Below are 72,089 nucleotides of genomic sequence, written 5' to 3'. Positions count from 1 at the left end.
GCGACTGCCTCGTCTATCTCGTAGAAGGCTGCCCGATTGCCTCGTGGTGTAGGTTTTGTCAAATTCACAAGTTTTATCTCCAGGCTGGCGTTAAAGTCATGTTTGAGTGCTTCGCGGACCGTCGCTCTCGGTAGAGATTCCATCCGTCAAGGATCTCGATCGTTGTTTTTGGTGTAAGCGTTCTGACTGTACCGATGTTAGTGGTTGTTGTTTTTATCGCAGCCGTGTCTTCAGTCTTGCGACCCATTTCTAGAAAAACGCCCCCGCGCTTCGTTTGTTTGATAGACTTTATGTCTACTCCAGTCTCTGTTGGGTTAACCTTGGCCTTGATTTCTTTGAGTAGATCGGCGTACGTTCACCCTTCAGCAATTCTGCTTAATGACTGTATAAACACAAGAGAGCAGAGGTTTTTTCTTGTCCGTGAGCTTGACTGTGTTTTTGCTATGGTGGGAATAGGACAAATATACGTGCGAGTATAGCTTTTTTGAGCCCAGGAATCGGTCTCTTCGGAGGTAGGCGAAAGCCTCACCACATATTCTTCTACGTTTGCCCTTCAGCTGGCTGGACAAGCACAGCCTTTGTTCTTGTCCTCTTCCTCCTCGGTTTCTTAGAGCCACCCTTACTTGGCTGGTTTTGGGCTTCAGTAGATTGTGCTGCTGGCTCCTGTTCTGTTTTCTTCTTTTTCTTTTGCCGAGTCACTTCGGTCCTGGTATCGTCCTGGGCTGTCTTTTTCTGTGCTGACTTGTCAATTGCTGAGGAAGGACTGGGCGTGGACAGCAGCTACTTCTTCTCGTTCTCCTTTCCTTGGTGTGGTGGTTTCTCAGGAGTGACCAAAAGTAGCTGTTGTTTTGTGGTCATCCTCGAAGATGTTTGAGTGGTTGTCGCCGACGGCGTTGGTGATTTGTTGGCCAGCCTATATGCCGTAGCAATGGACGTAACCAATTTTCTGATTTCATGATGGAGACTTTTTTTGTCCTTGATGAAATCAGCTAACTCTTCGATATTGCTATCGAGCCGTTCCATTGGCGATTGTTAGTCGGTGACGGTCGGTAGAGAGTTGATCCTTTCTCGGTAAGCATGAGTATTCACGGGAGCAATAGGTCCTCCACTCTTTATAGAAACGTTGCTCGGCTGTCCGTTCTCTTCCATCTGGGCTGTTTTTGTGTCCCTGTAGCATTTCTAGACAGTGGAGCCATGGTGTGTGTGTGTGTGTGTGTGTGTGTGTGTGTGTGTGTGTGTGTGTGTGTGTGTGTGTGTGTGTGTGTATGTGTGAAAGTATGTGACCCGCTTATAGCTTTTGAACGACTAAACCGATCGGGACCTACCAAACAGCGTTTCGAAGAGTTTCCGCAGACTTAGATTGACTGTTAATTTGAACCGATTCGGACCGATAGATTTTGAAAAATCTCAAAAAAACTAAGGAAAAAAAAATTAGGACGACGGTTGACCCTAAAGGCTATTCCTGCAATTTCCCGCTCATTTTGTACTTAAGCGCTCAAAATTACACATTACACATTACGTCTTCGAGCTCAAAAATATGATTTTTGTGTCATTTTGAGCTCTCCGATTTCAAAACACTAATAGCAGTTTAATGAAACACAATTTCTTGAATTTTCAAACCGGTTGGCAGCATTCGACGCAGTTTTTTAAGCCCCGTAAAGAATCTTTAAGTACAAATTTTATCGAACTAAGAATTTCGGAGTGATTCCGAAAAAATACTTTTTTGGTTTTCTGTCGACAACGATAACTCACGAACGAATCAACTGATTTTGACCGGACTGGCAGCAATCAACGTGGTTATTTAATGTTAAAAGCTAAATAGTTTTAAGAATAGATCGATAAAGCCATTTAAAAGTTATTCCAAAAAAACCAAATTTGAAAAATTTTTTTTTTGTAGTTTTTTTTAAATTCCTCAAAATCTACCGGTCCGAATCGGTCCAAAGTTTATTTAAAATTTAGGTTTAGTGAAACCCTTTCGAATGGCGCTAACCGCGATGAAATCGGTCAAGCCGTTCAAAAGTTATAAGAGGGTTACATACATATTAGGGTGATTTTTTTTTTACTTTATTTTTTTTTTTTCGGTCCCATAGTGAATTCTTGTTGGAAATACCCAAAAAAAAATTCCCTGAAAGTTTGAGCTCTTAATATTAATTAACGTCCTCGACCAAGGCATGTGAATATTTCCCATTGAAAATACACAAAAACTTTGATTTTTAATTTTTGAATTTCTAAAGCTCAGCGGCATTTCATGGGATCACTTTGATCGAAGATGGTTTTTTCTTAGAATTGAACGCTCTACAAAAGTGCCCATTGCCGCAAAGTCGTAACTCACACTGGCGAGGCAGTACGGGCCACTGAACCTGATTTTTTCATAAAATTGGCGTTTTTTCGCATTTATCTTGTAAATATCAAGAGCTACGGAAAAAATGTAAATGACAAACTTGTAGAGAATTCAATTTCCAACAAAAAAGTCCTATGAACTAAATCGCTAAGATCAATATTAAGCGAGATATTAAGCCTTGAATATATTTTTTCGTGAAATTTTGGCCGATCATTGATTTAAACTTATTAATATCTTGATTACTTTCTCTGTTTTTTATATTTTTTCTTCAATATATTTTTTTAAGGCTAGAAAACTAAAGCAAAATTAATAATCTACAATATTTAACCTTTAATGATAATAAACATTTAATCAAACTCTTTTCTTTTTGTTTCTTCTCCGTCAGTAAGTACTTAATAATCTAATGGCAATGTTGCAATGTAACTAACATCGCGGTGATTCCCCCACCAGTTGATCAACAACGTTTGACAAAAAGTACGCGACCAGCGAAAGCTCAGTCATTGTTCGCAAATCGAAAGCCTCTCTCCTCTCCAAAAATCCCCTCTTTTACGTAACTTTGAATTAGTTTAATAAATCGCCCGCCTAATTGCAGCGCTTTCTTTGTTCTTTATTGTGTGATACTAATGCCGCAAATATCGATAACAAAGCTCAGTGAACACTGAATGTACTCGCGTCGCATTTGTATGCTTTACGTTGCGTTACATTTTTCTATCATTTTTATTCTTGTCAAAGATGTCTGAACAAATCGGAAATAGAGTTTATAATTATTTAATTGGATTTGAAATTCATAATATTAATAATATTAAGTTACCTTCGTGTAGGGATGTATTGAATCTCTTTATGTACAAACATCAATCCTTAAAATTAAGTATACGAGCAAGTGCTAGTAGTGTGATCAGTGATACGAATGCTATTTGGGCTAATCTTTTGATTCCAACTTCTTGACCTCAGCACAGTATTAAAAAATTGGAAAAAATTCACAGTGACTACATGAAACTGAAGAATCATCGAAGTCGTGCAAAGACATCGAAAAGACAACGAACAAATGTGGAACAGTTTAGCAAACGTCTTGATAAATTATTTGACATTGCAAATTGTGCTGCACTAAAAAATTTACCGAAAAATTTGCAGCAATTTTTGACAGATTGTCGTAAAGGAAATAGAAATATCCATCTACCAGCAATTGACGTTATACCAGAAGAAACTTCTTCTGGAAATCTGTCTGCGATGGAAGTAGAAACTCCCAATAATGAATAAGGAAATTGGTTAGTTCTAATATTATAATAGTTTTGTTTAATTATATTTGATTTGTTTAACATTCAGCTAATATGTTTACTAAATCACTGTTAACATTTTTCATTTCAGGAATGAAATTATCCCAACAGTCGTCCTTAAATAGTTTCTGTAGTTCCATATCAAATTCCAGTGAATTGAAGCGAACTTGTTCAGACTTTGAAGATACAATGCCAGCGCCTAAGAAAAATAAAATTGATATTCTGACTTCGGAATTAGTATTAGCACTAGATAGAACTAAAACTAGTAACAGAAATGCGATGTACATCATTTCTGCTGTTATTCAAAGTTTAGGACTTGAGATTGATAAATATAATTTAAGTTACTCCACTATGCGCAATGCGCGTATTTCAAAAAGAGAAGAAATTGTCGATACGATCAAAGAAGAAGAAATTTTTGATGACTCTCTCGTAGTGCACTGGGATGGAAAGATGCTTCCTGCGGGAAATGGTCAACCAAAAGCAGAACGATTATCAATACACGTCACCGGAATAAATACTGATAAAAATTTAAAAACTCCGATTCTCTCTGATGGCACAGGTGAAAGCCAAGCTTCAGCCATTTTTGAAACGCCGATAGAGTGGGATCTTTGCGATAATGTTAAAGCAATGTGCTTTGATGCAACTAGTTCAAATACCGGTAAGTTAATGTTGTGGTTGAATGAATTTATATCACAGTATTTGTTTTTTGACTTGGGAAGAAATATTCAAATAAGAATTTGATTAATTTTTTAAATTATTTTTACGAATGTTGAGTTAAAATATAAGCTGAGTCAAAAATTTGAATAACTGATAATTAAATAACAGTTTATCAATAACTAATTCTTTGTTTTAGGTTGTTTTAATGGCGCATGTGCATTATTAGAAGATAAAATTGGCCGTGACTTATTATATCTTGCTTGTCGCCATCATACTTCTGAATTGATGTTACGAAATGTTGCAAAAGTTGCTTGGCCAGTGACGAATAGTCCAAATGTACCAATTTTCAAAAGACTCAGAGATAATTGGGAAAAAATTGATAAATCTGCGTATGAAATCGGCACAGAGGATAAAGATATTGCACTTATTTTAAATCAAAGAAAAGACGATATTCTTGACTTCATAGAAAATCAACTGAAGGTATGAATTAATTCATAAATAGTTTTACCATTGAAAGAATTATTATTTATAAAGTTAATTTCTTTTACAGTCATTAGATCTTTCTGATACACTGATAGAAGGACTTGTTAATATTTAATAAGCTTTATTAACTGTTAATAAATGATTTTTTAACATCATGGGATTTGATAAATATTTATTAACAGTTAATTAGTATTCATTACGTAGAATTTATTAACTGTTAATAAATATTTATTAATTTATTAATAGTTAATAAATATTTGTTAACTGTTAATAAATATTTATTTAGGATAAAAAGCAAAAATAGCAATTTTCTTTTGACACTTTTTATAACCCTATAACTGGAATACATTGATAATAATTCAATTCACTTAATAAATTAACGTTTTTAATATGTAAAAATATAAAAAATAATTATGAGCTGTGATAGAATTTGGTAGTTTACAATAAATGTTATTATAATGTAATATAATTAATGCAAATAATTTATAAGGATGATTTTTGTTTATAAGCAACCTTCATATCATATGACATTGCAAGCCAAACAAATTCACTCAACCAAGTATTTATTAACTGTTAATAAATATTTGTTATCTATTAATAAATATTTATTAAATATTATTAAATGTACTTTTCTCCCTAATAAATATTTATTTAATATTAAAAAATATTTATTAAATTAAATTATGATCTTCAAATAAATCAAATTATTAATAGTAAATAAATCCTTTTATCAGTGTAGTTATTTTGCATACTTCGATATAACTCGAATTTTTAAGTGATTTAGTTTTATAAATTTTGCCTTTTTAAATAATATTTTTTACTTTAAAATTCTGAAAATATCTTCTTTTCTGGCCGCAATTATTAAATTTTTCTTATTTTTTGTTAGAATCATCATCCGAGAAATGATTACAAGGAGTTTTTGGAGCTGAGCTGTATCTTTTTGGGTGGTATCAAAAGTCATAGAGCCGAATTTAAAGCACCTGGTGCTTTTCATCACGCACGGTGGTTATCGAAAGCTCTCTATTGCTTGAAAATATATATGTTTAGAAACCAGTTTAAAATGGGAGCAAACGAAAAAAAAATTTTGCAGAAAATATGTATTTTCATCGTAATATTTTATGTAAAAATATGGTTTACTGCTCCTAATGCAATAAATGCTCCAAACTCGGATTTGCAATTAGTAAAAGATCTTATTGACTACAGAAAAATACATCCAGAAATTGCAAATGCAGCACTCGATAAATTGTCTCGGCATTTGTGGTACTTACACGAAAATCTTGCTTGTTTAGCTCTTTTTGATGAAACTGTGTCAGTAGAAGAAAAAGTAAAGATCGTACAAAAAATAAATTCCCAGGTAGCGGTCAAAAAGCCTAATAAACGTTTATCAGTCGCTTATGAAGAAATAACGTCGTTATCTAAGAGAAACAGAAGCGATTTTGTTAATCCAAACTCGGTGTTTATTTTTGAGCAATTTGAGCTCCCCTATGAATTTTGCATACAGATCCAAGTTAGTGGGACTCAAATCTTGAGTATAAACGATGTTATGATACATTCAAAAGTTAAAAGTAGTAAACGATACTGCGGAAAGAGGAGTAGCGCTAGCCGAAAGTTTTAATGAAGTATTGACTTATAACGAAGATGAAAGACAAAGAATTTTTCAAACTGTTCAGCACCATCGATCTCAATACACATCGTGTAAAAAATCAAAATATATTGACAATGAATTAATCTAACAATTCATTTTTCTGCTTTCAATAATAATTAATTGGTATTGTTGTTTTTATTTTTATTAAATACTTATTGTTGTTAATATAATTCGAACTATTATAATTTAATAAACTGTTAATAATATATAAATTATTTAAGTGTAATTGAATTCATAAGTTTTATGCAGAAACTCGTAAATCCATTATTTATTAAAGATTCTTAAGATATAAGCTTTTATAATGTAAGATACTTATCATATCCTGTTTTTCTTGCCTTAAAAAAATATATTGAAGAAAAAATATAAAAAACAGAGAAAGTAAACAAGATATTAATAAGTTTAAATCAATGATCGGCCAAAATTTCACGAAAAAATATATTCAAGGCTTAATATCTCGCTTAATATTGATCTTAGCGATTTGGTTCATAGGACTTTTTTTGTTGGAAATTGAATTCTCTACAAGTTTGTCATTTATATTTTTTCCGTAGCTCTTGATATTTACGAGATAAATGCGAAAAAACGCCAATTTTATGAAAAAATCAGGTTCAGTGGCCCGTATTGCCTCGCCAGTGTGAGTTACGACTTTGCGGCAATGGGCACTTTTATAGAGCGTTCAATTTTAAGAAAAAACCATCTACGATCAAAGTGATCCCATGAAATGCCGCTGAGCTTTAGAAATTCAAAAATTAAAAATCAAAGTTTTTGTGTATTTTCAATGGGAAATATTCACATGCCTTGGTCGAGGACGTTAATTAATATTAAGAGCTCAAACTTTCAGGGAATTTTTTTTTGGGTATTTCCAACAAGAATTCACGATGGGACCGAAAAAAAAAAATAAAGTAAAAAAAAAAATCACCCTCATACATATACACACACACACACGCAAACATACATACAGACATGCGGATATTATCGCGAAAACATTCAGGGAAGCTTCCTAGGATCTCAAAACGTCAAGATCTGATGAAAACTCGATTTTCGAAAAACGAGATAAAACCAATAACTTCCCGATTTTTGAAAATTTTCAATTTTCTCAGCGGGAAGTTAAAAATTTTTTTAACTGTGGTTTTTTGAGAATAACTTTTAAACGGCTCTATCGATTAACTCCAAAAACTACTCAGCTCTTAACCTTGAAAAATCACGTCAATCGCCGCTAATCCGGTCAAAGTCGGTTTATTCGTTTGAATGATCCCTGATTAAAAAAAAGTATTGAGACAAAGAAAAAAGTATTGAAAAGAATTGGTTTTCTAGTCAATCCAATTCTTTTCAATACTTTTTTCTTTGTCTTAATACTTTTTTTAACTTCCCGCTAAGAGAATTGAAAATTTTTAAAAATCGGGAAGTTATTGGTTTTACCCCGTTTTTCAAAAATCGAGTTTTCATCAGATCTCGACGTGAGGTCCTAGGAAGCTTCCCTGACTGTTCCCGCGATGGTGTCTGTATGTCTGTATGTATTTGTGTGTGTGTGTGTGTGTGTGTGTGTGTGTGTGTGTGTGTGTGTTTTTTTTATGGAGGAGGTCAAATACATTTACGTATACCAGGACGAGATGTTTGTCCTGGGTATGTCGGACTCGGAAGTCAATATTATTGACAACAATACCGACTAAACATCCTCCTCTCTCTTTCCCCATAGATGTTACGGGGAAGACTGGATCGGGACCGCGTTAGCATTACTTCAATCCAGTCCGTGTTGCGTCTCACGACGGTTGCTCCTAGTCACTTGTCTCTTTCTGCGATTTTTTCCTTTAAAAGACGCTGCGCATGGGCTGCGACAGTTGACCAGTTATCTTCTTTTTTGATCATGCAGGTTACTAAGCTCTCAGGGGAGAGCGTGGTGCCAATAGTTTCATCAGTACTGCTTTTGTAGTCCTTCCACAGGTCACACTCAAAGAACGTGTGCTCGACGTTATCAATTTTGTCTGGGCAGTATTTGCACGTTGGTGTGCTGTGCAGTCCCATCGTAAAAAGATAGGCATTGAACTGCACATGTCCCGTCAATAGCTGGGTCAAGAAAAAGTCCGTTTCTCCGTATTCCCGAGAAAGCCAGACGTTGATGTTTGGGATCGGGCGTGCCGTCCATCTGCCCGTCTCTCCCGATATCCATCGGTCCTGCCACTCTTCTTGCGTTTCCGCCTTTATCCTCGTTCTTGCGTCCTTCATGTTTTCGTCACTGTTTTTAGCGTCATAGAGTTTCGCTCTCTCAAACGCGAGTAGGTCGATGGGTGCGGCTCCCGCAATGACTAATATAGCCGCCTCGGAAACCGTTCGATAGGCGCAGGCAACCCTGAAAGCGTCTCGCCGCTGCACTGCCGCTATTTTTCGTCGGTAGGTCTCCTGTTTCAATATGTCTGGCCTAATTTCTGCTCCATAAAGCAGTACCGAGTGGACTACTTCTAGAAGAACTCTTTTCTTTTTGGTTCTTGGTCCCATAGTGTTGGTCATGATTCTTGCTAGGCTAGACACCGTCTTGCTGGCTTTCTTGCATGCACTTTCAAAGTGTTCGCGGAAAGATAGTTTCTCGTCTATCATTACCCCTAGATAGCGCAGGGCCCTTGTTGACGTCAGTGTTGTTCCTTCTATGTCCACAGCGAATGGTTTTGGGAACCATTTTTGACGTGTCAGAACAACCATCTCGGTTTTATGCTTGGCGAGTTTCAGTTGGTGTTTATCAAGCCAGGTCTCGACGGCGTCAATGGTTTCCCGAACCAGTAATTCGGCCTCTTCTACGCTGTCTACTACTATCGTGGCCGCAACGTCGTCTGCAAAGCCCGTTAGCTCTACTTGCTTTAGTAACGAGATTTCAAGAAGCTCGTCGTAGTCCGCATTCCATAGATCGGGCCCCATTATTGAGCCTTGCGGTACGCCAGCCGTTATGGCGTATTCTTGTGGGCCTTCCGTAGTTTCCGCTCTTAGTTTTCTTTCGTCCAGGTAGTTGTCGACTAGTGCCAGATTCTCTGGCTTCGCGTCAAACTTGTGCTCCAGAGCATCCAAAATGTCTCTCCAATTTGCGCTGTTAAATGCGTTTTTGATATTTAGCGTGAGGAGGAGACATACTTTACGAGCTTTGAGGCTACCAGACCATGCTTTTGTTGCTGTCTTTATAACTTTCTCGATCGCTCCGACTGTCAAACAACCTTTCCGGAAGCCATGCTAGTTGGTGGCAAAACCTCCAGCACGGTCGATGTCGTTGCGAAGTCTTCCTTGTATGAGCTTCTCGAGCAGTTTTCCAGCAATGTCTAGCATACAAAGTGGTCTAAACGACGAAGGTGTTACGGGGGTTCCCTTTCCTTTGTCTAAGAGAACCAATCTCTGCCGCTTTCAGACCGCGGGGAACGTGTTAGTTGCTAAGCATGCGTTCTAGGTGTTCAGGAGTATGTCTGGGTGATCCAGGGCTACAATCTTGATCACCGCTGCCGGGATGACATCAGGTCCAGGTGCCTTTCCTGTTTTGAGTGACTTGGCCGCGTCTTGTAGTTCCTTAGTTGTGAAGGGTCTTCCTGCGCTGTTTTTAGCGTAGTGTTTCTTCTCCCGCGGCGGGTGTTTGGGGAAAAGCTCCGCTACAATGCTGTCCATTAAGGCAGGAGACTTCGGCGCTTCTGGTGAAGCCTTTCCAAGTAGTTTGGTGTCAATTTGTGAGGCTTTGCCCCAGATGCCCTTGTCGAGATCATTACAGATCTGTTTCCACAATATCGCTTTTCTTGCTTTAATGGTTCGGTTTAGCGTCTTTTTGGCCTGCTTGTACTCTTTTGAATACAAGTCCTCGCTTGGGGAGCGTTACGTGGCTCTCGTTGCGCAGCGACGTAGTTTATGACATCTTTTGCGAAGTTCTGCTATGTCTATGGAGGAGCAAAAGGTCCTCCACTTTTTGGAGGAATGTTGCTCAGCTGTCCGTTCTCTGCCATCTGGGCTGATTTCGTACTCCCTGTAAGCTTGCTATTATTGCCAGACAGCAGAGCCATGGGGTCTACTCCGCTGTTCAAACGGTCGCTTGATAATGACGAGTTCAGGCCCGTTTGCACACCTTCCCTCGCCGGCACTGAGGTATCCCCCCTCTGCACCGTAGACGATTTTTGAAATTGATCTGGCATTTTCATATCATCTTTTGCTAGGTTTTGGTCCACCCCGAGTATTCTATTTCCTCGGTACCCGACGCATCTGACGTGAAGATATGCCAGGCGTTCCCCTATACGCCACCTGGGGAGGCGCCCGATGCGGGACCCAGCAAGCCCGATACGAGGTGTGTGTGTGTATGTGTGTGTACGGCCGTATGTAAACCTCTCATAACTTTCGAACGGCTTGACCGATTTTATCGCAGTTGGCACCATTCAAAAGGGTTTTACCAAACTTAGATTTTGACTATAATTTGGATCGATTCGATTCAGTAGACTTTGAGAAATTTCAAAAAACTGCAAAAAAAATTTTTTTCAAATGTGGGTTTTTCGAATAACTTTCAAACGGCTTTACCGATCGATTCCAAAAACTAATGAGCTCTTAACATCAAAAAGCCACGTCGATTACCGCCAGCCCAGTCAGAATCGGTTAATTCGTTCGTGAGTTGTCGTTAACGAAAAAAATTGTTTTTTTGGAATTACTTTGAAATTCCTCGTTCGATCAATTTGAAATCAAAGGTTCTTTATAAGACTTTTAAAACTGCGTCGAATGCCATCAACCACGTAAAAATCGGTTCATTTATTCAAAAGTTATTGCGGTTCAAAAATTCGAAAAATAGTGTTTTATTCAACGTCCAGCAGATTTTTGAGCTCGGAAAGCTCAAAATAACAGAAAAATTGTATTTTTGAGCTCGAAAAGCTCAAAAACGTCATAAGTGCAATTTTAAGCTCTTAAGTATGGAATTAGCGGGAAGTTGCAGGGATGGCCTTTAGGTTCAACCGTTTTCCTAATTTTTTAATCAGGGATATCGTGAACGAAAGAAAACCGAAAAAAGTGTTTTTTCAGAATTACTCCGAAATCCCTAGTTCGATTTATTCAATTTTTTTATAAAAATTCTTTATGAGGTTCAAAAAACTGCGTCGAATGCCGCCAACCGCGTGAAAATCGGTTGATTCATTCAAAAGTTATTGCGGTTTAAAAATTCAAAAAATAGTGTTCCATAAAACTTCTATTAGACTTTTGAGCTCAAAGAGCTCAAAAGCATAGAAAAGCTATCTCTTTAAGCTTGGAGAGCTCAAAATAACACACAAAATGTATTTTTGAGCTCGAAGTGCAATTTTAACCGCCTAGGTATGGAGTTAGCGGGAAGTTGCAGAGATGGCCTTCAGGGTCAACCGTTTTCCTAATTTTTTTTAAAGATGTTGAAACATTTTTATACAATAATTATTATAATTCCTGAAAATAACAACAAATTGCATGTACAACCATTAGTTGCGAAGATATCGGTAGAAAAGACAAATAGATCCTTTTCTATCCAAATGTTTTTTTTTTGTTTAAATGTTTGTTTATTAAAAAAAAAAAAATAATAAGTCTTACATTAGTAATACATGAGTAATTGGCTGAACAAACAGAAATTAAAAAAAGCCATACAATTTTTTGAATAATAAAAGTAAAAATCATTTGAACAAGAAAAGGCTGCAGTTTACGGTACGCACAAGTTTTGACTCACTGTTTTTTTTTTTTTTTTTTATATTAATCTGGTTCTGAAAAATAATTGTTTTTGGTGCAGCCGAGGCTATCGTTCCACTCGTTCGTGTGATAAGAATTTTTTGATTTTATGGAAAAATAGGAAAAAAAAAACCATATCTTTACTCTGTAAATTAAGGACTTACAAACTAACTAAATAACTTATCACTATAAACTAAGGAATTATTTACAAATTGTACACTATTTACAGAGGCAAGACACCTTGATTTGGTGCTTAATTGTGTCGCGGGTTGTTGAGTTCGAGTTGCCGATTTCTTAGTTTCTTCATCTGGGGGGAGTTCGGATCAAGCCACCAGAACTTTTTGTCCAGCCGGTAAAAGTTGTTTTTGTCTAGGTCTGGGATCGCCTTGGAGTATTTTAATCCAATGTAATTTTGGCTCTCTGACCAGCGAATTTTTTTGTCACTCATATGTCTGCTTTTATGGTATATAACAGGCATATTAAAATGATCTTGAATCACGCCTTGTCTGTCCAGGACTGTGAAGGCTTGTGGTTGGAGGTACCCTGTCTGGGCGTTTTCTTTCACCTGGGCCGGGTTTACTACATTGAGGCGTTGGATTCAATCATTGTCGATGGACTTCAACTTGGCAAAGTAATCCCTAGTAAGTTTAAGCCAGAAGTTATCAATCCTCGGGAGTTTCGCTTCGTTGTATAAGTCCAAGTTTTTGACATTTCGTGTGTATTGGGACTCGATAGATTTATATCTTCTTAGGGCAACCCTTAGACAGGCTCTTTCCACTTTCCTTAGATTTTCCATTTGGGCTGCGCCCAAGTTCCAAAGAACTGGGGCACCGTAGGTTAATATAGGTCTTATCAGTAGGAGGTAGCAGATAATTTTGGCTCGTGCGCTCAGATATCTGCTGTGGAAGAGTCTGTACAGGGCTCTGCTCGAATTTTGGGCTTTTGTGACCTGCTGGGTGATGTGTTTGGAACACCGAGCCAGGTAGTCAATTCAACGCCCAAGTATTTGACACTATCTTTGGTCGGGATGGTGACTAGCGCTTTTGTGTCCGGGTTGAATGTACAGATGGTGAAGTTCTCGGTTTTTACCCTCTTGGTCTTGGTTTTATCCAAATGTCTCCCTAAGAACATGACGTGAAAAAAATTATTAGATATATATGATGGTTTACTTAGAAAAAAATTTTTTAAGTCCATGGACTGAAGAAAAGATTGATAAATATTCTCGAAATTCTTTTTTCAAGATATGTCTTAGGATTCCGCGACCAATGCAGCTCTTCAAAATTTTTAATTATAAACTCTCAGAACATGAATTTTCAAGCTTTGGAATCCTTTTTTTTCATTTCTACTTCGAATATTTTTCACTGAAATAGGGTAGAGATACCGTTCGTGGACACTATACCGTTTTTGGAGATTTGATGTTCAAATTATTGTATTAATAATTTACAAATGTAATAGCATCATAAATTCTGTTTGTATGAATGTAAACGTTTAAAAATTATATGAAAATTTTATTTTATTTTATTTTTCCATTACATAAACCCAACAGCCAAAAGGGCCAATAACAGGGTTACTTAATTTTTACAAAGTTGAAGATTTTGACATTGTAGCAATCTTAAGATAGTGTAAGGCTCTATATAAACTAAAACTTAATAATTGAATGTTTAATGTATTTATTTACATATAGTTTAGTAACTAATGTAGTAAAAAGAAAGAGAAAAAAAAAGAAAAAATAGAAATGATACAAGTTTACATATGCAGAGTTACATTTTCAGCTCCTATTGTTGTTAGCCAGGACCAAGTGTACCTATATTAGTTATATTATGAGGAGTTAAGTATCGGTATCACGCAATTTCAGAATTATTGACGCAAGAGTACTAGGAGTGAGCGGTTGATTGTATCCGAAAAGATCAAGTTCAAGATCCTCATCATCATTATTGGCAACGACGAAATTACAAATTGCTGAGAGTCTATACAATGGAGATGCCTGTGCCAAAGTCGATCTCACTAGAGGAAGATGGAAGAGATTCGAGGATCTGAAGTTACGCGATGGGAGTTTAATAGGGAGCAAGGAGAGGAAATTTGGGCTGTGAATAAAACTCCTACAAACACCCATAACAATATGAAGGCACATACATACCCATCGCGACAATATGAAGAGAAATGTGGTGAGTTAAAATCCTCGACAATCACTAACACTCCCGCGTCAACAAGGTGGTGAGTTGATAGGGCATCCAGGAAGTCCGAATAGACTTGGTTGTGAAGATCAGGTGGTATGTAAAGAGCAATAAGACAAATTGGTGGGTTTAGACCAACAGTGACACTAACGATATCGATTTGGGGAAAATCATCAGTTAATATATCCATGCTATTGTATTGCACCGATATGGATGTATTACAGGCTATCAGTACACCACCACCTGATCCCCTGAATCCCTCACGTCGGTCACATCTAAAAACATGGAATAAATTAGAATCAAATAATTCAGATGAATAAATACTACTATTGAGCCAGGTTTCAGTGAAAATATATACATCATAATCAATAATTAAAGTGTTATATAATACATTACGTAACTTCGACTTAAGTCCTCTAACATTTTGGTAGTAAATGTAACTCTGCTTATAAGTAGTATTTAAAATTGTCCAGCGCTCTACATTTGACTTCGACGAGGTGAAGGTTTGTTGATGATTGTTGTCCTACCATTCCTTGTCACTAGACGTAGATTTGCTTCTCCATCCGCAACTCGACGTTGATACTCTTCCCGAGTACTCCTGTGCTGCGACCGTTGTCGTTGAGTGCGATCGTTCGTCATCACTATATTGTTCAGGCTCATATCTGGTGGAAGTTGGTTGGACTTCTTCCTCTGTATGAAGTTCTGGATAAGCTTACCAGGATAACTTGGGTTAGCGAATATTATTTTTAACGGTCTCGGTTTTCCGAGCGCCGGAGAATATTTACCAACTCTATAATGTGATGTCAGCGACGAGGAGGATGAGTCGATGCCAAGTGTGTTACAAAGTTTTGTAACAAAATCTGAGTCCGCTTCAGATCTGGCCTTTAGATCAGTCTGTGTGGATTCAGGAAGATTGAAGAGGAGAACATTGCTGCGCCTAGCTAACCTCTCTTCGACTTCATCAAGAATAAATTCATCGCCCGGTGAATGCTTCTCCAAAGCCTTTATCTTGTCCGAGTTAACCTTGAGATTGCCCTCAAGTGTTACGACCTTTTTACCAAGTTTGCGTTGCCCCTCTTCTATTAGGTTTATCCTGTCATTGAGAGATTGACGTAACGCATCAACGCTTTCTTGGACTTTTTGGATTCCCTGAGGAGATTTCGTTCTTAACAGATCTATTTTCTTCGCAAATGAGCTTGCGTAAGTCTTCGTACGAAAAGGATTTTTTAATACCACAACACCTTTGGAACGCGCCGTTCGGTAAAACATTTGTAGACTTCGCGCAACTGGGGTGATATGTCGCTGCACAAGACGGACAGTCAACACTGTCAGTTGCTATACTGCCAGAGCAGACATGACAGGTACGAGACATATCGTTGAATGTTTGTAAACAAACCAGTCGATATTAGCGGGATGTGAAAGTTATATTACTTTCTACTAGATGGCACTATTTGGAATGATATAATGATCGATGAACTATCAATAATTTCGACTAATATGGTAATATGGTAATTATCCTCAGGTGTCAGCACTTTTCACTGTAATGTCGGATATACGTATGTGATTATTATTATTATTGTTGTTGAATTCCACTAGCCAAGCCGAGAAAATGACAATTACGTTAATTATGTCATTGCCCTTTCAGAACTTTATATTTCAAAATAATCACTCTTACCACCGCGATACTAAGCGTATAAAATTTCACCAAAAGATATATGGTAATATGGTAATTATGCGCAGGTGTCAGCACTTTTTACTGTAAAGCCGGATAAACGTATGTGATTATTATTATTATTGTTGTTGAATTCCACTAGCCAAGCCGAGAAAATGACAATTACGTTAATTATGTCATTGCCCTTTCAGAACTTTATATTTCAAAATAATCACTCTTACCACCGCGACACTTAGCGTATAAAATTTCACCAAAAGATATGCAGATAAACACTCAATTTGTATGTTTTATATGAGCGAAACAGAACGTGACCTTACTCTGTCGCCATCTTTCTTGAAAATATTATTTTAACACTACAATTTTCTCTACAATCATTGAATTTCAAAGTGTCCAAAACTAGCACTAAGATGTCCAAAACCAGTGGATTTATCCACAGCCCATCGAAAATCTCTAAAAAAATTTACAATTTTTTTTTGCTTTCTTAACTTTTGTGAGAAGTGTAATTTGAGACAAATACAATAGTTACATTTATACGCTTTTAAAAATTTTTATAAATAGAAAATTTAATTTCAAAAAATTTCTCTGTTTTCAGAAATCTTTATGAGAGAATCGTCACATTGGAACAATTGAATCAAGAATTGCACATTACTATCACAAATCAGTGTGCTGACATAGAATCTCTTCAAAAAAATATAAATTTAAAAGAATTTTACTCGAGGAATTGTAATGGAATGTATATTTGGAAAATCATTTCATTTGAAAAAAAATTGACCGAGATGAAATCAAATTCATCCACGATGTTTTACAGTCCAGAATTTTTTACTCATCCTAATGGATATAAAATGTGTGCTCGAATTAATATTTCATTAAAAAATTCTCAATTTTTATCAATTGTTATACACATGATGCAATCTGAAAACGATAATTACCTAGATTGGCCATTTAATGGTACAATATCATTTATTCTAATTCATCAGAAGGATTCCAAAAAATCAATCCGTGAAGAAACTCATACAAAACCTAATGTAGAAGCATTTAAAAAGCCGGTTGGAGAAATAAACAGAAGGAGCTTTGGCTATACCGAATTTGTTTCTCTCAACGACTTATCAAATTATTTGTTTGATAATTCGTTAGTGTTCAGAATAGAAGTGACAAGAACTAAGATTCCAATGACATAATAATTTCAAAATTTGTTTGTTTTTAGATTATCTAAGATCTTTACTGAAAGCTTTTCTATAAAATATTTTAAATAATCATAATCAAAATAGGTTCCACACATATAATTGTAAATTGTAAATTATTATACTTACATTAATAAGTAAATTTCGGGTATTCTTATCCGATGGGAAAGTCACGCATGTTTGATATGTTCTAACACTTTGAGTAAAATAAAATTATACCTGTAATAGTATAGTTGTAACTTATATTTTAAGCTATAGCATTTACTACATGAAATAAATATAGATATGTTATTTGGACGTTATTCAAGGAAGCAAGTTAGCAGCTATGTATATGTTACAGCCTGGCGGGTAAGGTCCTACACAGAAAAAAAAATTAATTTGAATTAAGAGAAAAATTCTTGAACCAAGAAAATAATTTTGAAGAATTTCATTGTCTTGTATCAAGAAAAAAAATTCTTGAATCAAGTAAAATTTACTTAAACCAAGAAAAATTTCTTAGTTTAAGAATTTTTCTACTTGAATTAAGATGATGAAATTCTCCAAAATTATTTTCTTGATTCAAGTAAATTTTTTTTTCTGTGTACGATTAGCTGCTTTCCAACTTTTTTGAATGGATGCATGTTATATGGTAGTCAATAATTTTTTAAATAGATAGTGAAAAAGAGTATCAAAGATTTCGTGTTTAATATGATAGGCCTACTAGCTTTCTAATTACCAGCCACCTTTAACGATAGACATCAATATTGAGATGCACCGGTATCCTATAGGCAAAATATGGTAGCCATGCTACGTCAGTATTCAGCTGATTAAAGATTGTTATTTAATCAAGAAATGAATTGACATATTTCCATAAAAATGAAAAATTAGGAGATAGCTATAGCCATATAAATGGTTTGTTTGAAAAGAAAATTCTCTCTTACGATTGTAAATCATGGTTGACATAATATCATTTTCTTTCTTTCGATAATTATATTAGATTATAATATAACGTTTATTGTAAAATACCAAATTCTATCACAGCTCATAATTATCTTTTATATTTTTAAATATTAAAAACGTTATTTATTTAGTGAATTGAATTATTATCATGTATTTCCGCCATAGGGTTATAAAAAGTGTCAAAAGAAAATGGCTATTTTTGCTTTTTATGTTAAATAAATATTTGTTAACAGTTAATAAATATTTGTTAAATCTTATGATGTTAAAAAATCATTTGTTAACAGTTAATAAAGCTTATTAAATGTAAGCAAATCCTTCTATCAGTGTATATATAATAATGTTATCTATATGTAGATTTATAAAATTATCTATAGGAGAGAGGTGGTGCAATTGTAACAAAAAGTTTTATTTTCTCCATTATTTTTGTTATTTTCATGATATTAAACTAAAAACCGGTGAGGAAGTTAGTTTATAGTATCTGTTATGTAACCGACTCAGTTAATGAATGAAAAATTAATATTAACTAATTAAAAAATCAATTTATTCAACTAAAGTCAGGACCCAAGATGACGGTGCGCATGGGTTCCCTCGCAGATTCGGAATTACTGAGAAATCACAGTAAAATCACTCTCACCGTAGAATCACTGTGTTCACAGTAATTTCATAGTGAATTCATAGTCATTTTGTTCCATATTTTCATTATGGTTTAGTAGTGATTTCATTGTAATTCTGTGGTAGATTTACGGTCGATTCATTGTTGTTTTATGGTGATCTCACCATGATTTCACCGTAATTTTACTGTGAATCTATGATTAACTCATAATCTAACGACTGTAGTAAGACCGTGAGTTCGAAATAATTTCACAGTAAATTCATAGTGATTTCTCTATGATTTCACTGTAGTTTTACGGTAATCTGACAATCGTTAAACCGTATTTAACAGTGGCAAATCCACACGTGTACTCATCGAAATTCAAATTTGAAAACTGATCATGATAAAAAAACAATGTCAAGAAAATCTAATGCTGATAAAAATATTAATTTAACTGAAGAGAAAAAAATCTTAAACCAAAAGAATCATCGTGGAGCGAATAACTAGCTTATAATTTTAATACAAATTTATTGTGGATCTGCGGCTATTCCATCATGGTTTTTTAGCAGTAATACCGAGCACATCGAAATTGATCGGGTTATAATATTGAGCTACATATGAGCATTTAATATGAATTTGCTTAAAGTTTTAAATTTTCTTTGTTTTCTAGATAATTAATACGACATTCAGAATGTCGAATGGGAATAACATTGGTTTTAGTTGTGGCCCAACCAAAACCATCAAAGGGCACAACTCTAAACGAGAGTAGGAAATGATCTTTTTTTTCGAACACTTCAAGTATGACTCTCCTACTAAGAAAGATTTTTGCGATCATGCTCCTTCCGCCGGATAGTTTTCGAAACTAACCTTCTTAATATTAGATATAGCCTGATGTGATCACATTTATCTACACTGACGGAAAAAATAACTTTTGCGAAATAAAGGCATTCTTCGTACGAGAAATCGAATTGTTAAATATTTTCAACAATTTTTTTTTAGCGTGAAAATTAAATGTCTTTTCTGACAGTAATTGATAATTGCTTAAATACTGAAACCAACGTGAATAAATTTTTTTGAACGTTCAAATTTATTTTTTCTTAAATTCAATCAAAATTAGAGCACTTCAGACAAAAAAAAATTCAAAAATGTTAATTTTTTTATTAAATGAAATTTTCGAAAAAAATATCCAAAAAGTCTAAAAATTCACTTGAACGAAGAATATTGTCTTAGCTAAATAATTTTTTCTCTATGTTAAAGATTTTTCTTTTGAATCAAATTAATATTTTTGTCAGCAGCGTAGGATTTTTTTGATATAGCTTTTTTTTTATCATGATCAGTTTTCAAATTTGAATTCCGGCGATTACACGTGTAGATTTGCTACTGTAGAGTTACAGTTTAACGGCCGTCAGATTACCATAAAACTACAGTAAAATTATATTGAAATCACAATGAATTCACTGTCAAACCATTACGAACTTACGTAGCCTAGTCGAGAAGTTGAAAACCTGCAAAAAATCGTTCCAAGTTTCGAATAAATATGTCCGATGGCTCATTCAACGTGGAATATTGTTTTGAAAAAAAAAGATTTTAAGGATTTTTTCTGCCAACAAAAATTGCAATAGTTATTAACAAAAAAACAAAAAAAGCAGTTTTATTTTGCATTTATCACTTAAAAAGAGATAGCGGTAATCGCAAACAAGATTCGGATCTTTTTGGCCAAAAAGAGGAGGAAATTTCTGATGAAAAAGTCTCAAGTCCCGAAGTTCTAGCTCCATTATTACGAATTTTAATTTGCCGATGAAAATTAGGTTCCGCGCGGCTGTAACTGACTTCGCAAGAGTTGATAGCATGGAATAATTTTTTTAGGGTATTAAATATGTATTATAAAATGTATAAAAATTGAGGTACAATCTAAACAGTTTGGCGAATAAGGTGTCGTTGAAAAAAATATCAAAAAGTTCATTTTTCAAAAAGTGATGTTATTATTAATTAAGTAAATTTTTGGGGGTTTCAGCTGGTATAGCAGTCCACAAAAAATGTTTAAATAGTTGGTCTATAAAATTTTTACTTCGTAGAGCTCTTTTCATATATTTATATTTGACGCGATCACGAGAAAAAATTTTTTTTAATTTATTCATATTGTTAGTTATAATTTTTTGAAGTTTTAAAAAAAATTAAAAAGCAAGAAGTCATAGTTGAAAAAATTTTTTTTTCATATTTTTTATTATCGTTGTTCATTTCTTAGTTAAAAGCATATTATAATAATAAAAAAGTAATGTTTACGTCTTTTGTTTATCAATTTTTTATGAACAAATGGATTTATGAACTATTTTTAAAAAAATTTTTTTTACCATATTGTTAGCGTAAGAAAATAATTAATTAAAAAAAAAAATTTTTTTCCTAAAAACAATATCTTATTGTTTTTTAAATCGATTTTTCAATGTTTTTATTGTCTAAATAAATTATTAAGGAATTGTTTTTCTTTTTTTTTGTTAAAATCATACTTAGCATTTTGAAATACATTAGCAAAAAAAAATTTTTTTCGTCTACAATTTATTCATTTATTTATTTAACAATTTGTTGTGAACAATTTTTATTAATTGTGATAATTTTTATCTAAAATATAAAAAAATGACAAAAATAGTTTCCTGCAACAATATGACGAAAAACGAATTTTTCGATTTTTAATGAAACATCCGGATCTTGGAACACACGGCAAAGTCCAAGCGTTGGCTCGATTTGTCGACAAACAAATTGCTGTAAATTGCGCTCGGTTGCTGCTGCTTAGGTATGCAATTTTAAGTCTCAGAAACGAAGCTTGGAAATTTCTGGAGCAGGAAGAACCGTCTGGGTGTCCGTGAGATGGTGGAGATGGGGGAGATGGTGGAGATGGGGTGTCCCTGTCGACGCCAGTGCCGGCGAAATCCCATTATAAATTTTCGACTATTTTGATCAGTGAGTTCGTAAACGACAGGTGATATAACGGCCGAGACGGTGTACGTCTCTTCGGAGTATTTACGCGGGAGTTTCGACGAGAAACGATCGGCCCCTCGGGACAACACGTGTTGTCTAACTCGGACTACATCTCCGACGGCGAAGCGCTCATCTCGATGATGACGATTATAATAGCGGGCCTGGCGTTCGAAACTACGCCCTAAATTGTCGGCTACGAGGTCGTGAAGTTGAGTCAGTCGAGTCAGACGGTTCTCCCAAGCGGTTGTGTCAGGGCAGGGGATGTCTATGTCACCTTCGACCAGTTTTCGGTAGTATTTCGGCGGTCTGGGTTGCCAGCCATAATTCAGCATGGCCGGAGATACGTGTGACGAGCTGTGAACAGCGGTATTGTACGCGTGTCGAAATTCGTGGACATGTTCGTCCCATAGTCGGTGATCTAAATCGACGTACGAAATAATCATCGTCTTCAAAACTCGATTGACGCGTTCGACAGGGTTCGCTTGGGCGTGGTACGGTAGTGTTCGGGAATGATGGATTCCATACGCGCACGCGACTTCCTCCATCAATTTGTTCGCACATTCAGTACCGTTGTCGGTCAGCAACACTTCGGGATAACGGAAACGATGTACAATCAATTTATCAAATTCTCGAATGATCGTTGGTCCATCAGCTTTCCTAATCGGGCATAGTTCAATCCATTTTGTGAACAGGTCTTGAAATACGACCATGTACTTGAATTGGTTCTTACTGGCCGGGAATTCCATACAATCGGCGGCGACAACTGTCCAAGGCGTATGAACGGTTCGTCGACACATTAGTCCAGCGGGTGGTTGCTGCGAAACCTTCGCAGTCTGGCAGACGGGACATTCGGCGACGTATTTACGCACGTCTTCGTCCACTCCTGGCCAGTAATAGTCGACTGCGACTCGATTAGCCGTTTTCTCGACTCCTTAATGACCAGCTTCAGGTGGATCGTGATTCTCGGCGATTATGCCCCAATGCACGGCTTTTGGTGGAACTAGTTTCCAGGCGTCCAGGTCCTCGACGACCTGCGCGATCATTCGATTCGGCTTAAAGCGGTACAGGCGGTCCTCCTCGACTCGCCATCCTTTCCATCGTCTCAGGTTATCCAATACGTCTCGTTTGCGTCGTGTGTACCAGTCATCAACTAACTCAGCAACTGGTACATCACCAGGTTCAGGTTCTTCGTCGACCACGCAGATATCATCGTCGGTGTCGAATTCGTCGCGTTCGAACATTCGGGACAAGGCATCGGGGACATCGTTTAACGAGCCCTTACGATACTCGATCGGATGTTGATATTCAGCTAATCGCATCGCCCATCGGCTCAGCCGAGGCGTCTTACTTTTTAGATCACGCAGCCAACGAAGACTACTGTGATCCGTGATCACTTTGAAGCGATAGTCTTCTAAATATCGGCGAAAATGTTCGCATGCCCATAATACGGCTAAGCATTCACGCTCTGTGGCTGAATAGTTCCTTTCGGCCTTATTCATGATCCTACTCGCGTAAGCTACAACTTTCTCACCACCCTCGTGTTCTTGCGTTAAAACAGCGCCTAACCCAGTCGCACTAGCGTCAGTCTGTAACACAAAGGTCTTCGAAAAATCGGGACACGATAACACTAGAGCCGTGGCCAACGCCACTTTCAGGGCTTCGAATGCGGTGTCTTGTTCGGCAGTCCAAGTCCAACGGACTTTCTTACTCGTCAGTCTCGTCAACGGTTCGGCAATAGTCGCAAAGTCAGAGATAAAACGTCGATACCACGACGCCATCCCAAGAAATCGTCGCACTTGTTTCATGTTCCTCGGTCTCAGGAAGTCCAGCATCGGTTTTACCCGATCTGGATCGACAAGCAGGCCCTGTTCGTTTACGCGGTAACCTAGATAACGGACCTCGTCCGTGCAAAATTCGCATTTGTCAACGTTAATTTTCAAATTTGCCTCGTTCAAGGCATCGAACACTTCGTTCAGAGCATCCACGTGCTCTTCGAAGGTTTCCGTGACGACAATCAAATCGTCCAGATAGCCAAAGACCTTAAGTCCGCGTCGTCGTCCTAACGTTTTGTCTATGAGTCGTTGGAAATGCGGTGGAGCTCCAGCCAACCCAAACGGCATGTCAACGTATTGAAACATACCTCGGCCTGGAACGCAGAACGCGGTGTATTCGCGACTTGCGGGGTCTAATTTTACTTGGTGATACGCGTATTTCAGATCGATCTTAGAAATAAATTTAGCTCCGCTCAGTTGATCAAGAATCCAAGTCATCAAAGGTAACGAGTATGCGCACGGTTTCGAAATGGCGTTTAGTCGTCGAAAGTCCAAGCACATTCGATATTCGCCGGTTGCTTTCTTTACCATGATTACTGGATTGCCCCAGACGCTCGTCGATGGCTCAATGATGCCCGCAGCAAGCAATTCGTCTACTTGACGGCACATCTTGGACTCGATAATCGGTGACGTCGGGTAGTTGCGTTGTCGAATCGGGTCGTGGCCTTGTACATCAATCGTATGAGTCATCAAATTCGTGAATGTCGTTTCACCAGTGTATTTCACTGATGGCAGTTTACGAGCGAGCAATTCATCGAGAGCATTTTGTTGCTCAGGCGTAATTTCGACGATTGCCGCGACGTCCCTTCCATCAAGGTACGTTTTTAAGTTCTAATTGTACAGCTCGTCGGTTCGTTTCGTCCACCAGCGTCCAGTCTATCCATCGTAACAGATCTTGAAGGCGGCAATAGCATCCATGCCGAGAATCATATCGTAATTCAGTTTCGGGATTACTCGGACTTCGACGGGTCGCATCTCGTTGTTAATCACGAGCGGAAAGGTAAGAGCATGTATCGACATGACTGATCCATCAGCTACGGCAGCGGTCTTTTTGTTCGTGGGTCGGACGCGAGCGCCTAGTCCGTAGACCCAATTACGCTCGTCGACTTCCTTGATACACGTCATGGAAGCTCCGGTGTCTAACAGTGCTTTAATCGTGCGTTCTCCAATTTGAACGTCCACGAACGGTCGTCGGTCATTCCCGTCAGTCTTCGTCGGACAGACTTCCTCAGCAAGTTCTCGAAATATTCGGGTTCGTTCGTTAGGCGGTGCGCAAATGAAGAGGTGAACAAGCCAATCCTCAGCTTGGTGTTCCTTCGAGCGATAATACGCATTCTTACACTGACGACAGCGCCATAGCCGTTCAGTAGATGCGCATACATTGCATTGATGCATTGATCGAAAAGGGTCGTTCGGTTCGGTTACGGGTCGTCTAGCAATTATACGTGACTGAATAAAGTAGTCAGTACTTGTCTCGGATAGCTTAACTGGTAGAGCCCTTGGCGCGTAACCGAGAGATCTGGGTTCGATTCCCAGTCTGGGCTGTCTGATTATTTTTTCAATTACGGAAAAAAAAGAAAAAAAAAAAAAAATTCCCACTGAGTAGGTCCCCCCTTTCCCCTATCCGTTCTTTCCCAACTCCCTTAAAATTTGCTTTAATATGGCTTCAATCTCACGTTACGGGAACTTCGGTCCGTCATCGGCTCACAAAATTCTCAAATTAATTTATAACTAATTATACAGCGGAATAAACAACTTATTTTTCTTCAAATTGTGCGGTGAAATAAACAATTTAATTCATTTTAAATTAGATCAAAAGTAATAATACTTAATGATTAAACAATTAATTAACCTTGAGTTGGGTAATAATCATTAATGCGACTGAATGAACAATTAATTACTCTCAAATTGATCGTTCGTAACCATAAAACAATTTTAAGAAAAAAATGAATAAAAAAAAATTAACGCCTGAGTAAGTTAATTATTTATAACTAACAATAAGTTCAATTGTCGCCGAAAACAACAAAAGAAAAATTCAAATATTCATCGAAATTAATTTTGACACACTTAAATATTTCAAATTTTCGGTGGCTCGCGGCAGGTAACACTCACGGTCGGTAAATCAATTAAGTCGAGGGTAAATGAAGAAGCTCGAGGTAATTTGGGCTCGCGCTCGGAGATGGTGCGTCGGTCGGGCTAGTTGTCGTAACAACTCCAAATTTATCGAACGTCCAATTCAGTAACCACAAAAATAAACAACACGGATCGAAAGCATGGCATTAATTCCCACGTGGTGAGGTCACGAACACACACACAAGTTCACACAACCCAATGGTACCGGGCCTCAGAGTGTCGTCACACACGTCTCGATAATTCGAAAGGAATTTAATAATTACTTTCGTAAAAAAAAAAAAAAAATATTAATACAAAAATTACACCAAAAATCAAACTGGTGAAATTTACTAAAATTGATCGCGATGTCGCGGTGAGGACACCCTGAAGCTATAATTATCGATCAAACTCACCCTATGACCGCAGTAAACTCCTTGAAGTCGGTGTTGGCTCGTCAAAAGGCGCTAACTTAATTGGCGGGAAGGCTGGCGAATTGGCGTCGATCTCTCGGCGATGGTATCTCTCACGTGCACGTAATAATACTTATTAATCGTAACTCGGCGATAATCCACACAGTGGCCGTGAACAATCGCTTCGACAAAGTACAATCGTAAAATAATACTTAACAATGTGCAATATTTAACTCAGTAATGGTGGTTAATTGCGTTGTAAACTATTTTAATGCTTGTAGCGGAATTTGTGCGACTAACAGACACGGCGTCCAGATCAGAATTGATTGTTAATCTGGCTGCCTCCTCGGCAACACATGCTCTTTACTTTTCGGTTCGTTCCAAAAACTCTTATCCAATCAGCTCACGGCTTCTTCTAGCCAGCCGTTGTATTACGGGGTGCGTCCAGTACTCCGTTGCGATCGATGATTGGTCGATATGTCACTCGGTTCGGCTTACGGCATCCAGATGGTGCCTCGCTCGACTTCAAGTTGCTCAAACGCCGTCGTCATTCGTCGGTTTCAAATTTTGCTTCGCTCTCGCCGTGGTCCTCCTCCAGATGTCACGCTGGTCGTTGATGGCTCCGTGAAATTTTCGGGTTCGTCTGATCGCTCTAACTTATTTTTGCTCTCACTCTATCATACTCTTTACGATATTCACACTCATTCACGCATACTTTTCCAATTCGGCGCTTTTCCCTCCCACCTGTCTTACCTCGAGCTTCGCACTCTGATCAGGAGACCGTTTGGGGCGACACAGTCGCGTCGAATCTCTGCTTTCCTTCAGCTGAGCCAAAATAATTAAATAATAAAGAAAATAAATTTAAACAATTAACCAAAATAATCTTTTGACATGGAAAATTTCTCCCATTTCACAACATATATATATACCAGTGTGTATCTCTATTATGACAACTAAAGAAATTTAATTACATATTTTATTCTTCTAGATAAAATATATTCAATAAATTATATTATTTAATTCAAGTTGAAAATGTACGATAAATTTTATTTTGTTCAAAAGCTATGGAAGCTGACATGGCGAAACAAATATTTCTGAACAACCCTCATTTTACAGAAGTCAATGTCAGGCTTGGTACCTTGATTGAAGATGATTCAAGTACAATTGCAAATTTACGTAATTAGGCTGGTTATGAAATTCACTAATGGAGCGACAAAAACCATGCCGTTTCTAAACTAAGTAAATGTTTGTACGCAATGAAATTATCAACACCATTGGTAAAATACTTTAAATATTGCTTTAGCTGTGTGTTAGAAAAAAACAAGAATAATATTGAAGCGACGAAAGCTGGTCTGTTGAATATTGTTTCTCACGCTTGTGACAATCATTCAGCATGTGGTGATTGGTGCAAATACAAGCTTGATCCAGAAAATTATAGTCACAAAATTTCGCCTGGAGGTAAAGGCTTATCCAACCCCTCAGGTCAAGATAAGCTTCAAGCTATTTTTAATTCGTTTGCTAACGTTGCTGACAAACTAAGCCCTTGTGGATCTAGTCAAGCTAATGAGTCTCTCAATAAAATAATTGCTAGCACTGCTCCCAAACATCTTCATTATGGAGGATCATCGTCGAATGACATTCGAGTAAGTGCAGCGATAATCCATAAAAATCTTGGCCATGTATCTATTGATAGCGTTAACAAAAAAAGTTTGGAAAATCCAAAAGTGCACGCCTAATAACGCTGATTCATTTTTTAAGAAAAAAATTAATTGTGTAATTAATTAAAAAAAAAAATTATAATTAAGTAATTTCTTACAGAATATTTTTTATTTTTTTTTTAAATTACGGCGCCCTTTTTTCTTGTCATATGAGCACGTAGTCTAAAAAAAAATCTAGCTTGATCAAGTGGCGACATAGTTTTCACGTGACAAATAAGAAAAGTTCGTTTGGCTTTGTACGGTTGTATCGTAATGAATTATAATAAAAATTCAATTAAAAAAAAAAAATACGTAGGCCACTGATATGAAATACGGACCCAGTTCATCGAATTCTTAAACTAATAAGTAAGGTCCGGTCTTGAAATATCAATTTGTTCGGGAGTAATCGTTGGTACATCCAAAATGGGGTGACATCCGGACGTCCACGTAAAATTTTTTTCAAAATGTTTTTTTTTTTTTTTCAAAATAACAACATGAAATGATTTTAGAAAGTAAAAGATGGTTTAGTTTAAGTGTTTTTTCGGTGTACATCTACTTATATCATTGTATAAGTGTAATATGGTTGTGATAGAGGCATTTAAAGATCACAAAATTGCTTAACCTTGACGAGTCGAGTATAAAGCACAACCTCACGAACTTCGCGCTATGAGGCGTGCAAAATGAACAATTCACCTACAACGAAGTCATCAATGACATATCGAATGAAAAAAGATGAAATCTCATGCCGACGAAAGGCTCAAGCACAAACGGTTGAGTTTAAAAAACGTCGCCCGAGTCAAAATTAAAAAAATGATTTGAGCCTCTTAAGCCTCCTTTCTTTTGTTGTTAGGTTTGCATGGAAATTTAAAACTGTATTTTCACTCTCATCGGCCTAAAAATAGGCTGTTAAGGTTGAAATCACAGTTTAAAACTGTATTTTGAGCCTAAAAAGCCTACCTCGAGGGTCTGTAGGTTGTTTCCATCTTTTTATTTTTTAGAACATATAATATTTTTATAATAGCAAAAATTTTATAATCAAAAAACTGGACTTAGAAAATTTTTAACTTTTATCCTTGCAAAAAATTTTTTAAGTGTAGAGTTGAAATAAAAATTATGACTATTGTAATTAATGTTGCAACAATTGATCAGTAATCCATAAAATATACGGACGGTAATAAGCAATAACATCTCAACTTAATTAAACTTTTTCTAATGTTTATCGTTAGCATATTAGGGTTTATATATGGGGCATTTCATGCCAAATCGACCACTCTTGACCTCGACGATTTTCGATTTCCTGAAATTTTTGTATCTTTCTCTACCCTACTGAAAACAACTTTTAAAATTTTTTAAAATTTTTTTACCCAACCAAAAAAAAGTTACGAGTTATTTAAAGAAAAATATGTTTTTTTTTTGTTAAATAACCATAACTTTATTGAAAATTGACTTATTGGGATGTTTTCTTTTTTTAATTTTTGTTTTAAAATGTACTTTTCAGAAAAAAAAAATCAAAATAATAGTTTGGATTCATATTCTACGTTTTTTTTTAACTTTTGGAAAAAACGAAAATTTGGGGATGATGCTCATTTTTGATTTCCGATTTATTTTTTTTATAAAAAACCAGTATTTTTTGCGAATTTCCTAAAATTTTCAGAGTGGCAGTTTTTTTCTTTCTATTGTCTTTTTTAGAAATGAAAAAAAAAATTTTTTTTTCAATGTTTGTTTTTTGTTATACCACTTAAAATTTTTCAGCAGATTTAGAAAACTTCAAAATCCGAGAAAAAAAATTTTAAATGACAATCATCGATAAGATTGGATTATTTTTTTTTTTTCAAAACTATAGTCTGATAGTGAGAAAATACTCAAATTCTCCTGAATTTAGGATATGTAAATTATTTAAACGTGTAAAAAAATGAAATCACATTCAATTCAAGTCTACTGTTTATAAATCATTCAACAAAAATATTTTTTTCTGTGTAAATGAAAATAATTTCAAACAAATTTTGTTTGAAATTAATTGCCTCAAAATTTTTGAAAGTTCATGCGTTGCTCCAAAATGGATCAAACAACAATTTCATTTTTTTGTTGTTGCATGTAGTTTTGGAAAAAAAAATACAAAAAAAAAATTGAATGCTTCTTTTAATTTTTGATCTGACTTCATTGAAAAATAATAATCAAATCTTTTCGATGATTGTTATTTTTAATTTTTGTTTTTATTTTTTTTTCTCGGATTTTGAAGTTTTCTAAATCTGCTGAAAAATTTTTAGTGCTATAACAAAAAACAAACATTAAAAAAAAAATTTTTTTTTTCATTTCTAAAAAAAAATAGTAAGAAAAAAAAATGCCACTTCCCGAAATTTTTGTTTTTTTTCCGAAAGTTTAAAAAAAAACGTTGAATATGGATCCAAATTATTATTTTCATTTTTTTTCTAAAAAGTACATTTAAAAACAAAAATTTTCAAAAAAAAACATCTCAATAAGTCAATTTTCAAAAAAGTTAAGGTTATTTAACAAAAAAAAAAACATATTTTTCTTTAAATAACTCGTAACTTTTTTTTGGTTGGGAAAGAAAATTTGAAAAAATTTTGAAAATTATTTTCAATAGGGTAGAAAAAGATTCAAAAATTTCAGAAAAATCGTCACCATATAAATTTAGTTTATGAGAATGATGAGATGTAAATCAACTCATCGGTCTTACGGTGTAGGGGTTAGTTATTGGTCTGGCAAGCGCGCGGCTCGGGTTCGAATCTCGGTTAGAACGGATTTTCATGTTATTTCTATAATTAGCGAATGTTAGGTTTAAATTAAGAGTCATACAGTCTGAATTTGCGATAGTTCTACGATATGAATAAAATATAGATATGACATTGACAAAATCCTTTTTTTTATCATTTTTTATCAAATGGCATGCGCCGGACATAGCATGCCGCTAACAGCAGCCATTTTCATCTGAATCCTTTCCCCTTTCCTTTCTTTCCCCTCGCCTAAATCGTATTAACCAATAAGGATCTTTTTTACGGTAGAGATGTAGGCTCAGTAGGCTCAATTTATGGTTCTAAAACTGTGGTTTCAGCCTAATTTTGGTGAAAGCGGACAAAAATACCACTTGTAGGCTGAAATTACGGTTCTGATATACGCGTCATCATAGTCGAAAAAATTTAAAACCATAATTTCAGCCTATAACTCCTCGCCTAATAAAGCTGTTCGCAAGGAAGGAATATGTTATGAGTCAGGTTGTGGTTTGGATGTTGGAATTGATTTTGTAGACAGGGGCTATCCATAAATTACGTAAGCACTCATTAGGGGGGGGGTCAAGCTGAATCTCTATGCATGCTTACTTAGGGGGGAGGGCGCTAGTAGACAAATCTTACGTAAGCAAAATTTTTAAATTATTTCGGTAGTCGGTAACTTAAATTACTTTTCTACTAAGATTCTCTATCGATAATTCAATTTTATCGATAATGTAACACACAGTTTTGTTTGGTTATAAGTTGTTAAAACAAGGCAGAAAGAACGAAGCTGACAAGACTGTCCAAATATTTTATTTTTGTTGCCAATAATTTAAACAAACTTATTGTTCAATGTGTCGTCAATTACTATCTTTTAAAAAATAAGATGGCCAGTAACTTGCACCATTTGTTTTTTCAAGCATACGTAGCTTACTATCCCACGAAAGCCCGTGGTGTTTGTCAAAATGAGGTTAATGCTATTTGGAAAAATGACAAAGATTTATATAAAAAAGACAACAAAAGATTTGAAAATTGTATTAATGCTCGAATTGATGAATTAAAAAAAAATACGTCAAAAAAAAAAATAGCGACTTTACACAATTTTTTTCAAACACCGGTAAGTAAAGTATTGAACATTGATTAAAATAATAATTTTAATTACTATTAATATCTAATATAACTGTTTAAAGTGATGAATTTCATCTGAATAGTTTTAGTAAAATTTCTAATTAATTTTTGATTTAAATCAATTGACAGTCACTTGCTATTGAATCGACGCCGACCAAGCCAACTTCGAAACCAGATTCAATTGAATCATCATCAAAATCTCTCGTGTTAGCTGTCCATGATGTAAGCACCAATGTACATCAAGGTTCTACGACAGTACATAACGTGCCGAGTACATCACATGACTCTACGTCTCAAGAAGTTTCTAAGATACGTCCGCGAATCTACTCTACTCCGTCACAGGACAATGTTAAAACAACAGTTAATTGTTTAAATCAAAATTTAAGTAACCATATTTTATCACGAGACATTGGACTTTCTAGTTGTAATGCAGACAAAAATATTCAGGTTTTAAAGAAAAGAATTGCTAGTGAAACGAGCAAACTTAAGCGTCTTCAAAATAATGCGACCTATCAACAAAAGTTCAGAGCTAAGAGAAAAAAAAAATTGTTGGCTTTACAAGCTCAAAATCCAGAACAAAAAGATCTTGTTGTTTATGAAGAACCAGGCAGACCACGACTAAGTGATCAACTCATAATTGATTATATTTTGAAAATTGTCCATCTAGAAAGCGCAGCAGATCCACGTCGACGTTCGATTACAAGTACTACGTGCAAAACTTTAGACCAGCTTCATCAAGCTCTCTTAGCCACTGATCTTCAGCTCTCACGAAGCGCAACTTATCTTCGTCTTCAACCTAAAAATGTCAAAACCCTCGAAGGGAAAAAACATATTGTTACAGCCCCTGTTAAATTAGCTCGACCAACTGCTGATTTACACAAGACTCATAAAGATGCCTTGTTTTGTACATCAACGATTCGATCTCTGGAATCGTTAGCTTCTTTGCTTGGACCAGACCAAGTAATATTTTTATCTCAGGTAATGTACAAAAATTTTTCTCAGATTTGTTATAACTAACATTTGTTTATGATTAATAAAGACAGTATTTCTAAAGATGATAATTGTTTACAACTGTAGGATGACAAAGCCAGAGTACCAATAGGTATAACAGCTGCTAATCATCAAGCACCATTTTTGATGAGTATGGAGTACCGGGTTAGATTACCAGATCATGACTGGGTTGTTGCTGAAAGGCATAAATTAATTCCTTCGGTCATTGCAGGTATGGAAAAAAAGATAGTATTAAGTTATCTCTTCTTTTTTAGATTAGAATAATTTAATAGAATGATAAAAAAATGTTTTCTAGACATATTTCACATTGATATAAAATTTGATTGATTTTTTATTCAGGATGTAAAATAAGTCCCAAAGGCATGGGGGATCCTAGTGCAGTTTCTTATAGCGGACCAACTTATGTGTCTGTTAGAAGTGGAAAACATTCTTCATCCACTGCTTCTTCACACGCTGCTGATTTTACACGTTTATTAGAGCTAGATGCATTCAAAAACTTAACTCGAACATCTGATGGTACAGTTAAACCTATTGTTATCTTTACGGTCGATGGAGGACCTGACGAAAATCCTCGATATGGAAAAGTTATCGCCGAAGCAATCAAACATTTTAAAAAAAATGATTTAGATGCAATTTTTTATGCGACTAATGCACCTGGACGGAGCGCATTTAATCGCGTAGAACGCCGAATGGCTCCACTCAGTCGTCAGTTATCAGGACTAGTATTACCACATGATTCTTTTGGATCTCATCTTGACTCAAGAGGTAGGACAATTGACAAGGATCTGGAATTACAAAATTTTGCGGCTGCTGGTAAAATTTTAGCATCCATATGGAGTTCAACAATGATTGATGGTGAAGAAGTTGTGTCAACGTTTATTCATCCAACTAAAATGGAGGAGATAACTGATCCACCTATCCCTCAGGATTGGTACGATAAACATGTACGTGAGTCCCAATATTTTCTCCAAGTGGTTAAATGTGGTGATTTAAATTGTTGTAGCAAGTTACGAAGTGGGTTGGGCACTCTACTACCAAGTGGATTTTTCCCTCCACCTATTTTAATTGAACAGAATCAAAATTCTTTAACAGCAGCTGTTGCGACTGATGATCTACCAAAAAATGCTGAATTTTGTAATCTCTTTGTACGTTTAGCTTTGAAAATTTCCATACCTTGTAAAAGTCGAGAAGTACCGTATGATTTTTATTGTCCATCTGTGCAGAAAGTATTAGACAAGCGTACATGTTCAGTATGTAGTCTTTATTTCGCTTCTGAAAAGAATTTACATCTTCATAAGCGTAATCGTCATGGTAAAATGCCTGCTGGAACGTCTGCTAGAGTTAGGCCATTTGCAATAGCTGCACGACGTCCAGGGGAAATTTTGTGTATTCATGATTTAGAATCATGTGGTCACAATACCATTGAATGGCTCCCTGAAGACGAAGTTATTGTAGATGAAGAAATATCAAAAGAAGAAGAAGAAGAAAAAACGAATGACATACCAGTAATAGAAAATTTTGAAGACTGGATTGCTTCACCATGGACAGAAAGTTGAAGTTTAATTATAACTCAAAATTCATTACGCTGTTTTAAATATTTTATATTACAATTACTGATTTAATCAGTATAATATATTATTTTATTTATTTTTGTTTCAATGTTAGTGCATTATTAATTTTAATAATTTATTAATTAAACCAAAGTTTTATAATACATATAAAAAGAGTAAAAGTAATTAAATATTAAATTCAAAATATTTTTTAACTTATTTAAAGCCCAGAATTGATGTATATCTTACGTAAGATTTCAGAGGGGGGGGGGGTGTTATCAGTTCAAAATCTTACTAATGCTTATCATAGGGGGAGGGGGGTTGTAAAATGCTCCAAATTATGCTTACGTAATTTATGGATAGCCCCTAATAGCTTTCCATGTTCAGTATAAGTTTCGACTTACACTAAATTTTTTTACAATATGTTTATAAAATTTTTTTTTTTTAACTTCGCTCTAAGAAAATAGAAAATTTTCGAAAATTGGGAAGTTATTGGTTTTACTCCGTTTTGCAAAAATTGAGTTTTCACTAGATCTCGACGTTTCAAGGTCTCAGGAAGCTTCCCTGACTATCCCTACGATGGTGTCCGTACATCTGTATGTATTAGGGTGTTTCAAAAAAAAAAAAAAAAATTTTTTTTTTTAATGGTGTTGAAAAGTTAAAAGTAAATTTAAAAACAAAAATTTTGGCGCCTATTAGAGTCCTTAATATTAATATTAAGGTTTGCCTCAATTTATTTGTAATTTTTCTATTTAAATAACACGAGAAAACTTTTTTTTTATTTTTGAATTTTAATTACTTCGGAATGGCTTGTTTACGCAATATCCCAGAGAGAGGTCTTATAGGAAATTTCACGCTTTACAAAAAACGTCTAAAGGTCAAAGTTCGTCAGATCAACCGTTTCAAAGATATTTGCAATCAAAAATAACACCAATCAAAAATTTCAAATATTTTCCAATAGAATTGCAAAAAAAAATCATACTTTATATTGATATTGTTTTTTTTGTAAAATCAATTAAATTCTGTTAATTTGAGATTTTAATTTTTTTTTGCTTATTTACTCCATACGTAACTCACAAAAAGTACAAATACATAAATATAAAGGTTAAAATTATCAAACAAATGATTTTTGGGTCTCTTTTATAACAAATTTATTTTATTTTCTACCAAATACTAATAAATTCTATTAAACAATCAATTCTTTATAACAAAAAACAATATTTAACAACAATTCATAAAATTTTTTTTAACTTGAAAATATTACAGTTTTATAAAATTATTTTTATTGCAATTAGGATATCGTTTTCTGTGTTCTGTCACTACTTGCAATAAATACTGAAGCTGTTCTTCATTTTTCGTTAAGCATCGATTATACTGCTCTATCAATGCCACGCCGCGTTCTGCTACATCATTTACAACTTGAAGTTTCTCAAAATACTCCAAGTTTCTTTTGTAATTTAGATTCTGAGGCCACAAAGTTACATCCTCATCAATATAATCATACGACAAATCAAACGATTTAAACAGATTTATCGATCTCATAGATACAAATTGACTAAGATATTTATTTAATAATGACTCTAAATTTTTCTTATTGATTATAAAACGACTCGTTGTAGTTTCATTGGTTTCACAGTTTTTTAAAGCATGAACTATTCTTCTTTTTGTTTCAACTGAAACAGTTTCGTCAAAGAGAGATAAAACAGACAACTCGTTATTTAAATACCACAAGTGATCGGCTAATTTTTCTGAGCATGCCCGTGAAATAGTATTATTAAATTTTTTATATGAAATTAATTCTTTAATTGAAGTTAAATCATTATTAGGTGCTGCTATAGCGCACGGTGCAGTATACCAAGCTTTTAAATAGAATATTATGATAAATAAACTAAGTTCTCGTAATCCAGCTATTTCTGATTTAGTAAGATGAAATTCATTTCTAAATAAAAAAATTTTTAAACTATATATTGCTTTAGCCATCCACCTTGCATGATGGACGGCTCCAGGACGCTTAAATGTAATATTTGTGGTAGTAGCACTCAAAAATACCGATGATAATTGCAGGAGTTCACGGTAATCGTCACGACAATGATCCATCTACAAAAAAAGTTCAAAGTCAAAATAAAATTAATTACATTGCAACCTCAAAGTAAAGAACATTAATTATTATCAACTGATGTGAAGTAAAAGTTACAAAATATTTTACAAATGCAATTGTAATCGTTAATGATGATTAAGAGTGTAATAATCATGTGAAATTGATTTTCAATATTTTTATTTACAACGGGGTTAATTATTAAGTGTAAAATGGATGATTATACGGAACTTCATAAATTTTCATGTTTCACTTTAACATCAGTTAATAATTATTTAGCGCTGGATTAAAAAATTTTACTTCTATTTGATTATTAACGAATTTCAAAATTTCATCTTTGATTGGTGTTATAACTTCCAAAATACTACAGCGTATTTGACGCTGTAGTATCAGAACACAATGCTTTGATGTTATCAGTATTAATATTCCATTGTTTTACTGTTGTAATAATAGCTGAAGCTTGATTTTGTCCAGTTCCAGATTCTAGTTTGGGGACTCTTAGTATTACTTTCCAAAGATTTCTGGGATAACTTAGATGTTTGACTTGATATTTCATGATTAACAACATTATCAGTCTCAACTGTACAAGAATAGTCAACATTGTCATTACCGAACTCTCCGACATCAAATGTACCACTATCATTATTGTTATTATAATTGATATCAATGTTCTCTTCATTATTGTTATCACTATTACTGTAGTTATTATTTTTATCGCTTACATCAACATCCATATCTTCAACATCTTCTGGAATTGCTTGAGAATTATATGAAATAAAACCACGTCGACTGGAAGATTTTTGTCCCAAATAAAATAATCTTTTTTCTTTATCCAGTAAATTTAGCACATCAGCATTAGCTATATCAAATAGTTTATTTAATTCGTCCCGAAAAAGGGATTCATTTTTTTTTTTTTTGAGATTTTGACTTTTTCCTCTTACAGTTTTTTTGTAAATTCCTCCATCGATTGTGATTTGAGGTTAGTTTTAAAAAAGCAGATCTTTTCTCTCTTGTCGGGATTTGTGCCACACACCAAATTTCGAAAACTTTGTCGACAGTGGTTGATATGCTTTCTTTCACTGAAAAATTTTTCGTTTTGAGATAATAAAATAAAAGTGACATAACCTCTTTCAATGAAGGTAATTTTTTTTCACCAAATTCACTTAATACATCACCAATCAAGTACACTGTTTTCACCATTGTGATCATAAAATTTATAACATATTTTAATTATAAGCAAATTAAATTAATAATATAACGAATTTAAATAACAATCAGTATCAATAAAGAAAGACAATGACGAGAAGATAGAACAAAGCATTGAAAGCAGAGCAACAAAGAGAAATTGGTACTGAACGAACAAGCTTACCAACACAGAGCTTACTAACTACATTACTCAAATCAAACGAATATACTACTTTTATCGACGGAGCTGAATAAAGCTCATTCAATATTTTTTAAATGAAAAAAATTAATCAAATTTTATAGTCGATTGAATTGATTTGATATATTTATAATTTTTTTAACATTTTCAATAAAATACAATGATGAGTGTTTGTTTAGTTAGTGTGATCAGGAACTTTACATTTTCATCTTACAAAAATTTATAAACTTTATGAAATATAAAATTAATTTGTTATAAAAGAGACCAAAAAATCATTTGTTTGATAATTTTAACCTTTATATTTATGTATTTGTACTTTTTGTGAGTTACGTATGGAGTAAATAAGCAAAAAAAAAATTAAAATCTCAAATTAATAGAATTCAATTGATTTTACAAAAAAAAACAATATCAATATAACGATCAAGATAAAGTATGATTTTTTTTGCAATTTTATTGGAAAATATTGGAAAATTTATTGGAAAATCAAAGCTCAAAGTTGGAAATTATTTTTTACATTAGATTCGCTCGTACTTCCTTAATGTGAGTTTATAGAATATGCAAGAAAAAATTATTAGATAGCTCAGACTGGGATTCGAACCCAGAACCTTCCGAAGACATGTCGGCTACTCTACCATTTGAGCTATCCGGTCTATACTAAATTTCCTTTCACTTATTCTATATACATTAAGCCACACCGTCCATCTTACAACAAGCATTTTTACAAATTTAAATAATGCTGTAAAGCGGGAAAGAATAGGGTTTAGCGAAACTTAGACTTCCTCATAAATTTAAAATAACTTTTTTCTTTTTTTTTTTTTTAACAGCTTTTATAAGCAGATGTAACGATTTATTCCAAAATCTAATCAGCTCTTAAATTTAAAAAACGACGTTGATTGCTGCAAACTGCATCAAAATCGGGTGATGTGTTGAAGAGAAATCGTACACTAACTATTCTAAAAAAGTGTCTTTTTCAAATAACTTCGAAATTTACTCTCGGATTATTGTTGATGTCATAATTTTACTATCAATGATCAAAAAACTGCGTCAGAGGCCGCCAATTTCTTCAAAATCATTTGGTGTGCTTGTGAGATATTTAATTTTGTAACAGGGAAAATCGAACTTCCCGGGGTCATTATCGACCACTTAATTAACGCACGGTAGGTCAGGGCTTTCCCTTACCTTTCGATTTTTGACAAGTAGTTTCGACTTGTCACCGGGCGTGCTAATCGAAAGTCCCCACTACAGTCCCCGTAAAATAAAGCGGGGCATAACAATAGGAAAGTTCGAGAGCCGGAGTTGGAGGGTTATAAAAGAGCCGACAGGAGGGACATCGAGGCTTTTTCCCTTCTGGAAGCCAGTGGCCTTTTGCCCTTGTGAATCAGTGACCTTGTTGAGATCAGTTTAAGTCAATAGAGTGCAAATTTGGACGTCGAGAATAAAGAGCAACTGCAGAGGAAGTTATCGGGGCATTTTTGGAATTGGACAACCCTGCCGCACCCTGGTTCAAGACGACAAGTCGCCAAGCAGCTAAGCCCGCCAAGTTGTATCGGAGTATCAGTCGTCGTTAAATAAAACAATAATTGAGTTTCCAGGTATTTTCGATTATTGTAGACCAGATTTGATTATTGATTTAATTAAGAGGCTGAAATAATTAAATTTAATTTCTCAAGCGGTCATTTTTATATTAGCGAATTCGTACTTTAGTTTTTATTTTCAAGGTCAAGTAGTTAGTTTTGTCGCTGAACTTTTATATTGAAAATTAAATTTAATTGATTAATTGTTAATTTATTGGTAGAGAATTTATTAGTAATTTATTATAGGCCTGTTGGCTATAATAAATTAATTTTAGTTAAGAATTTTCAAGACAAAGTTTGAATAAGAAATGAAAATGCGTAATTAAGTTAGTGAAGGTCATTCTATAATGTTCTACGGTTGTAAATTTTGTTGAGACGTTTTAGAATTTCAGAGTTGGATTTAAGAAATTGTGTTAAATTAAATTTAGGCCGGTGGGCTGAATTTAATTAATTTAGTTAATTTAGCGAATGTATTTATTGAGAAATTTAGTGAATTTAGAAAATGATTACCGAACTTGTTAAAAAAATTATGTAGTGAACTTAGTTAAAGATTATTTAGTGATCAAGAAATGAAATAAATCAGTGGGTTTAGTAGAATAAATTGATTGATAACTTTAGTAGAAAATTTGGTTAAGTAAGTTGGAAATGAATTTAGTTAAGAAGATGTATTAATGAATTTAATGAATTAAAATCGAAGGTCGGAATTTTGTGTTAAGTAATTGTTAGGCGTAATTTTGGTAATTTTGGAAAATGCGAAGTTTTGAGATTCAGTTTTATTGGTAATTAAGATGTATGAATAAAGTAGAGAACTCTATAGAATGAAGTTAGTGTCGGTGGACGATTTTATATGGAAGTTAGGTAATTATGGTATTATATGGTATTCCGTCAGGTAGACTAGGTTGTTTATGTGAAATTAGTTCAGATAATTGAATAATTAAGAAGTTTTTATTGGGTAAAATATGTTGTTTGTTATTCCGTCAGTTGGACGACCCTAGCGGATCCGATTACACCGAAAACACTAAAGTCACACCGTGTAAATGTGAAAAAATTACAACATATTTACACTGGTGTAACACGGTGTATTACAGTGAGAATTTAGTGTAAGTCTAGTGGCAACAGAAAATTACTGATTTACACGATGATTACACCGAGTTCCCCCTCTAAAATTAAGCAGTCTGGGTTACACCGTATCTACACTAAAATTATACCGTAAATTAAAAAATGCGTGTATACACCCTATCTACACTGGAATCCCGCGGTAAATGTTTTTAGAAAACGGGTATTACACCATACTTACACTGAAATAACCTTTAATATTTCAAAATCAGGATGCAGCTCTTTAATTTTCTCAGATATATTGACTTTTATATGAATTGAATATTTTTTTGCTTATTCAATTTATAGTAAATCTATTTTGAAATAACAGTTAAGTAATGTATTGCTTTTATAAAGTAAGGGAATTTTTAAGTAAACTTCCTTACCTTCACGATTTTGTATTTAATTTAGTTATAACAATAAGAAAGTCTTAAGACTACCCGAGTCGAAATTTTGATCGTATTTTGAACCTCCTAAGGTACGATCAACTTCGGATCATGGAGTTCAAAGTACGATAAATTTCCATGTTAAATTTGATCGTATTTTGAACTCCACAGTGGTACAAATTTCCGTTTTTACCACTCTGGAGTCCAAAGTACGATCAGACAGAAATAAAAATTCGGTCCGATTTTGAACGCCTTGATCGTATTTTATAATGATAATAATAATAATAATACCAGGACTGGGCCATAGTTAATTTTTAAGTCTGGCTCATGCCATTTGATTAAAAATTTATAAAAAAAGAATTTTCAATGCCATTTTTTTAGTTTGATTTTGATGTAGAGGTAACGCAATGTTATACCATTTGACTCTTAATTTAGACCTAACTATTGCTAATTATAGAAATAAAGTGAAAATCGCATTTCGTTCTAACCGAGATTCGAACCCAAGCCGCGCGATTGCCAGACCGATAACTAACCCCTACGCCGTACGACCGATGAGGTGATGCACATCTCATCATTCTAATAAACTAAATCTGTAAGGTGACGGTTTATCATTTATATAATTTATGTTACTTGATATTGTGTTTAGATGAAAATTAACCATTTTTTACAAATGTTTATTAGTTAAAAAAATGCAAGAACTAAGTTCTTATCTTATATTACCTTAGACTTTGTACATTGTTCTGTATATTTTTAATAACTTATTTTAGATTTTAATGTTTAAAATTAGAGTATTAAAAATTCAACTGTAACTTATTACATTTTAATTGTTTTAAGACCAAATCAATTTTAACGATATGCAATTGTTTTGGTTAAATAATAAATTAAATATACACTCATTAATCCATTTACCTGACAGTGAAAAATTTAGGACTTTTGTGGGTTCATACGTGCTATGAATTCGAAGATCTGAATAATCAAATATTAACACTGTTGCATGGTACCTGACATATTGATAGGCAGCTAGCAAGATCTCAAAGCCAATTCATAATAATGACAAAATTTATTCAACTATCAGCAAATGAAAATGTACGTAATTTTGTCAGGACAAAAAAGTACACACAAAAATTTTGAATCAAACTTCTGATAATTGTTACAGTGTTGCCAATTACAAGTGTCTTGAAAATTTTGATATTCCATTAATAATTATGCTTGAAATTCAATGAAGTGAGTTATTAATTGATAGTATTACTATAAGACTATACTTGAGGCTTATGAAAAAGAATAAGCTATATGTCTCTGAAATGTATAAAGATAACTTGCAAACACAATCTTCAGTGTTGCAATATCTAAAAAATAACCATCTCCAATTTGGACTGATTTATTGTTTTATGCAATGATCATGCTGTATTTATTTACAAAACATTCGTAATTGTAAAATTAATCATCACTTTACTATTATTCGTGGAGTAGTTGCAAATAACGTATTTGTTGCTAATGGTGATAATTTTTAAATGATAGAAGATCATTCTTATGTAAGTGCGATAAAATTGAAAACATTGAAGGTGTCGCGGTAGAATCATTAGCAGCACCTTGCTTCTATATAATAAGTAATATAGTTTAATAAGTAATTAAATTTAATTTAATAAGTAATAAGTTTAAAATAAACTAAAAACATGCTTTTATAGAAAACCAAACTAAAAAGAGAAAATGAATTTGGATAAATGTAAATTAACAATAGTGTAAATAAGAAAAATATGTACTTTATTGTAAAAAGCGTAGGGTGCATGGTGTCAATAGTTATAAATGTTTTATTGACAGATATAAGTAGAAGGATTATTATTTCGACACTGATAGAAGGATTTATTTGTATTAAAAAATATTTGTTAATAGTTAACAAATCATTTATTAGAGACCATTTTTTAGTATTAAACAAATATTTCTTAGTATTTAAAATCATTCGTTTGTATTTAATAAATCTGATATTCATTTATTAAATATTAATAAATCTTTTTAAATACTAAAAAATATTTGTTAAGGACTAAAAAGTGGTCTCTAATAAATGATTTGTTAAATATTAACAAATATTTTTAACTATAAACAAATCCTTCTATCAGTGGACAATAGCTTAAAAAGCACCCCACGCTTTTTAAAATAAAATACATTTTTTCTTATTTACACTATTATTAATTTATATTTATTAAAATTTTTACATTATTCTTAATTCAAATTTATTTTCTATTTTTTAGTTTGGTTTTCTATAAAGCGTTTTTAGTTTTTTAAACTATTATTTAGTTTCTACTTTTTAGTTTGGTTTATTTATTTTAAACTACTATTAATTCCGTGATTACTATTAGTAACTATAATTATGACTATTGCCTTGACTATTGTGCCGAGCCGAGTGCTCGAATCAAAATGGTACGCATACGCAAGACCACGCGCTTGCCCTATCTCTCTTGCTCTCACGCGAAGGATGCGTGAAAAAATCATTCAATCTTGACGATCTTAATTAGGATAATGGAATAATCTCATCAAATTAATGTATTGTCATCGGTCCTCGATAAGTCTACGAAGTTTAAATGAAATCTGACCGTTTGAAGTGGGTCAAAATCAAGTTCACAGGAGTCGGTTACAAACAAACATACAAATGAAGCTTATAAAAAGCGTGTAAAAATTCAGACACAAATCTATGAAGCAGTACCGATAAATAACACGGAACGAGAATAATAGAAGTATCCATGAAGTTTTATCACGATTTTTGCCAAAAATCTAATTACATTTGATGTATTAAACATTACATCAGAAATATATTTAAGACTTATTTTTTTTTAATTAAAAATATGTATGAATTTATTATAATTACATCTTTATTTGAAGAATATATATTGTGAAAAAATTGTTTGTAAGGAATAAATAATTATTTTTAATAGTATTTTCTAGTACACTGATAGAAGGATTTGTTTATAGTTAAAAATATTTGTTAATATTTAACAAATCATTTATTAGAGACCACTTTTTAGTCCTTAACAAATATTTTTTAGTATTTAAAAAGATTTATTAATATTTAATAAATGAATATCAGATTTATTAAATACAAACGAATGATTTTAAATACTAAGAAATATTTGTTTAATACTAAAAAATGGTCTCTAATAAATGATTTGTTAACTATTAACAAATATTTTTTAATACAAATAAATCCTTCTATCAGTGTAGGTTTTTTACATTTTTTAAAACTGATGTATTTTATAATGTAAATATATTTTTGATGTATGTGTTTAAAATTTCTTAATTTCAACACATATTATAATATTATCTTTATATATTCATAGGATTTTGAAAAAAAAAAAATAAATTGAACTATTTCTCGAAAAATTTAATTTAACACAAATTATATTGCGCTTGAGGAATTATAAAAACATAATAAATGTATAAATAAATAGAATAAATCCATGAAAGTTACAGGTTAATATGGACAAAAATTATTTTTGTGATTAGTTTAATTTGTTCAATAATTATTTATAATTAATAAAATTTTATTTATTACTTTTATCGGACTTGAAGGTTTAAAGTCGGATCTCTCGATGAACGGTCGGACCGAGGAGTTCAAAATCCGATTTCTCGGTAAACAGTACGTCCAAGACGTTCAAAATCGGAACTAGTCGGACCATGGAGCTCAAAGTAAGATCAATTTCGGATCAGGAAGTTCAATATACGAACTAGTCGGACCATGGAGCTCAAAGTACGATCAATTTCGGATCAGGAGGTTCAATATCCGATCGAAATTTCGACTCGGGTACCTATAATCTGTTCCATTTTAATTTTTACAATAAAATAAAAAGTTGATAAAATTTTGCTTTATACAACTAATTTTAAATTCAGTACGAAAATAATAAAAATCCGATACAATTCCATGAAGAATTTAAAATTTTCTGTCAAATAATGGTAACTTAAAATTTTCAGAAATATTTACAAAATTTTTTATTTCGATTAAAATTTAATGTATAACATAAAAGTAATTTTTTCTAATGACAATATTTGATAGCTTATAAAGTAGTAGACAGATAAAAATTCATACAAATATGACCTTAATTATATTATTAGATATACATTTTCTTATTATTATCGAAATTAAAATAAAACCTAAAAGTTAAAGTACATTTTCAGTGTTATTTCTGTGTTATTTAATGTATTTATTTTAGTAAAGTTAAATTTTTAATGCTTCTTCAACTTACTCATATTTTAGAAAGTATCCTTTTAAATATATATTTTTGTATCTATTTTTACCTGTAATTATCTTATAATTTTATAATAGTTAGTACCATAACAAGTCATTTTATTACTAATCTGTTTCCCAAAAATTGGGGAGTTCAAAAACAAAGATTCCAATGTCTGTACAGATTTGAGTAGCTGGCCTTATTAATTTAAAGTTGTTTACAAAATTTATATCATTGCTTATTTCCACTTCTTTGATATAATTAGTACCATACGCATTTTTTTTCACTCTATATACTTTTACAAAGAAACCTTGAACTTTACGATCATCTTCGTTCTCAAAATCTATAATTGCTAGTATTTCTCCAAAACTATTATTGTAGGATATTATTGAATTACAAAATTTATTATCATTGTCGTTTTTTCTGTTGTATTCCATTCCATTTACTTTGATTTTAGCGTATGAAGTTGGAGAGTTTTTTAGCACATAACCCATTTCTTGAAGTATGTTGAGTTCTGCTTCTTTCAGTGTTATAGCATCAGGGCTGCTTATGGTTTGAAAATTTTTATTTCTTACGGTGTCATCATTTAAGTAAGGTATTTTCATTGTGTCACATATGAATTTCTTTGTATCAGCAGAAATGACATCACTATTCGCTCTGAGTGAAGCCATCCCTGTTTAAAATTTCCAATAGGATCCCATCAAAAGCGACAAAAGCCACTTAGAAACCCATAAATTTTATTGGTTTCTAAGTGGCTTTGTCGCTTTTGATGGGATCTGGAGATTTTCAACAGGGATGGTAGGGGAAATGAAATCGACTGAAGCGTTCGCAGTGGTTACTTTCGGAGTTACGGGAGGCTATTATTCCTAAAATTGTAAGTAAGTACACGTGGAAGTATTTATTTTGTTTTAATTTTAATAAATTAAAAAAAATGAGACACCAGAGTTGTTGTGTCTTAAAAAATACCAGCAGAAATATTTACTGCAATCTTTTTTATTTTTATCATTATACGTACTTGTTGTTGATTCGTTTAACTAAAAAACAAAACTGCAATTATTACACTGATAAAAAGGATTTATTAACTATTAATAATTTAATTTATTTGAAGACAATTATTTAATTTATTAAACTTTAATAAATATTTTTAACATTCAATAAATATTTATTTGGTAGGAAAGTACATTTATTAATAGTTAATAACTATTTATTAATAGTTAACGAATATTTATTAACAGTTAATAAATATTTTGTTGAGTGAATTTGTTTTGCTTGTAATATCATATGATATGAAGATTTCTTATAAACAAAAATCATTTTTATAAATTATTTGTATTAATTATATTACATTATAATAACGTTTATTGTAAAATACCGAATTCTATCATAGCTCATAATTATCTTTTGTATTTATAAATATTAAAAAGGTTAATTTATTTAGTGAATTGAATTATTATCATGTATTCCAGCTATAGGATTATAAAAAGTGTCAAAAGAAAATGCTATTTTTGCTTTTGATTTTAAATAAATATTTGCTAACAGTTAAAAAATATTCATTAACAAACAAATCCTTCTATCGGTGTATAAAATTGTCACATATTTTTATAACTTTTTTTTTACAATTATTTATAAAATTTATTTATTTTTATGTTTCTTGCTATTGACATACGTATAAAAACATACTCTGACAGCCTCCCGTAGTTCATATTTTGACTGGCGCTGCAGTCACACTCATAGCGAATAAACTGCTGATTCTATAAACTTGCTCATTAAAAATCTTGTTACTATTTGGTCGGCTCTACCATGCGGACTTGTTACTTTGTCCATAATTTTCTTGTTCCAAGATTCAAATATTGCAGCATTGTGTACCCACATTGGACCCAAATTTTCAATTGTGTTGACCAAATGAGTTAATAAATGAATATTGAAACTCATGTGATCCAACCCAAAAAATTCTTCGAATTGTGTTACATATCTTTCTATGAGATTTTTAGCGTTCTCAAGATCAGCTCTTGTTATAGAATCACTATTTAAGTAATGCACAGCTTGAGAAAGAAGAGCAAAATGTTTGATGTATTTTGAGTCCAATATGCCATCCAAACATGGTGCAGCATAGTCCAACCAGTTTCTTAGCTCTGAACCTTTCCAATTATTAAAAGTATCTAATGTCTGTGGCAAACGAGAGCGGCGCGAAGGAGGTTTTATAGACAACAAGCGTTTGTCAATTCTTGCTTTAGAAGTCGGATCTCCAATATAAAATTCAGAATCTGTTGTTGTAAGGAATATATTTGTATGTTGTTTTGCTGCTCCCAAGAAAACTGCATGCAAACTATCAACAGCAAGACCATTACTCAGATCGAATTCTGGTAGACCAGCTAAAGAAGAAATTCCTTTAATACCACGAGTAGTTGTCTGTGTTTCAAAGGCTGTCAGCATGTCACCTCTCATTTCTTCATCCGTCCGCAGATTTCCGAAACAGTGATTTGTAGGATATATATGTTTGTTCCCGTGATGTTCTCCTTCGGCGTAACAAAACGAACATCCATTATAACCGTTAAATTGTTTCATTCTCATTATCAGAGCTCTAGCGGGAGAATCTACACTACAGGTTGTCACTACGAATTTCGATGTAACTTTTCTACCTTCTGAGGTCTTCCAAACGATTCCAGTTTCATACAATGCTTGTAATTCATTGACTATCGGACGCAATACAAGATTCAATGATGGATGGCATACATCTACAAAAACTCCAGCTAGAAGCATGTGTTTTTTACGCAAATGTGGAGATAATTCATTTATCTGTAAGTAAACGGGCCATGCACTAGCCTTAGATGATTTAGATACTTGACATCCGTCTGTATTGAGTGTTAGTGTAAAATTCCATCGATTGTCCAAGAAATTTCCAGATGAACAGAGATTTCTATATACCTGACCATCAAATATATCTTCTATAGCTACTGAATTTTCTTTTCTCTCGTAAATCTGTAACTTAACGATTTATCGACACCTCTTTCAATGTAGATAAATTTTGGTAGTGAATTGTCTTTTAATACATACATAGATGGATAGATTTTAATTGTATCCAATGTTATATACGCCTTATAAAATGTGTATAATCATTTAATTATCATATAATTATCTATTATTACATATTACATCAAACATAAATTTATCACATTCAGTTAACCGAAACGAAAGGAACGCATGTCTTAAAATTTCAGGATATTTAGTAATTACTTAATTAGTGAGATGATACTGAAATAAGCAGACGTTTAACAATTTTTCATTTTTCATTCATTAAATAAGAACTGAAACAAAATAATTCTTCAACGATTGCTCTAATAGTTTTTATACTTTTTTACATGTGAAGTTCTTTTTAAATTTTTTTCTCAGTAAATAAATTTCTAAAAATTGAGTAACTGGATTTACATATTAGTAAAAAGTATTTCATAAAATTATTTGAATGAAATAATTCATGCCAACAATCAAAATGAAAATTTTGAAAAATTAAAAACTGAGATAATAATATAATTTTAAATCTCACATAATTATTAAAAAAAAAAATTTATTTTCTTTAGTAGAATTTTTTTACATAATAATAGAAAGCTCCCCGCCAAAATTCATCCAAATTCAAAGAGCTCAATTCCAACTACTTATCGATCTAACATGGAACAACCCATATACAATAGTATATAAACAAAAGTAACTGCTAGAAAATTGAAAACGAAAGTTAAAAATTACATTAAAACAAAAGTTATGTCAGAAAAATTTTAAAAAATAATCAATCTTATTGTTAACTATTTTATTCTGATCTCTTTTATGAAACCATAATTTTATTTAGTGATAAGTAACTTATATCAAGTAAATCAAAACCTTTGAAGTTTATTATGAAATAAAACTAAATTTAGAATTTCCTTACAGAAATCTGCAAGCTACTTCAGAAAGGCCGTACTTTTGACAAGGCCAACCCAGACAATGATTTTAGTAACATAAAAAAATGGTTATCTGACAATTTGAAAAATGAACGTAGACCACCGTTGACTGCAGAGCAAAAAGAATTGAGAAGTCAAAAGGCTAAATTGCGACGATTGCAAGAAAAAGAGAAAAAAAGAGAAGGAGATGGTAATAATGTCAACAGTAACAACGGGAATCGTCAACGAGAAAGAAGACAACAGGAAAACAACGAGCCACAAAATTGAAGATAGTTAACTTTGCAGGAAAGAAACTTTTGAAAAAATTTAATATCTTATAGTTAATTTTTTTCCAGCGATAGTCGTTTATTGAAATGATTTTTATTTTTATATTATGTTAAATTTACTAAAAAAAAACCTCTGATATGTTTTTCTTCTGAATATAGTTTATATAAATTATTTTCATTCTTAAATAATATGAAGCTAACTTTTGATAACAAAGTTTAATATTACTTTTAAAGTTTTATTGTTTTTTAATTTAAATTTTTCTAAGTGTTTTTCGTTTGTATGAAATAAGAATAAGAATAAAATTCTACAAAAATAAATGTTTGACACCGAAGATAAACAACTGGGTACATTTATTTCATAACGTTCAAGTATAGGTCAAAAATGAATTTAATTTTGACTCGAATGTCATCAATATTGAATCTTTTAATTTTCGCAAAATTATAATAAAAATTTTTTTTTATAACTTATCCTATTGAATGTTTTAATAGATCCAAACTATCCTAAATTAAAATGAAAGTTGACAGTAATGACATTAATATTAGATATTAAGTATTCTATCAAAAATATTTACAGAATTATTAAATCTATGAACACTAAAAAACTTCCCGATTTTTGAAAATTTTCAATTTTCTTAGCGGGAAGTCAAAAAATAATGAAAAATTTTTAGCTCAATTACCTCTCTCAATTCAAAGACAATGATTGAAGTGAAAAAGAAAAATATTGTTTCTCTCATTGATTAATTACGCTCATAAGAAAAAAAACGTCGATATATTTTTTTTTAGGTTCAATAAAGTTATTGAATTTTAAGATATAACACATTGTTGTATGAATTTTGAGAATATACAACGCTTAATATAGTTCTATAAAATTCTACTGGATCATGTGAAATTCATAAAATTTAATTTTTGAGTGAAAAGTGAGTCATTAAATTTCCGGACGCATGAAAGACAAGTTTTTAATTATAATAATAGCAACGATAACTTAAAATTTGTGCATGACTTGTGTTAAGATTTATTCAGTAGAAATTCAGTGTCCATACGGTGTTAATGAAGTGTTATAACTCAGTGTAATACAAGTGTAAACTACAGTTAAATTTTTCACAAATCCACCGTGCAAATTGATCGTTTTTTAGGTGAAAACTGAGTGTAAACGCTATTCTACCCACTTTACACCGTTACACACCGTGTAAACGGATCCGCTAGGGGAGGGTTTAAGAAATTAAGAATCTAGATGCGTAATGGTCTATGATTGAATTAGGAAATTAAAGATAGATGCGTAATGGTCTATGATTGAATTAGAAAATTGAAGATAGATCCGTAATGGTCTAAAAGTGAATTAGGAAATTAAGAAGATAGATGCGTAATGGTCTATGTTGAGTTAAGAAATTAAGAAGATAGATGCGTAATGATCTATGTTTAAAAGAATTTAATGATATTTAGTTGTAAGTTTTGGCAAGTGCCTGCGTAGGTGAGAGGTTCTCAAATTTAGTGATTGATAGGTTAATTTTAAGGGCAATATTTTAAGAAATTTTGTTAGAATTAAATTGTTTATATTAAATAAATAATTGAATTGTTAATTGTTAATAATTGTTTCTCAGCATTACTTTTACAGCCTTTATCAACTTCTCACGACCCAATCTTTCCTTCTCATGCTCCCCGGTTTCTGGGACACCGAGTATAAAATCCCAGTGGCGCCCTTTTCAAAGAGGAAAGGGGTGACCAATTGGACAGGGCTAACCACCCCGTTACAATTTAAAAAGTAAGATCTTCAGGCCTACAAGATTATTCAACTTGAAAAAATTTTCCTGAATCCCTAAACCAAGAAAGAGTGCAAAATAATTACGAATTTTTTTTTTTCGTGTCATTACTTGGGATTGCGTGAGAACCATGAGTCTAAAAAATTTTTCACCAGGAGATCCAAAAACTAGAATCTTCTCAAGAGAACTCTTTTTTTTATTTTGATATTATTTTTACTGAAGCGAAACCCGTCAAAAATTACTACAGTTTTAAAATTTTTTTTGCTACCTCAATTTTTGTTAGGAGTATATTGCTTCAACTAACAATGTTTCTTTTTTAGGTGATTTGTTCATCTCTCTGGGTTCTTTCGTAGACTTATCGATAATAAAATGTGATTTTTTTAACGATATTTTATTTTCGGATGATGAAATTTTTTTTTCACTTTTTCAGGGGGTACCCCATTTTGCCCGCAAAAAAAAAACTTTTTTCTACCGTAACTTGAAATTTGATTATTTTCCTTCAATAACGACTGAAAACGAGAAAAATCAGCATATTTAAGCCCTTAAAATCATAACGGTTTCTTAAGTACCCCATTTTGCCCCCCCCCCCCCCTCCTTCCCTACTTAAACGAAGAATATTGTCTGAGCTGAAAAATTTTTTCGCTTTGTTCAAGATTTTTTCTCTTGAATCAAATTAATATTTTTGTCATCAGCGTAAGATTTTCTTGATATAGCTTTTTTTTTATCATAATCAGTTTTCAAATTTGAATTCCGGTGATTAGACGTGAAGATTTGCTACGGTAGGATTACAGTTTAATGGCCGTCAGATTACCATAAGACTACAGTAAAATCATATTGAAATCACTATGAATTCACTGTAAAATCATTACGAACTCAGGTAGACAAGTCGAGAAGTTGTAAACTTGCGAAAAATCGTTTCAAGTTTCGAAAAAATATGTCCGATGGCTTATTCGACGCGGATTATTATTCTGGAAAAAAGACGATTTCTGGATTTTTTTTCCGCCAACAGCAATTGCAATTGTTATTGCAGATTGCGACAATCGCAAAAAAGATCTTGAAAGAGGAGAAATTTCCTGATGAAAAAGTCTCAGGTCCCGGAGTTCTAGCTCCATTATTAATAATTTTAATTTGCCAATGAAAATTGGGTTCCGCGCGGCTGTAACTGGTTCCGTGAAGAGTTCATCGCATAAAACAATTTTTTTAGGGTATTAAATATGTATTATAAAATGTTAAAACGTCGCACTGCTTTTTGCTGTTACAGTGTTGTCAAATCATACATGTTTGAGTGTGGAGGTTTATTCTTAAAAATGACAACGCTGTGAACGAAACGCTACAAATAATCCAGTCGGCAGGGAAATATTAGGCGGTTTGTTTACGACTTCTAATGCAAATGAGTAAATTGCAAATTTTTTTTTTTAAATACTCAGAAATATATGTAGATCATTTTCACAAAAAAAAAAAAATCGCGGAAATTCAATTGTTTAAAAAATAGCCATTTTGCAAGTAGCTTTGCATTAAAATATCTCAGAAACTACGCAAAAGTAGTCGAGACATACTGCGTATAAAATTTAGAGAATTAAATAAGGAACAAAATGAGCCAAAGCCGATGTCTCTACGACCAATAGTTTACGAGATAATAATTTTTTGATGAAAAAAAACGCGGTTCCGCTCAAGCGCTGATAAACAAATAGCTGTAACTCCGCGAAAAATCATTCGATTTACTTTTTTTTATCAAAATTTTTTATCAAAAATAACACAAACGAGAAGTAGTCATTTTTTTTTATAAGAAATGTTTGAAGTTAGTGACTTTCGATATCGGAAGTAAGTGAGCGATAGTCTGTAAAGAGAGGCGGCACTATTGCGTGAGAAAGAAACCAATAGCCATAACCTATTGGTGTCTTTTTCTTGGGACAATACCTCCTTAATTATAGCTATTGTCGTCTTCTATGAGCAAATAATAGTTTGGCAATAATTGTTTATTCACGTTTTTCATGTATCTCTACTTCTTCGTAAAATAGAGGCAAAAAAACGTCAATTTTATCAAAAAATTGAGTTTAGTGATCCGTACTACCTCGCCCGTATGAGTTAAGACTTTGCCGTAATAGGTACTTTTGTAGAACGTTCAATTTTGAACAAAACCTATTGATCGTCGAGATTATGCCATGAAATGCCTCTTAATTGGAGAATTTCAAAGAAATAAAATTGAAAATTCTTGTGTATTTCAAATGGGAAATCTTCACACGCTCCGGTCGAGTACTTAATTTTAATATTAAGAGCTCAAACTTTCAGGGAATTTTTTTAGGGGTATTTATAAGAAAATTTTGGGATGAGAGCGAAAACAAAAATAATCGCAAAAAAACAACACCCATACATACATACATACATACATACATACATACATACATACATACATACATACATACATACATACATACAGACAGACAGACACCATTGTGAAAATAGTCAGGAAAGCTTCCTAGGACCTCAAAACGTTAATATCCGTTGAAAACTCGACTTTCGAAAAACGGGGTAATAGTACCCCAATAATGCAATAGTAATTCTGTAATTTTTCTTTTTCCGTCGCCAAGGACCTTTCGGTTTGAGCGACGCTAAATGAATAATTAAAAAAAAAAAATTTATAAGTTGATAAAATAGTTGAGCGCTTCAACTTTAATGGGGTAAAATATTTTAAAATTTAATAAAAGATAGAGAAAAAATTTTTTTACAACTCTGATGCACATGGCTGTATTTGTAATTTTTTTATGCTACGAAAAAAAAATACAATGAAAATGGAAATTTGTTTATAACATAATGTTTATAAAATAAACAATGAAAATTTAAATAAAAAAATTAGGAAAACGGTTGACCCTGAAGGCCATCCCTGCAACTTCCCGCTAATTTTTATTTTATTTTTATTTTTTTTTTTTATTTCAATAAACAAACCCAACAGCCTAGGCCATTAACAGGGTTAATAATACAATTGTTAGTACATAAGAAAAATAAATTTTTGATGTATAACAAGATGACTTATAGCTAGCATAGTGATTTCATTCATTTCCACTCATAAAAATTGCTGAGTAATTATTGCTTATTACTTATTAATTATTACCTATTAAAAATTACTTATTAACTATTAATTCATAATTGCACATCTTTAACGCCACTTAGTTGCTAGTTTGCCAAGTAACGCAGTTACATAGCCATTAGGACAATTCAACATATCAAGTGCAGGTTCCCATTGATAAAAGCGATTCACTGTATTAGAGATACGATATATTGGCGCTGCCTGTGATAAGTTAGATTTAGCAATAGGTATGTACATTGGAGTTTGATTTCTCATACCTAAGACTGGTATCTTAAATTTAAACAGTGTTAGCAATTGAGGACAATCCACCAAGTTGTTAAATAATTTAGTTGCAAAGGAGAATTCCGCACAGATGCGTCTTTCATCGAGAGTAAGATATTCGCATTCTTTGCATAGCGTGAGATCTGCAATTCCCCGAGCCGGATAAAGTCCAGTTTTTTTCCAAATTAAAAATTTTAAAACCTTTCTTTGAACTCTTTCAATCTTAGTGGACTGTCCTGATTGAGTAGGAGACCATACTAGCGAAGCATACTCAAGTTTTGTTCTAACAAATGTATTATATAACAATTTAATGGCATTAAGATTATTAAAGTTTTTGAAACTCGAGTAATGAACCCTAGCGTTTTCCAGGCTTCAGACATAATATTATTAATGTGCGTTGCAAAAGTAAGTTTACTGTCAAATGTTACCCCAAGTATTTTGACTGTAGTACTCTTATCTAAAATTTTTCCAGATATGTTGTAGTCAAAGTTGATAATATTTTTCCTCCGAGTGAGTGTTAATACGCAACATTTGTCAGCATTGAGTTGCAGCCCATTGTCCTTACACCATTGCACCATACATTCAATGTTACGTTGTAAAAATATGCAATCATTTAAATTATGTATTCTCATATACAGCTTAGAGTCATCAGCAAATAAATCAAAAGAAACAGGAAGTATGCTGTGCTAGATTATTGATAAAGACAAGAAATAAGAGAGGACCAAGGTTGGATCCTTGAGGAACTCCCGAAGTAGAAATATAGGGTTTAGACCTATATCCCATATAATATACAATATTTTCCCTGCTGACTAGGTATGAAGTTAATAAGCACATGAAGTGAGTAGTTAATCCTAGTTCACGCAGTCTATTAAGCAATATTCTGATGTCAACCTTATCAAATGCTTTAGCAAAATCTGCACAAAATACGTCAAGTTGTTCCCCAGCAGTAAGAGTTTCATTAGCAAGCTGAGTGAAATATACTAAATTAGTTACTGTTGAGCGTTTGGGCATAAAGCCATGCTGAAGTGGAGAGACAATGGGCTGAAACTCACTGAAGACTGTTTCATAGATATACATCTCCAGTACTCTGGAGAACGAGCAAAGTATTGCTATGGGTCTGGACAGAGTAACATCTGTCAAGTTTCCAGTCTTAGGTATGGGGCATACTTTGGACTGTTTCCAGATATCAGGAAAAGTTCCATGAATAATTGAAGATTGTATAATAATTGTTAGTGGAATACTGAATGCTTCAGCGCATTCGCGCACAATACAACAAGGAATACCATCTGTACCAGCAGACCATTTGTTTGGCAATTTTTTACAATACCTGATTATATCCAAACTGCCTGGAATTTCGAGATTACCAATAAGATCTGGTATACTATTATTAGAAAAAGTAATGTCAGACGAAACAAATACGCTACTGAAGAACTCAGCAAAGCCATCAGCTATCACTTGAGGGTCAGACTCGAGTTTATTGTTAACTTTAATTTCTCGCGATGGTTTTGTATTACTTGATAACGACTTAGTGTAATTCCAGAAGCAGTTAGGATCCGAGATTATATTGGTCTCAGCTTTTGCAATATAATTAGCTCGAGCTTGTTTGATACGCATTTTGAGCGACTTTCTAAACTCTTTAAAGCGTTGCTCGTGATAAGCAGATTTATCACGCTTGGCCCGTTGACGATGATATTCCTTGTTTTTTAGATCAAAAATTATATCCGCTGTAAACCACTTAGGAAATGTCGCAGATTGAGGTATATGTGTTTTAGGTATTACCTCATTAAATATTTGATCAAAGCTTATTGTACATTGCAGAACAGAGATAGTTGGGATCATAACTGTTAGAAAGATCAGACCAATCAGCTTGGCAGAGCGCATTTATTAGACAAGACTTATCGTACTTCCTAAAGTTATATTTATGACTAATAATATTTCCGTCATGATTTTTTTCCAGATTTCTGGATAAGCTAAAATCTATATAAAAAGCTGGATGATATGCATCAAGTCCAACCAAGGTCCAGTCTGATCTTTCCACATTACAAATTGTGTTTGATAATACTAAGTCTAAGCAATTGCCTTGATAATTAGTAACATAATTGTATTGCTCTAATTTAAGTAAATCATTAAAGTCATTTACTAGTGCAGATCTCGCATCATATAATGTGCGAGCCTGATGTCTGATAAACTTATTAATGTTGAAATCACCAGCTATGATAATTTTACAGCTAATATCACTTAAGAGTTCAGATAGTAATTCCAAGAAATCACTAAGTACACTAATCACTACTGCAGGTGGAATATAAACAACGATCAATACAAGTTGATCACAGTTCTCTACTAATCGAACTCCAACGATGTCGATGTCTTCAAAGATAGCTAATGACGAAGTATCAAAGATAGTAGTATTCAAAGTTTGACGAGCTGCAATCAGCACACCTCCACCTCTTGATTTTTTTTTGAGTCATACGCCTATCAGATCTATTTACTGAGTACAGTGTAGGATCCAATAGCTCATTAGAATAAATTTTTGGTGTGAGCCAGGTTTCAGTAAGTGCTAATAAATCATATGTTAACATAGAAGATTCAATGAAAACCTTATTCGATTTCGTATTGAGGCCACGTACATTTTGATAGTACACCGAGTAGTTCATTAGTAGGATACTCTCATAAAGAGTTACTGATCTTTGTTCATCTGGCTCAGAACCGAAGTTCGAGCATGCTGAACAATAATCTGACGCGTTCCCCTGGTCACTATCTTCAGGTTCTTCTCCCCGGTAGTAGTACGCCGCTTCATCTCTTCCTTCAGGGTCAAGTACTCCTGCCTCTGCGCTGGTGTTTGGTCTCGAGCAATTACCAACTGCTTGAGCAATACAGGTAACTTCTTCTGGTTCTTCGATTTGATGAAAGCCTGCAGAATAATATCAACTGACTCAGAATTATTAAATATTATCTTAACTGGACGCGGGATAGTGCTATTCAATAGCAATTTACCCACACGAATGCATTTAAATTTAATTTTCAAGGCAGCTGCTGTTTTGTTTAATAATCTACAAAAACAATCTGTGAGTTTTGCATGAAGATTACCATTTTCAGTTTCCGAAGAATCATCACTCAGGGAATCCATAAGCCATAAGATTGGATTTTCTGCGAAGTCTATCATCAAACTCTTGGAACACATTGTGAGACGCCCCTGATACTGACAGGGCCCCAGAAGACGATGATACAATACTGTCAACTTTATCTTTTAGCTCAACAATTTCACGGTGCTCACTGATCCCTCTTGTGGAGAAATCTTTTAAAAATGTATCCAAGTTGTCGAGTCGGATTTCTACATTATCCAGCCGCCTAGCTAGTGGTGTGATCTCATCTCTAAAGGTTTGTTGAATGTCCTCAAGTGTGAACTGAAATGTTCCACCTGTATTCGTAGATTTTCCCCGTCCCGGGCCACAACATCTGATGAATCCGCCATTCTTGGCTAGTGCATCAATATTGACACACGCCTTGTGAAAACAACTCAGGCATTTTGGGCAGCTGACCGATTTGTGAAGTATTGGGACACTACAAGCCCTGCACGTTACATCCACCTGACAGTCTGTAAATGATGCGTTACATATATCCATTGTAATATATATTCCCGCCGTTAGAGGACAGCAAAACACTAAAGAAATTTATCAAGTTGTATTACCGAAATTTATCAACTGTATTACCGAGAATAATAATAAAATTATTGACGCCTCAATATTGGTTATGTCTGAGAACCGCCAAAAAAAAAGAAAAATTGGTACAAAAAAAGATATTTATTACACAGTTTTATATCACACAATGTTTTAAATATTTTTATACTCAATTATAAACACTCCAAACACTTAATGACTCACTAGGTGAATAACAAAATGGTAAAGACTGGAGAGATACTTTTACTCACTTCCACTCAGTGCGGCCATCTTGTCATATCTAATTCCATACTTAGGCGCTTAAAATTGCACCAATGACGTTTTTGAGCTCTTCGAGCTCAAAAAAACAATTTATGGGTTATTTTGAGCTCTCCGAGCTCAAAGAGATTGCTTTCCTATACTTTAAAGCTCTTCGAGCTCAAAAGTCTGATAAAGATTTGATAAGACACTATTTTTTGAATTTTTAAACCGCAATAACTTTTGAATGAATAAACCGATTTTTACGCGGTTAGAAGCATTCGACGCAGTTTTTCAAGCCTCACAAAGAATCTTAAATTTTGAATTGATCGCGATAGGAATTTTGGAGTTATTCCGAAAAAACACTTTTTTCGGTTTTCTTTCGTTCACGATATCTCTCGAACTAATCAACCGATTTTGACCGGACTGATGGCGATCGACGTGGTTTTTTGAGGTTAAGAGCTAATTAGTTTTTGGAATTGAACCTTTAAGCCGTTTAAAAGTTATTCCAAAAAAACCACATTTGAAAAAAATTTTTTTTTCAGTTTTTTTAAGATTTCTCAAGATCTATTGATCTGAATCGGTCCAAATAGTTTTCAAAATCTAAGTTTGGTCAAGCCCTTTCAAATGGCATCAACCGCGATGAAATCGGTCAAGCCGTTCAAAAGTTATAAGCGGTTCACATACTTTCACACACACACACACACACACACACACACACACACACACACACACACACACACACACACACACACACACACACACACACACACACACACACACACACATACAGACACCGTGACAACCTCGCGGGGATAGTCAGGGAAGCTTCCTGTGACCTTCAAATGTCGAGATCTGATGAAAACTCGATTTTTGCAAAACGGGGTGAAAACAATAACTTCCCGATTTTTGAAAATCTTCGATTTTCTTAGCGGGAAGTTAAAAAATTTTTTTTTCATAATTATATTGAGAATTGTTAATGATAATTTAGAAAAAAAAAATGATTTCTTAATAAATGATTTAAATTGTGGATAAATGAAAAAAACAATCATAAACAATTAAAAAATTTTTTTAAGAAAAAAATTTTTTTTTTAAATTAAATCATTATTGCACTAAGACAATAAAATGACAAAAAAAAATTTTTCAAAGATATTCTACTTGTCTATTTAGGACTATTCATTAATTACGTAAGGACAATATTGGTGAGTTTTGACCCCCCTACCCCTATATAAGTATACGTAAGATTTTTCGAACCCCCCTCCCCTTTCTTAAGTAAGATTCTATCTTGATCTTCGAAATAATTAAAATACGATAATAAACGGAAAAATGTACTATAATTTTTTGTATAGAACCAAACATAAATAACAAAAACATATGAAATGTTAATAAATTATTTTTTATAACTTTCCGCTAAGAATATTGAAAATTTTAAAAAATCGAAAAGTTATTGTTTTTACCCCGTTTTTTGAAAATGTGTGTGTGTGTGTGTATGTAAACATCTCATAACTTTTGAACGGCTTGACCGATTTGATCGCAGTTGGTGCCATTCCAAAGGGTTCGACTAAGCTTAGATTTTGAATACAACTTGGACTGATTCGGACTGATAGATTTTGAGAAATATTAAAAAAACTGCGAAAAAAAATTTTTTCAAATGTGGTTTTTTTCAAATAACTTTTAAACAGCTTGACCGATCAATTCCAAAAACTAATCAGCTCTTAACATCGAAAAATCACGTCGATCGCCGCCAAGCCGGTCGAAATCGGTTGATTCGTTCGTGAGTTATCGTTGACGAAAGAAATCGAAAAAAAGTGTTTTTTTTTTTTTCGAATTACACCGAAATTTCCGGTTTGACCAATTTGTGTTTAAAAATATATCATAAAATTTGAAAAACTGCGTCGAATGCTGCCAACCGTGTGAAAATCGGTTCATTCATTCAAAAGTTATTGCGGTTTGAAAATTTAAAAAATATTGATTTATTTAACTTCTATCAGACTTTTGAGCACGGAGAGCTCAAAACTACACGAAAATCATATTTGTGAGCTCGAAAATCTCAAAAACGTAATGTGTAATTTTGAGCGCTTATTAAGTACAAAATGAGCGAGAAGTTGCAGGGATGGCCTTTAGGGTCAACCGTGGTCCTAATTTTTTTAATAACTTTCAAAATAAATTCGAATGCGTATCAAGTAATACTTGGATAATTTGTACAAAAAATTACAGTGTGAAACCGTAACTTTTAATACCTGTCGAAACTGTAACTTTTCTTTTATAAAATATAAAACTTGTTGTGCAGCGCCAAGCTGTAATTTTTACAGTTTCGTTTACGGAGCGCCGCATTACTATTTAAAAATGTAAAATATAGGTCTGTTTCGACCGTGAAAATTTCTGGGATATATTGTAATATATAAGATAAATATTATTACTATATTTGTCATCTTGTTGATTCCCTCGTGAATTCCGGATTACTATGAAATCAGAGTGAAATCACGATGAGATCGTAGTAAAAAGATTATGGTGAAATTACCGTGAAATCACTGTAATTTTGTTCCATGAGGTCACTGTAATTTTATTGTCAGTTAATAAACTATTTATGTTTAGTAACTATTTATGGCGTTATCCGTGACTCCAAGGACTTAAAGACACGGAAAATCTTAAAAAACACGGACAAACGCATCTCGTTATCCGTGACTCCAAAGACTTAAAGACACGGAAAATCTTAAAAAAAACAGACTAACGTATCTTGTTATCTGTGACTCCAATGACTTGAAGGAACGGATGAATATCCAACATTCAAAGGATTTACGTTGTTCTCCGTGACTCCAAAGGTTGGAGATACAGAAAAATTTTAGATGCAAATGGTCGATTTAACGACGTTGTCTGTGACTGCAAGGACTTAGACTTATAGCCACGGATAAATTTTCAATATCCAAGGATCTGCGTAGTTGTCCGTGACCCTTAAGAATTAGAGACTCGGAAAAACTTCAGATACGCAAATGGACGATTTGCCCCGTTGTCCATGACTCTAAAGACTCAGAGTCACGGAAAAATTTTTACAATCCAAATGACCTACGTTGCTGCTCAGGTAGGGTTAGCCAATGTCGACCCTTATTAAAAAAGAAAAGATTTAACACATTAAAAATGTATATCTATATATTCGTCAAGTTAAATCTTTTTTAATCTCTTTGAGCCATTTCGAATTTTTTCAAATCTCTTTTTCTAATCAGGGGGCAATTAGCCGAGCCTTGGGCCGTTTGTTATGTGCTGAGTCTTGAAAAGTGATCACTGGCCTCAGCTTTGCCCGAAGCTTGGCCCAATGGTTAGATATTTTCAAATCAAGCCTTGGGAAGTAACTTCTGTCTTAAGCCTGGTTTGAGACTTGGTCCAATGATCTACAGATTTGGTAGAATCTGGCGCCAAGTTCCGTTCAAAAATCCCGTTGCAAACGAGCGCCAGACTACCGAATGTGTTTACTGTAAGCAGAACGGTTTTTTGAGGTTGCGAAATTTAATTTAATTCTACGGTACTTTTTTTCACTAATTTGTTTATTATAACAGTAATTCATAATTTATTTTACCGTATTAATTAATTTATATTCACTTATAACAATTTATTTACTTGAAATTATTAAATTTTATCAGCACATACTATAGCGCGCTCACATTTTTCGATCCTGACTTTTTTTTTATGTAAAAAGTGACATGCCACAGACTAGATAAAATAAAAATGTGTAGTAATCCTCCTATAGATACGCAACTACAGTTAAAAAAAGTAATTCACAGCTTACATTTACGGCCGCCAGGGCGCACTGGAATTATATCTACATAAACTGTAGCTTCAAGGAGATAGTTTGCGGTAAAAAATGCAGCCAACGCGAGATTTAAGTTAGTACCGTAGAAAAGTAAACTCCAATCTTAAAGGTGCTCACACACGTGTTAATGAACTAAGGTAGATTGCTTGCAGTTATCCTTTTATTTATTTACTTTGTTTATTTACTTTGAGCTCTCTGCGAGAAAGTATTGTATATAATTCTATATAATAAACTAACGATGTGACTAAGGTACAGCAAACAAATAATACGACTCCGTACACAAACAGCACCGTATGTATACGAAGTGCTACAAATCCCGGGAAATTCAAATTTTATACGTAATTCACCCTCGTAGAGTGGCACATGTACGAAGTCGTACACATACTACAGAATAAATGAAGTAATAATGATAATAATAATAATAATAATAATAATAATAATAATAATAATAATAATAATAATAAGCGGTGCTTGCTACGTGGCCTCCAAGCGGCGCATCGCGGGAAACGCAGACCATAACACCAGGTCTGAAGGCGAACGACGTAGCCGATGCAGTGGGCCAACTACCCACTGCATTGAAATACTGAGTTACAACAAGACGTAATCTCAGAAGTGCTCTCCACAACCGGTCCTTTTCGGATGAGGACCATTCATCAGGTGGGAGGAGCACGCCGGACCCGATGAACGATGACGACCCTGGCGCTTTAAGGACTTACTTTAAGTGGACGGAGGAACTACGAGTCGACCTCTTGGTGTGCTACCAACGTAGCGAGCCGGGGGTGAGCGGTTATATGGCCCGGATGCACACTCTTTGGAGTGATATGCATCCGGAGCTAGACCATTTTACGCCTAAACACCTGCGTAATTATGCCACTTATCTTCGGCGTAATAGAAGATCGCTTGTGCCGGATAGAAGGCAGTCTAATAGACTTTCCTTTCCGGCGCAATTACACCAAGAGCGACGCCGTTCCTCCTTGAATGACAACAATCCCTTTATAGGACGGCAAGTAAGTATATCTAAAAAGATAACTTACTCCCAACAACAGCTAGAAGCGGTAAATGAAGATCTCCGTGCAAACATCCTGGAGGATTCCACCCTGCTCACTGTGAGCCAGGTTGTGTATGGTGCAGCAGTTTCAGCTTTTCCGAGAGAGAAACATTGTCTCTCGATCGAGGCAAGGTTGAGACAGCGCATCTCACAACTTGGACTCAAAATTGACAGATCCCGGAAACAGGTCTCCCGCATTCAGTGTGTGATTGAGTTTGAAACAACTCAAAGAGCATACACGCCCCGAATTCGGCGCATTGCTGCTGAACTTCGGTGGCGTCATCACACACTGAATAAGAGTACTCTTCTTGTCATCAAGGAAGAGTCTCTCAATAAATTGCGGGCTCTAGTGACTGCCAAAAAGTCACTAGAGAAAAGGCTGAAGCGGTTGGTCGACAACTCGTTGTTTCGATCCAGCCCTTCACGCTTTCTGACACCAAAGACCGATGTTACCGGGAATTATCCAACACCTGAGCGGGTGGAAGCTTTTTGGACTGAGTTGTATGGAGATCAACCAAACGTGAACGCCAATAATCCAGCTCTGCACGACTTTAAAGCATTCTGTCGGGAACACCGTAGACAGAATGCTGATGAAGAAACCCCTGCCGTCAGTGTGAATGAAGTTCGTTCAGCTCTAAATGGCAGCAAAAATTGGGCTGCCCCGGACCAGATGGCATAAATGTCTTTTGGTGGAAGAAGTTTACTTCTACCCACCTCCATCTGGCCCGTATATTTACATCGTACATTAGAGCTGACGAACCGATTCCAGACTGGCTCGTGGAAGGGCGAACCGTACTGATACCAAGAAAAGGTGACTTGTCTGACCCAAAGAATTACAGGCCTATCACCTGCTTGAATGCGGTTTATAAAATTTTTACAAAAATTTTAAACAACCGTATTTTGCAGGAGATAGAACCTGTATGGCAACAGATATATGAACAGCGTGGCAGCAAAAGAGGCCTGTCAGGTTGCAAAGAGAACTTGATAGTTGATCGATGTGTCACACAAGATGCGATCTACTATCAACGCAACCTGTCAATGGCCTGGATCGACTATCGCAAGGCATTTGACTCAACTTCTCATGAGTTGATTTTATATCTCCTCAAATGCCTGGGGGTCAATCCTGAAATAGTGGAATGCATTCGGCGTACAATGCAGCTTTGGCGAACGCGTTTTCACATTGGAAGTGGAAACGCATTGCACATGACCGGAGTTGTAGAGTACAAACGAGGGGTCTTCCAAGGTGATTCCTTAAGCCCTCTGCTGTTTTGCATCTCACTGCTGCCTATATCTGTTGCTCTCCGTAAAACTCGTGGGTACTCAGTGGGGCCTCCGGGTGATCGAAAATACTCGATTACCCATCTGCTTTATATGGATGACCTGAAGCTGTATAGTGCTGATGAAGATCATCTACAGGCGGCTCTTAACATCGTAGCAGAGTACACGCGGGATGTTGGAATGTCTTTTGGGTTGGACAAGTGTGCGGTCGTACATCTGGCGAGGGGTAAGTGCTCTGTTACGGGTGATGATGTCGAGTTGGTAGATGGGAGCGTTTTAAGACAATTAGACGCCGGAGAGTTGTATAGATATCTAGGAATGGAAGAGCACCGCATGCATGCGGTCTCCGAAGTCCAAGCAACTCTCCGAAGCGAGTATGTTAGGAGACTCCGGAAAATTTGGTCCTCCGAACTTTCCGGTAAAAATAAAGTCTCCGCTACTAACACGCTCGCTGTCCCAGTCTTACTATACTCTTTCGGTGTCTTAAAATGGGCCCGAAAGGATCTGCGAGATCTCGACATCAAAACCCGTAAGACTATCAACATGAACCGGAGCATGCACCCCAATTCATCAGTCGCCAGATTATACCTCTCCCGGTCCATCGGTGGGAGAGGTCTGCAGAGTTTGGAGCGGCTGCATGATCGTTTGGTCCTGGGTTTAACACACGAAGTTGTCAATTTCACTGCAGACGAGGATGACTTTCTTATGCAAATTGTTCATAAACATGAGAATGCGCATAAGGGGTCGTTCTTGTACAAGGCAGCTATATATGCAGCAAGAACCCTTGGTCTTGGAGAGATAAACGCTCTTATGGAACTCCGAAAGGAGGAATTCAAGAGCGTCATCAGGAACGCCGAGGAAAAACTACTCCTAGGCGAACTGATGGACAAGTCCATGCACAGCGTGTTCTTCAAACACGTGCGTGATCATGGCTTGTCCACCCAGCTGACGTTTTCCTTCTTAAAGTCAGCTGGCCTGATGTCCGAGACTGAAGGGTTCATATTTGCTTGCCAAGATGGTGTCATTAACACTCTAGAATACCGTAGCAAGGTGCTCCAGGTGCAGCTTCTGGACACGTCATGTAGGATGTGTAAACAACACCCGGAGACGCTCATGCACCTTTTGTCAGCATGTCCTGTGCTGGCGAGAGGTGCATATATCCAGCGTCACAACGCTGCCCTGAGAGTACTGTACTACTATCTTCGTCATTACTACGGTATTGATATGACACCAGTGCTGCCTTATCTGCCAGGAGATATTCCCCAGGTTGTTGAGAATGACAGTTGCAAAATTTATTGGAACATGCCGTTTGCAACAACTCGGCGGATCGATCACAACAAACCTGATATTGTGCTCTTCGACAAGGCTACTCGTGACATTTATGTCATTGAGTTCTCGGCCCCGGCTGAATACAACATCTCAGCCAAAGAAGAGCACAAAAGACAGATATATCAGGATCTCCTGTTTGAAATTGGCAAACTTTACCCAGGTTACCGTGTCAAGCTCGTCGTCCTGATTGTTGGCGTCCTCGGAGGGATGAAACAGTCTTTTGTATCCTCACTTGCCAGAGTTCCAGCTTGCTCATCAAAAGCTGAATTCTTGGCGGTCAGGATGCAGAAGGCTGTCATACTAGGTTCCCTCCGTCTACTTAGGAAAATGACTTTGGCCTGCTGTGATCACTAACCGCCTTGTTGAGCGGAGTGGTACAGCAGTAATGGATGGAGCTCAGGCTGGGCCCTCGGAGAATCGGACTCCGGGGACAACCCCCCTGAGCATTTAATAACATAATAATAATAATAATAATAATAATAATAATAATAATAGTAACATGCTCGCTGTCCCAGTCTTACTATACTCTTTCGGTGTCTTAAAATGGGCCCGAAAGGATCTGCGAGATCTCGACATCAAAACCCGTAAGACTATCAACATGAACCGGAGCATGCACCCCAATTTATCAGTCGCCAGATTATACCTCTCCCGGTCCATCGGTGGGAGAGGTCTGCAGAGTTTGGAGCGGCTGCATGATCGTTTGGTCCTGGGTTTAACACACGAAGTTGTCAATTTCACAGCAGACGAGGATGACTTTCTTATGCAAATTGTTCATAAACATGAGAATGCGCATAAGGGGTCGTTCTTGTATAAGGCAGCTATATATGCAGCAAGAACCCTTGGTCTTGGAGAGATAAACGCTCTTATGGAACTCCGAAAGGAGGAATTCAAGAGCGTCATCAGGAACGCCGAGGAAAAACTACTCCTAGGCGAACTGATGGACAAGTCCATGCACAGCGTGTTCTTCAAACACGTGCGTTATCATGGCTTGTCCACCCAGCTGACGTTTTCCTTCTTAAAGTCAGCTGGCCTGATGTCCGAGACTTAAGGGTTCATATTTGCTTGCCAAGATGGTGTCATTAACACTCTAGAATACCGTAGCAAGGTGCTCCAGGTGCAGCTTCTGGACACGTCATGTAGGATGTGTAAACAACACCCGGAGACGCTCATGCACCTTTTGTCAGCATGTCCTGTGCTGGCGAGAGGTGCATATATCCAGCGTCACAACGCTGCCCTGAGAGTACTGTACTACTATCTTCGTCATTACTACGGTATTGATATGACACCAGTGCTGCCTCATCTGCCAGGAGATATTCCCCAGGTTGTTGAGAATGACAGTTGCAAAATTTATTGGAACATGCCGTTTGCAACAACTCGGCGGATCGATCACAACAAACCTGATATTGTGCTCTTCGACAAGGCTACTCGTGACATTTATGTCATTGAGTTCTCGGCCCCGGCTGAATACAACATCTCAGCCAAAGAAGAGCACAAAAGACAGATATATCAGGATCTCCTGTTTGAAATTGGCAAACTTTACCCAGGTTACCGTGTCAAGCTCGTCGTCCTGATTGTTGGCGTCCTCGGAGGGATGAAACAGTCTTTTGTATCCTCACTTGCCAGAGTTCCAGCTTGCTCATCAAAAGCTGAATTCTTGGCGGTCAGGATGCAGAAGGCTGTCATACTAGGTTCCCTCCGTCTACTTAGGAAAATGACTTTGGCCTGCTGTGATCACTAACCGCCTTGTTGTGCGGAGTGGTACAGCAGTAATGGATGGAGCTCAGGCTGGGCCCTCGGAGAATCGGACTCCGGGGACAACCCCCCTGAGCATTTAATAACATAATAATAATAATCCGAACAAAAACAGTTTCACTGTAAAAAATTGCGCCAAGTCCACGTTCATAAAACTCATCTCAATAACATTTGCACTTTACAAAAAAAATTAGGCTCGTTTTAATAATTTTCATTCTCTACAAAAAGATGTGAAATACAAAAAAATACCAAGAAACCGTCATAATGTTGAAAAAATTGAAAAAAAATTTGTTGAAAATTAAAAAATTAAAAAAAAAAATTTTTATCGTACTTGGCGCGCGTCATTGAGTACCCCAAATTTTTTCGGAAGAATTTTAACTCAAGAAAAATCGATTTCGCTTGTATATATATATAATCATATTATATATTTATATAGATTTCATTAGTCAAGGATACTGAACTCATTGAAAACATTGCTTAGTGTATTAATTATCAGTTTTAGTGAAAAAACCCGTTCTTAAAATTTTTTTTAGATCTTTAGTGAGAACAACTGTCAATATGGTGGTGTGTTCAAGAAATCTGAAATTATATAAAATTTTTGGATTCATTTTTTTTCAGCTTCGTCATTAATCTTTAATGAAGAACCTTATGCAATATTAAAGTTTGATATTGCTTCGTTTAATTGTGATTGACACATTTTGATTGGCACTCACACCACATTGTCCCAATTTAGTCGGCCATATGTTTTATTTTTTAGTAAACACAATTCTCACAATGCAACCGAACCAACGTATGCATGCGTATCGACTTATATGTAGTTTGCATAACTGTGTATGACATGTCAATTTTACCTAACTTGTAAAACTTATAATGAAATAACATAGGTTGACTTACTTATAAATTTCTCAGCATTAAAAGGACGTTATTTATCCTGAAAAAATTTGGGGTACTCAATGACGCGCGCCAAGTACGATAAAAAATTTTTTTTTTATTTTTTAATTTTCAACAAATTTTTTTTCAATTTTTTCAACATTATGACGGTTTCTTGGTATTTTTTTGTATTTCACATCTTTTTGTAGAGAATGAAAATTATTAATACGAGCCTAATTTTTTTTGTAAAGTGCAAATGTTATTGAGATGAGTTTTATGAACGTGGACTTGGCGCAATTTTTTACAGTGAAACTGTTTTTGTTCGGATTATTAAATAACTTTCCATATGTATTTTTCTAAATATATTTTCTTTTAATTCAATTGCATTTATTACCTAGAGTCAATACTTAAAAGAGCTAGAATTGTTTGATTTAGCTTTCTTCGGAAGTCAGCTGATCAAGATCTGAGTAATTCTGTTCGAGCAATGTACAGATACTACAAACGTCTTGATGATTGTTGCCTGTAGGTGGCACTACTTGTTAATTAAGGGGGGAAATACGTGTAGAGGCTTGAAAAAATTCAAAATTTTTTTTTTTCATAAATCGCTTGTAAAACTATTGAAAAATATACAGTTAAAATTTCAGGTCAAAATTATTATTCGTTCAAAAGTTACAAGCGATTTAGTAAGTGCGCTCGGTACAGCGCCCGAGAACATAATTACCTGAACGGAGCGGTCGGTTAGGGTCGAGTAGGTAGTCATTCATATACTTCCAGGTATCTGTGAAAATACTTACAATTCGATATATGATCATATTCACAGTGCTGCTAAAAAAATATTTGAATTTTGTTGTAAGAAAGCTGTAGATGAAGAAAAAAAAGAAAATGAGAAGCACGAAAGACCTCTTCTTAATTTTAAAGTATCTGGTGATGGAACTTGGAGGAAACGAGGATTCAAATCATTATTTGGCGTTACAACTCTAATAGGCTATTATACTGGAAAGGTTGTAGATTTAGTTGTTCGGAGTAGTTATTGTCATGCGTGTGCAATATGGAAGAACAAACCGAAAACTTCACCGGAATATATAGCTTGGGAAGAAAACCATGATGAAGAAAGCTGCACACAAACACATGAAGGATCTGCGGGAAGTATGGAAGTTGAAGCTATCAAAACGATCTTTACAAGGTCAGAAGAATTACACGGAGTAAAGTACGGTAATTATATAGGCGATGGAGATTCCAAAACATTCTCAGCAGTGATAAAATTGAACCCGTATGGTGATGAACTGACAGTAACTAAAAGCGAATGTATAGGTCATGTGCAAAAAAGAATGGGAACGCGACTCCGGAGCGTAAAAAAAGAAAAACATTTGGGCGGAAGAGGAAAGTTGACAGAAGTTTTAATAAAAAAATTAAGCACTTACTATGGACTAGCAATTAGGAGAAATGTAAATAGGGTTGAAGACATGAAAAATGAGATATTGGCAACTTATTTCCATATGATATCAACAGATGATAATCCACAACATGACAAATGTCCAAAGGGTGTAGATAGCTGGTGTAAGTGGAACGAAGCTAAAGCTCTGGGGACAGAACCTCCAAAACATCCGACACCTTTGCATCCTGACGTTCAAAAAGCGATTTTTCCAATTTATCAGGATTTATCCCGGGTAGATTTATTGGAGAGATGTTTAGGAGGCCATACTCAAAATGCTAATGAAAGTTTTAATTCAACTATTTGGCGTATGGCCCCTAAACATTTGCATAGTGGTTTAAAAACTATTGAAATTGCTGCATACTTGGCTGCTTGCTTATTCAATGAAGGCAGTTCAAGTATTTTATTAGTCATGAACGAGTTAGGTCTCATCTTTAGGAACAATAGCTTCAATCACGCACAACAATCCGACAGTCAGCGCGTAACCCGTCAGAATCGACGCAGCTCCTTGGACAGTAAAGAAGCCCGAAAAGCACGAAAAGAAAAGCTACAAGCTCAAAATGAAGCATATGAAGCTGAAGAAGGCTTACAATATGGTGCTGGAATAGCTGATTAATTGGTAAGTTGTTTCAATTTGTTTAATACAACTTTATATTAACCTTTTGGCACCGTGGCTTTATTTACCAGTAACAATTTATCGAAACAAAAATTTTTCATAAAAAATTTATCATACAAAAATTTCTCACATGCAAAAAATTCTCACTCAAAAATTTCTTGATTAAAAAAATTCTCACAGAGCAAAAAATTATCATTTAAAAGTTTCTCAAATATTTTATTTTCACTTTATCATTAAAAATTCATAATTAAATAAATATTAATTTTAATAATAATTAATAATACCAAATAAATTTTGACAATGAGAAATATTGCCTTTGTGAAAATATCGAACAAGAAATTATTGCTGATAATTTATGTCGCGAGAAATTATTGCATGAGAAAAAAGAGACGGTCACCTTAACTTTTTTCATCACTTATTTTTTAAACGCGTTTTTCTCGAAACTAGTTTTTTCGAACTAGTGTACACTCTAGCTTAAAAAGTTTTTAACCAATCATCTTCAAATTTAGTATATTATTTCTTTACATAATTGTGCTGAATATGAACCTCAATCAGAAGCAATTTTTTCATTTTAACTAATTTTTTTATACTAAACAATAAACAAAAAAAAGGTAAAAAAACATGACTTACTTTCACAGCCGTCAAAAAAATGAAAAATTTTTTTTTTTTTCTTTAAAATGAGGTTCATATAGAAGATATATGTCTAAAAAAAGTTATAATTTTGATGCATTGATTTCAGATAAAAATTATGGCCTCCATGATGTACACCAGTTGCGAAGTCGGACGACAACCTACGAGATGTATCAGCTGATATCTTTACTACTTTTTAAGTTTTATTCTTGTAAATGTAAATTTTTACTCTTCAATATATGTATAAAATAACCCAAAAGTTTGAATAAATAATATTAATTTTTTATACCTTTAAATAATTGATTAAAATCTGCTCGAAAACGGCCATCTACACGTATTTCCCCCCTTAAGCGAAGTTTGAAACGATGATATTTCTTACAAAATACGAATATTATTTATAAGTTTACGAATTGTGATATTTACTAACAACAATATGATAATGACACTAAATAATAAAAAAAAATAATAATATGCGTCCAAGATGGCGAACCTGATAGGTGGTACTAAATATGCAGGGAAAGTTTTTAAGTGTCACCCAAAAACTAGTGTGCCTAAAATAGTGATTTGTATTATATGTGAAAATGTGTATCACGAAGGGGATTTCAATAAATTTTCAAATGGGAAATATGTTGGGGAAATGTTAGTTATCTGCCCTAATCATCATCATGAAAATCTAACCTCCAAAAAAGAGTATGATATAAACACATTGGATGAAAACGCCAGGAAAATTATAACGCAGATAAAAATTCATCATAAAGATGAATTACGCAATGAATTAAGTAATAATTTAACATTGAATACAACTAAAAATTTATCAGATGTATCTGATCTTGAGATAGATGAAACTTCTGCTCTGAAGATGGAGAATGACTTATTAAGACAACTAAATACTGAACTACAAGCCCAAAACAGTTTACTGGATAAGATTGTTGAAAATGGAAATTTTTTCAATAATAAAATCTCGACGTATGCTGATATTGCTAAAGGTTCTGAGAAATCAAATGAAAAAGTCCCTAAAATCATAGTGAAAGCTAAAAATATAAATAATAATGTTGAAACTTTGGAGAAGGTGAAAAAGAAATTAACTAGTGATATTTCTTTACCTATTAATAATGTAAGAAAAAATAACAATGGATGTGTATCTGTTAAGTGTAAAAATATGAATGATTTACAGAAAGTTAAATCGGTTTTGAGTGATAAATTAGGTAATGACTATTGTGTGGACTTAGAGCATCTTAGCATGCCGAAAGTTAAAGTCTTAAATGTAGAAAACGACCTTAATAAAGATTA

At 34.2% G+C, this 72,089-nt stretch overlaps 3 protein-coding genes across 3 annotated transcripts; all 3 read left to right on the top strand.

Annotated features, from left to right (window-relative positions):
- Positions 1 to 2,735: 2,735 nt before the first annotated feature.
- LOC123272350 lies at positions 2,736 to 6,488 on the top strand. Its single transcript, XM_044739087.1, has 5 exons — positions 2,736 to 3,606; positions 3,707 to 4,273; positions 4,469 to 4,752; positions 5,642 to 6,262; positions 6,315 to 6,488. Exons 1-5 carry the CDS (start codon positions 3,591 to 3,593, stop codon positions 6,486 to 6,488), a joined length of 1,662 nt encoding a protein of 553 aa, XP_044595022.1. The 5' UTR covers positions 2,736 to 3,590.
- A 20,540-nt stretch (positions 6,489 to 27,028) lies between these two features.
- Positions 27,029 to 34,109, top strand: LOC123272182. Its single transcript, XM_044738900.1, has 5 exons — positions 27,029 to 27,140; positions 27,279 to 27,607; positions 31,648 to 32,496; positions 32,596 to 32,740; positions 32,869 to 34,109. The coding sequence occupies exons 1-5, from the start codon at positions 27,029 to 27,031 to the stop codon at positions 34,083 to 34,085; spliced, it is 2,652 nt and encodes an 883-aa protein (XP_044594835.1). The 3' UTR covers positions 34,086 to 34,109.
- A 34,612-nt stretch (positions 34,110 to 68,721) lies between these two features.
- Positions 68,722 to 71,048, top strand: LOC123262383. Its single transcript, XM_044724566.1, has 2 exons — positions 68,722 to 70,172; positions 70,909 to 71,048. The coding sequence occupies exon 1, from the start codon at positions 69,270 to 69,272 to the stop codon at positions 70,167 to 70,169; it is 900 nt and encodes a 299-aa protein (XP_044580501.1). The 5' UTR covers positions 68,722 to 69,269; the 3' UTR covers positions 70,170 to 70,172; positions 70,909 to 71,048.
- The last annotated feature ends 1,041 nt before the right edge of the window (positions 71,049 to 72,089 follow it).

Source organism: Cotesia glomerata, linkage group LG1 (genome assembly GCF_020080835.1).
Source record: "Cotesia glomerata isolate CgM1 linkage group LG1, MPM_Cglom_v2.3, whole genome shotgun sequence".
Classification (NCBI taxonomy): Eukaryota; Metazoa; Arthropoda; class Insecta; order Hymenoptera; family Braconidae; genus Cotesia; species Cotesia glomerata.
Note: the sequence above shows the minus strand (reverse complement) of the source record. Positions and strands in the feature narration are given on the sequence as shown.

What these genes read in the sequence shown, in the direction of transcription:
- LOC123262383 (XM_044724566.1), top strand. Translation starts at nt 69,270, where the DNA reads ATGGAAGTTGAAGCTATCAAAACGATCTTTACAAGGTCAGAAGAATTA.
- LOC123272350 (XM_044739087.1), top strand. An exon ending in TGCAACTAGTTCAAATACCG is followed by an intron (nt 4,274 to 4,468) that starts GTAAGTTAATGT and finishes TCTTTGTTTTAG; the next exon opens with GTTGTTTTAATGGCGCATGT. An exon ending in AATTTTGCATACAGATCCAA is followed by an intron (nt 6,263 to 6,314) that starts GTTAGTGGGACT and finishes TACATTCAAAAG; the next exon opens with TTAAAAGTAGTAAACGATAC.
- LOC123272182 (XM_044738900.1), top strand. Translation starts at nt 27,029, where the DNA reads ATGGAAGCTGACATGGCGAAACAAATATTTCTGAACAACCCTCATTTT. An exon ending in AAGTACAATTGCAAATTTAC is followed by an intron (nt 27,141 to 27,278) that starts GTAATTAGGCTG and finishes GCTGTGTGTTAG; the next exon opens with AAAAAAACAAGAATAATATT. An exon ending in AATTCCTTCGGTCATTGCAG is followed by an intron (nt 32,741 to 32,868) that starts GTATGGAAAAAA and finishes TTTTTTATTCAG; the next exon opens with GATGTAAAATAAGTCCCAAA.